Raw genomic sequence first — 72,089 nt, forward strand, 5'->3', positions numbered from 1 at the left:
CTTGATTCAAATTATTATTTTTTTTCTAAGACTATTTTACTAACCCATCGCCTCAATCCAAGACTTTTAACGCCCTACCAGGTGAATATTAAGAGGAGTCAAAATTTCGTGTCATAGTAAGCCCTCGACCTGATTAGAGATGGCATTTACCGGGTATTTTTCAACATTTGGGTAAATACTCGAAATTGGGGTAAGCTTATATGGGGGCTACCCCCAAACGTGGCCCTATATTGTCAAATTTTTGCAAGGATATTTTCTACACATTGAGAACTCACTGTGTCAAAGTACAGTCAATATGATTGTAAAATGTGGCTAATAGGTAAACAAGTGAAAAAGTATCAGTGGGCTTTGCCGACAGAGATATACCCTCAGCCTGTGTGGATTGAAATACTTTTTTACCAAAAAAAATGTATTTAGGCGGTTTTTCAAAATTTTGAGCGTATAAACCGACAAAAATATGGATAGGATTAAAACTCCAAAATTTGCGGGGATATCGATAGATAGGGCTTTTTTATCATACTAGCCTACGAAAAATATAATATCGCTGTAACAAGGTCCTCTAGGAAAACATTCGGTAAAAATGTCCACAAGATGCTCGCACACACCTTTAACCACACAAAAATGTTGAATATTTGTGTGGGTGGTACCCCAAATTTGAACATAAACTAAGTTTCGGTAATATTTAGAGATTCAAAGTTTGACCCAAATCGATTTTCAAATCTTTGTGGGGGACGTACCGAAAGTAGTGGACCTATAAGCACCACCTTCGAATTTCATCTAATATTCGAAAAAATATTACGATATCTAAAGTGTGGACGAACGCAGTATTCGGTTCGAGCTCTCCAGCCACTGTATATGGTGCCATAGGGGGTTTTCACAACTTTCGAACTGTTTTCTCAAGAAGAATGGTGTCGTATGGTGAAGTTTTGGTGTCGTAATTGAGGCAGCGAATGCAAGTGCTTCAACAAAAATCAACATTTAGACGATTAGAGAGCATGTCTAAAAACTTATCCAAAATTTTGTGTGGGAGGTACCCGAAGGAGTGGACAAATATAGTTAATATTCGAACCTAATCTATATCGAACCTATCTATATTAGGACTTGTAAAGTATGGACCAAATCCGTCACTCCCTTCAAGAGTTATCGTGCGCACAATTTTTCCGAACATTTTCGAACTTTTGTGGGGGAGGTACCTGAAGGAGTGGACCGATATGGCTTATCTTTGAACTTAAGCTAAGTTTGCACAAAATATTACGAATGCCACATTTTGGACCGAATCGGCAGATCCGTACGAGAGTTATCTTGAGCTCCAACCACCATGAAGTATGACTTGCTCTAGATTAAACTTGTACCGCCGCATGGGGGCAGTGAATAAAAGTTGCTACGACAAAAATCAAATCGATTCGAGAGAAGGTCCTAAACTGAACTTTTCCGAAATTTTGTGTGGAAAGTACCAGAAGGAGTGGGCCGATGAGTTTATATTGGAACCTCATGTAAGTCTGGTAGAAGTTTCACGATATGCAATGTATGGACCAAATCGGTTACTCCCTTCACGAGTTATTGTGCGCACAAATTGTCAGAACATTTTCGAACTTTTGTGGGGGAGGTACCGGAAGGAGTGGACCGATATAACGCATCTTCGAACTTAAACTAAGTTTGGACAAAATATTACGAAAGCCAAATTTTGGACCGAATCGGTTGATTCGTTCGAGAGTTATCGTCCGCACCAGCCAGACAGACAGACAGACGGACGGACATGGCTAAATCAACTCCAAATTGTCTGAAACACATTTCGTCCAAACATACTTGGATTCTAAAACCATTATTTCGATGAGGCACATTTTGCCTGTATAAAGTGTATATGGGCAAAACTGCCAATTATTTCATATTCCATTTCTAAAAAATTGAATTTTTTCTTTTCGCGCTACATTAACGATTTTTGGTCCATAGGTTAAGAAAAAATTCCCCAGTACAAATCCGCTCGCGAGCAAATTTTTGGTTATTGCGGACAAATGTTATCGCGGTTTTACTTCTGCTTTTAAGAAAAAATTATTATAAAAACGCTAGTTATTTTATTGAGCACAATTGACACTAAAAAGTTATCACGAAGTGACGTCATTTAGTAGATTGCATAATATTTGCTGAGTAACATGCATTCGCGGAATTTACAAAAAATTTACAAAATTTTAAATGTAATTCGAATTGTTTGAAAATATAGGTCCATTTACCCGTCAAAAATTAGAAAAAAGTAACAGTTTTAAAGAAAGACTTCACGGGGAATCAAATGAGACCAAATTTATAATCATCGGGATAGTAGTTAGGATATTATAGCCAAAATAAGTACATATTTGTGATCCAAAAAAAAATTTTGGTTTGGAATAATAGTTTTCACATGCATTCTAGAGTTGAAAATATTGGAAAAATTCTATAGGAGTACTTCTTTTATTTTTCTTGAAACTCCCAAGAAAATGGGCGGATTTTGTTTTATCTACATTCAGATAGAAGGTTTCCCATTGAGGAAAGTTATCAGGTTGTTGAAATAAGTCATTAGACTTCTTAACCGGAAATAGAGTTCAAATAAACCGCTTTAACTTATATAGATTATTAAAATATGTGTAAATCGCGTAATTATCAAAATCGTTTTGTCCGCATGTGATTTTCATGTACAGCAAGACTCTATCTTTTAATTTGTATATATTTTTCGAAATATAATTTGGATGCTAAGATGTAGCATCGGCTGCATCTTAGCATTAAAAAACCTATAAAATATCGCTAATTTGAGCAAAGTTCATACAATTTCGTTCCGCATCCGGTTTTAGTGTCAACATGAAGATCTGCATCGATATATACCTATTTCAAGGTAATCAGTCAAGAACCGTAGATGTAGCATCACACACTATTTTTGGGATAAAATGAATGTAGTTCCCTTATCAGTGAAGTTTTTAAATCTGTGTTTCCGCAAAAAGGAAGATGCTGCACTAGTTTCTTCATAGTAGTGCAAGCGGCCGACAGAATACGCGATAAAATGCGCGATATTTTCAAAAACAATATTAGGTGATTTTCCTACCTTGGAATTTCTCCTTTCTCGCGTTTTAGTAGATGGATTTTAACGAATAATGATTTATTAGATCCGCAACGTAAAAATCCAAAATTTGCAATCATGCACGAGTAAATCGAATACCAATTGTACAAATTAGACCCGAAATATATGATTTTTAGAAATTTGTTCGCACAAAATTTTCGTATTTGGATACAGATTTCTCTGAAGCTGTGTAGGCTACATTCACGACACATATATCAAATAACTCAAAATCGCGAGTTCTACAATCCTATATATGATTTTTTGAAAAACCTGTTTGCGGAACGAAATTATAAGAAAATTTCAAAAAACACTTAAAATCTGGCTTCAAAATGTCAGCATCATTTAATGGTAGACGCAGATCAAATTTTGAGAAGTTATACACTAGTGAGATGATCCTTATTTAGTTGCCTTCTACTTTTACTTTAACGGGAAAGTCGTGAAAAGTGGGGTTTATTCACAAACCGAGAGAAAACAAAAAAAGACACGTTGGCTTCAACCCATTTTTACCCATTTTTTAACATAAATATAGCCACAGCTTCCACGCAAATCAACCTTGAAGGCCAATATTTTTTGCCAAGTCTAAAAACATTTCATTTTATCCAAAAGCATGTAAATTGTGCAATATACAACCACTATTCGCGAGTTATAAACGGGTAAACCTAGGCTTCAACGATGTTAAATTTTCAATAATATTGCCCATATACCCTCGTTAGCATATATGCTGAGGGTATAAAAATACCTTAAAACGGGAGGTAAAAACAATAAAAACAAAATTTTCAATACCAGAAGTTCAGTTGACACAATACAGATTTGAGCCAACATTTGTCAGCCTACGTCAAGTGGTTCGGCAGTTAAAGAGTTTTTACCCAACAACCTACCTATTTAGAGTAAACTAAGACCTCGCTTTGCGTCGTTTCAGTTTGCGTTGTTTTCGAAGTTGCGTCGTTGCTTAGTTTCACTCTGCGTCGTTCGATTTTCGATGTTGCGTTGTTTTAATGTTGCGATGTGCAATGGTATGCACGCCCGCCTTGCACGCAGAAGGTCGTGGGTTCGATTCCCCGGCCAGGCAACACCAAAAATGTTCAACGGTGGCAAAATACCCCTCAGTAATGTTAGTGACATTTCCTGAGTATTTCAGCCTTGAAAAACTTCTCCACAAGTGATGTCTTCAGACACGCCGTTCGGACTCGGCGATAAACAGTAGGTCCCATATCATTGAGTTAAATATGAATCACTCATTGATATGAGAGAAGTCTCCTTTGTCCCTTATGGGATGTTGTGGAAAAATGTTTTTTGTTTGTTGTTGTTTTTAATTTGAGTGTCTAATTTTTTATACCCTTCACCAAAATTTGGAGGGTATATAACATTTGTTTTTTCGATTGTAGCGCATTGAAATAACCATTTGTGACCCTATAAAGTAGGTATATACATGTATTCTTGGTCAGCGTAAAATTCTAAGTTGATTTAGCCATGTCCGTCCGTTTGTTGTAATCACGCTATCTTCGAATGATTGAGATAGAGGACTGTAATTTTGCACACATATGTATTTGTTCTGAACTTATATCAAATTCAAAGATGGGCTACATCAGTCCACGTTTTAGTAAAGCCCCATATAACGGTACCGCCCAATTTCAGTTGTTTTTATCTTTTTAGAGAAATTTTAAGAGCGAATTAGCTTGATTTGCCATTTAGTGTTCCCAGTGATGTAGAAACTTGACATTGGTCTACGTTTTGTTATAGCCCTCACAAAGCGATACCGCCCGAGCATTTTGAATGCTTTAGCTACATTTTCTGGCTTTAGCTTCATTTGGTGTTTAGGGTTCCTAGTGTTTAAGTAATTTCTCCACCTAAATTTGTGGGCATAAGAAAAAATAGTGTTGTTCTAGCCTGGAACCTATCTCCGAACTTAACATGGTTTTCCGTAAAAAATCTTAATTCGCTTTGCGTCGTTTCACTTTGAGTCGTGTTTTTTTTTTTTTTTTGGAACGTATCTACGACGCAAAGCGAGGTCTTGGTGTATTGTAAAACTATCCATTTTGAAACGATTTCACATCTTAAACCCAGGAATAGGGTGAAAGATGTTGTATTGGAGTCAATATAGTAAATACCCAAATAAATAGCCACAAATGGGTATTTACCCGGTATTTCCCCAATTTACCGGGTATTTATACACTGTCCATTTCTAGAGACGAGACTCAGACACCTTCCGACATTTGAAGTATTCCCTATAAATTATTTATTTATTACTATTCCCTATAAATTTATTTTCTTATGGATGTCTGTCTTGAAGTTCTATATGTTGAACATGTATTTCGTTACTTCGAGTGTCATGGTGCTGCTAAAAATTCTATTGGAAAACTTAGCTGGGTGCAAATTAGGCAGTTTATTAGTCATTAAATGATGCAGATGTAAAGGCTATTACGTTATGTTCCCTCTTAGTTTGACCAGCAAATTGGCAGATGTCATAATAGCCACGAGTTATACATCTTTGAAAATAAAATGACCAATGATTCGATTTTAATTGGCACTATAGAAAAAATCTTTAAAAAATGACAGCTGTAAATCAAATCAAACCTATCCATTGTTTAATAACATATTTCATATTTTTGGGTCTCAAGCAACAATCTTCGTTTATAATTATTTTCAGCTGTAACTATCTGCCCATACCTTAATTTTATGCAGTTAAAAAAGGTATGTACATTTGTATATAGAAAAACAAAAGAAAACATTTGTACTGACCTATTGGACAATTGTCATTGTCAATTGTTCACCTTTGACATGTTGACCACACAGGCGCCACTTTCAAAATTGTAGTTGTTTTTATGTTATAATACATGTCTGTTTGTATGTGCACAAACGTTTATTCTGAAGTGCCTCCTTGTAAATGCCTCTCACATCCACTCATTGTTATCCTATTGAGTGTCTAATGAGCGTTATAAATCTATGTCCTGGTTGACATTATTCCACAACGTTTCACACATCCATCCAGCTAGCCAGAGAAACAACCTTCCCATCCACCACATAATACATACGTACATACCTACATCCATAGATTGTTTATTCATTGACAATTAAATATTGCATTGTTATTGTTGGGTATTATTGCAGTTTAGTGCATTGAATGCCAGTGCGTGAGTATGAGTCTGATGAGGATAAATTTGGTAGGTAATGTACCATCAATGCTATCAGTACATGATCATCTGCCATAAAACGAGGTACGTGCTGTGTATGACTAAAATGCCAACAAATCACTTTTTTTACATTGCATACAATTGAATTCATTTCAATTTAATTTCAACAATTCTGCTGCTGTTGTTGTTGTTTTGTGACAATTGTCAACTGTTTAAGGGGATTTTTCGTCTATTAAGACAGACAGATAAATATAAATTCGAAAACAAAAGGGAGAGTATTTTTGGGATGGACATGAAGTATTTTTCTCACACGTTTGATGTTATGCCGCACCGATGAACATGAATTATTGGCCAATATTTATTGGTAATCAATTTTGGGAATTAGTTGGAAAAAATGCAGTCACCGTTAGTTCTATTTTTCACTTTTGATTTCTAGCAGCAGGGACAGATTTGAGAGAGACGTTTTGTTGTTACTGTTGCTATTGTCCTTACTACTTATTATTCGTAAGTACTACTGGATCCATTTTCTGCAATAATTTTGGTAATTTTTTTCCAAAAGCGAGAAGATACATACATATATCGAATAGTTGCGAATCGAATAATCAGTCGTTGACAACTCAGGTCGAAAAATATGCAATGATTGCAGTCAACAAAATACAAATTAGATATTTTTCAACAACAAGTAAAAAAGTTAATTCACAGCTATATACCATCAGCCCCAAACTATAATAAACATCATTAACTGGGGCAGTGAACGTAAATGTACCTTCAATAAATCGGACGCCGCCTATTAGAAAAAATCCTTCTTCCCTGACTTATTTAAAAATAAGTAAAAAAGTATCAGTCAGCTGTGCCGACAGACTTATTCAAACATCTTATTTATGAAAAGATACCTCATTCAAAAAACGTACATACCAAGTTTCCAGTTATCATAAAGAGTGCACCTAATTATTCCATTAACAGACATAGACAACAAAGTCTACACAAAAAATGAGAATTATAGCATTTTACAAAGACCACTACGAACGGCGCACAGTGGTTCAGAAATCGATTTTCCTGGCCAAAATGCCAATTTTTGTCGTCACCAATTGTTAATTTCTATACGGGATTAGGTAGTAAACATATTGAAACTAAGGAAACCAACAAATTAGGTCAAAATACTGGAAGGAGTGGGCGTGGCGTGCTCCTAAAGACGAATTTTTTTTCGCACTTTTGGAAAATACATAATTTTTGCAAATTTCTGAAGAAAAATAGCTATTTCTCTGAAACTATAACAGATATTGTGTTCGTTGTTTTTTGTTAGGTAGGATTGTTGTCTTTAAGAACTGTGTCAATAAATTACCATAGCGTTTACACGAAGTGAGCTATTTTAGTTTTCCATACCGTTTCCCATATCAATTATAGTTTCTTTACACAGTTATATGAATTTTTTGAGAACCCAACGAGGATTTTGTTTAAATGTGGATTAAATTTGTTTTTTATTTTTTTTTGTATTTTTATGGTTTGTTTATTGTTGTTTGTTTGACTTGGTTAAAATAGTTCGAACGTACGAAAAACTCAAAAACACTCATATTTTTTTCATGCACAATATGAAAACACCCAAATTTTTTAACTTTGACCTTGAATTGCTCTTTGACCGAATTAGAAGATTCAATCAACAAAAAAAGAATTATGAAAATATCTCTATCCGTTCAAAAGTTACATAGCTTTGACCAGGAAAAAACGATTCTGAACCACTGTGCGCCGCACAAATCGAAATCGATTTTCCTGGCCAAAACCCCCATTTTTTGTCGTCACCGATTGTTAATTTCCATATGTGATTCGATAGTAAATATATTGAAACTAAGGAAAGCAACAAATTAGATAAAAATATTCGAAGGAGTGGGCGTGGCATGCTGCTAAAAACGAAAAATGTTTCCCAATTTTGGAAAATACGTAATTTTTGCAAATTTCTGGAGAAAGAAATAGATATTTCTCGGAAACTATAACAGGTATTGTGTTCATTGTTTTTTTTTTTTTTTTTTGTTGGGTAGGTAGGATTGTTGCCTTTAAGAGTCGTTTTAATAAATTACCGTGGCGTTTACACAAAGTGAACTATTTTATTTTTCCTCAGGTACTAAATTTTAGTGATATTCCAAGTTTTGTGGACTAGAACTTTTAGGGAACAGCTTGGAACAAAGTTCCGTTTTCACAGAATGATGATGTCCTCTTTCAGCCCATATATACTTTAAAAATGTTAAAAAGTTAAAATATAAACTGGCATCACTATTCCTATCGGTAGAGTTTTACGACTACAACTTGTTGGTCGCTAACTTACCGAAAAATATCGTTAATTACCGAAATTGTAAGCATTTTAATGTTACCGATTTTCGTCGGTAACTCAAATATGAGTTAGAGAATCGCACTACAGTGAAAATGTTCAATAACAAGCAAAAAAGTATCAGTCGGCTTTGCCGACAGAGATATACCCTCAGCCTATGTATATTAAAACAATTTTTTTTCCAAAATACGTATGTATTTAGGGGGTTTTAAAAATGTTGGGCGTTTGACCCGACAAAAATGTTGATTAGGATTAAAGATCAAAAGTCTTGCGGAGGAGATACTAAGAGGAATGGATCGACATTGACCGTTATGGAAGTGGATTTCCAGCCACAACATATGGTGCCATAGGGGGTTTTAACACTCTTCGGGTTGTTTGCTGAAGAAGTATGGACTTGCCCCTAAAAAAATTGTTACCATCGTAATTGAGGCAACGAATGCAAGTTGCTTCAACAAAAATCAAAGTGATTCGCTATCAGGTCTTAAAGCGAACTTATCCGAAATTTTGTGTGGGAGTTGCCGGATGGAGTGGACAAATATAGTCCATATTTGAAACTGATCTATATCTGGTAGATATATTAGGATGTGTAAAGTATAGACCAATTCGGCCACTCCCTTCAAGGGTTACCGTACGAACAATTTTTCCGAACATTTTTGAACTTTTGTGGGGGAGGTACCTGAAAGAGTGGACCGATATGGCTTATGTTCGAAGTTAAACTATGTTCGGACAAAATATTACTAAGGCCAAATTTTGGACCGAATCGGGAGATCCGTTCGAGAGTTATCTTGCGCTCCAACCACCTCACACGGTGTCATAGGGGTTTTCTTGCATCTTTCAGGCTATTTTCTCAGGAAGTATGGTCTTGCCCCTGATGAAACTTATACCGTCGTATGGAGGGCAATGAATACAAGTTGCTAAAACAAAAATCAACGCGATTCAAGAGATGGCCCTAAACTGAACTTTTCCGAAATTTTGTGTGGGAGGTACCCGAAGGAGTAGACCGATTGAGTCCATATTGAAACGTTATCTATGTCTGGAACACATTTCTCGATGGGCAAAGTATGGACCAAATCGGTTACTCCCTTCAAGAGTTATCGTGCGCACAAATTTTCCGAACATTGTCGAACTTTTGTGGGGGAGGTACCGGAAGGAGTGGACCGATATAGGCCATCTTCGAACTTAAACTAAGTTTGGTATTTTACCCAAAGCCAAAGTTTGGTATTTACGAAAGCCAAAATTTGAACCGAATCGGTTTATCCGTTCGAGAGTGGCACGGTTTAAAGTTGACCGATTGCCATACAATTTCATATATAAAATTTAGACCAAAAAATAAATTTTGATATTTGTCCCACAATGGTAAATTTCACAAGCTGAATACTATCCGATCATTTTTCAAAATTTTTGGAATTTAGACCAAACCTCTTAATTCATGCGAAAAATTGTCAGTATTAAAATATATCTGACCATGCACATCAGAACAGTTCTTCCCGGAATAAAGATTATACTAAATTTTTTTCCAATTTTCACACGAAAGTTTTGGTCTATTTAACCCGCTAAATATTATCTGATCATTACGTTAATTTGCAAGCTACTTACTTGTCCTAAACCCAAACCTTAAGTAATATTTAGCCCCGATCCGACTACCATTGCGACCTACAGATTCGCTACAAAATTGGATACAAATATTGTTTTTTGGTCCATTTCACCTCCTAAATATTTCCAAAAACAATAGGGGTCTATTCTGGTCTGAACCCGACCTCCACACAAAGCTTCGTGAAGATTGATCCATAATTGCGGCCTGTAGTTTGATTACAATTTTTAATGGAGGGACGGACGGACACACATCTCAAAATCGCTTTATCTCGTCGAAATATGAATTTTGGTATACCACGACGAATATTTCGCGATATTGCATGAATTTTTCGAAAAACAAACTTATAATAATAGAGTTTAAAAATGGGTTAAAGAATCACACTACAGGTTTCAGCTAAAATAGGAAAGAACCTCCAAGAACGGTTAAGTACCAAACGAGGTTTCAGAAGAAAAGACTGACTTTCGTGACGATATTTCGATTTTTTAACAAACATCCTGCTGCATGGTTCGCTGCTTACGCCGATGATATTGACGTGATGGGTCGCTCAGTAAAATAAGTAAATAATAACTTTAAAGAAGTTCTAGAGAGAGAGATACTGGCAGTAAACGGAGTTAAAGACTTCAACCACCTCCGCACGGCCATAAATACAACAAACAACATCAGCTATTAAAAAGGAAGAAGACTAAAGCCACATCTTGTCGAACAAAAATCATACTTTACAAAACATTAAAAACACAAAACACATCGGATAGTATCCGAACCCTGTGAACCAGAAGATGCAATATTTGGGGCGTTTGAGAGAAACTTGCCCCCTCCCCAACACCAAACACAAACTTATCCTACCCCAAAATAAACCCCCATATTTTCGCAATCAAATTTCTATTTTTTCATAATTCAGATGACTTTAATTGGAATTTATAATTTTTTGTTATTGAATTGGACACTCCCCATGATCTCAATATATAAAGCGTTTAGTTTCTCTACATAATAAATTATACTACATTGTTTTCTTACTTTTGGTGTGAAATAATTATAGGTTCAGGGCAATTTTGGTAGATGTACACTTATAAATTTGAGGAAAACTTTTAACAAATCGTTGTCGTTTTAGATCGTCAATGTCCCACGAGTAATTTAGTTCCGTAGTTGTGGCCGATTTATTCAACACTTTTAAACCTTTTTCAAGAACAACATTTTTAGCGGGGAAGAGGACGTAAAGCTGTGGTTGTCAGAGGCAGGAATCATTTTATATAGCTTAAAAGGAGTAGCAAGTAAAAAAATAAATGCAGTTTGTTAAAAAGTTCTATAAATTGGGTGCATAATGAAGCTTTGTCGGAAAGAATCGCTCATGATTCGCATTTAATCGCGTTAAAATATTTTTGCATCTCAAAACAACAGTCATTCATCGTGATCTTCCCGTATCGAAAATGTGATACAAATAAACGCTCAGCAAAATTTTATGGAAGTGGTTCCATGAGATGCCATGTTTCCACTGGATCTTTTGCATTGGTTCAAATGAAGTCGTGAAATATCCGATCTTTTACATCGAATTGTCATGAGTTAGAATTCATTTAGTTGGTGTTGGACATGGTGGCTTTCTACTCACGTGAGGCAAGGATACCAGCAGATCGATTGCACTGTTGTCGCTCTTAGCAAAAAATCTTGAGGATATACTACTTCACTGACTTATTAATGACTGTATCAACGTTTCAAGACAGAACTTTAAGATCCGCAAGTCTATAACGCAACGTTGAATAGAATGAACACAGATGCAGTTGCTGATGCCATAAATATGTATCACGTGAATACCTTCCTCGGAGTAGATTCTCTATGTATTGCAGCGGAAGCCAACTGCACGTCTTAATTTATCGGGCTACATGCAGAGAAGAGATATTTTAGGAGCAGAAGAATTCTAAGAACAAAATAGTATATTTTAAAAATCTGAAAATATGTATTGTTGTTTCAATCATATATTTGGTGTCAGGCACCATAATGACACAAAACATATTGTTGTACCAACAATATATATTTTCAGATTTTTACAATACACTATTTTGTTCTTAAAATATGATTGCTCCTACTATATCTTATCTCTGCGTAAAGAAATGACGACAATGTGCAAAAAATATCAGCAAAATTTTGGGAGGCACATTAGAGTGGGGCGATTTGAACATCATCTCGGGCGCCTGGAGTTTCTTATTCTTGGGATTGTACTGAGCAAAAAAGTCAACTAGACCATATGTCTACGGTGAAAATCGAGCCCCCGGATTTTGACTTGAAGTTTTTTTTCAAGGATTTTTGCATATTTTGGCATATAACAACCAAACCACTGAGATTTTCGATCCAACACAAAGACAACAATTGTAGCCAAGACAATAATAAAGAACTCTTTAGTATATCGCAAAAGCATTGGAACGCTCCTTCAGGAAGTTATGGCCTCGAGAAGGTGCAAATTTTTCGGAAAATATCGATAAATGACACTGTGCTACAAAATGGGACTCAAAGTCAGTGGATGGAAAATTCTTTTTGGAGATGAAAGCCCTTGGTGAGTGTGGTAAGAACCCAAAAGGAAATTTTCACCATAGGTCAAGTTTCCGAGATATTGCGTGATTAATGGTTCAATTTTGGCCCCTTAATATGTGAGAAAATAGCTTTATATCTCTCTAAAGCGTTATTGTAGCTTCATTTTGATATTACATATCTTCAGTCAAATCGGATGGTGAATCTTTTTGTAGAATATTTCATCCCTCTAACTCAATTCCTTTCACGTCCTTTTCGTCCTTTATTTCTTGAACCGTAGTGAAAGTACCACAAGACGAGATTTTACAGCATCCAAATATTCTACGAAAATGTTGTTCAGAAGATTTTAGGTACGGTTCTCATTGATGACCAATCGATATTTCCCCGATTTCATGGTCCTTTTTGACATTTACCCGGTTTTTGTTCAGAAAACTATGCTTTGTTTTTATGCATATTCGTTATTGGTCTGTGGTGCTTCTGAATAAAATAGATCTTGTAATGACGGACACGTTAATAACAAATTTGATTGGAGGATAGATCCGGTTATCTAAATTTTTGAACCGGATATTCTGATATTGAAACCGATTTTAAGTAACCGATTAACCGTATATGTATATCATTAGAAAGCTAATAAAATGGTGAATCAAATGACAGCAAGTAGCTGATTACAACTTTGTTGGTTCCGAAGCTAAAACAAAAAAAAAACGCTAACTCAGAAGTTTGAGCCACGTCAATAACCGTCCGTCCTTACCATTTTCATTTTTTCATAGCGCAAAATTTTAAAAATGTTCTATGTCTTATTTTTCCTACATTTTATCCAAAAATATAATGTTTTTTGTTTTGTTCAATATTTATTTTGAAAATTATGAGAAATTCATTTAGAGTATAAAGTGATTACATTGGTAGAGCCAAGGTATGAATAAAAAAAGAAAGTATTGTTTTAAACGATTTCACATTCAGTGTATTTTTCATTTAAAGTTTGCCTTCTAAATCTTTTTTAGATTCCATACGAGGCGCTTTCTTTCGGCCTTCACATACAGATGCCAGTACACCTTCACGGTTTTTTTTCAATTGAGCGCTTAGCAACACTAGCTAGTAGCTGGACATGACGCTCCGTACCTTGAATATGACAAGGTATTAGTGGGTCTGGGAATGGTGGATTTTCATCATCTGCACATTCTAGGTATTATTTATGGTAATTATTTCAGAAGCACCACAGACCAATAACGAATATGCATAAAAACAAAGCATAGTTTTCTGAACAAAAACCGGGTAAATGTCAAAAAGGACCATGAAATCGGGGAAATATCGATTGGTCATCAATGAGAACCGTACCTAAAATCTTCTGAACAACATTTTCGTAGAATATTTGGATGCTGTAAAATCTCGTCTTGTGGCACTTTCACTACGGTTCAAGAAATAAAGGACGAAAAGGACGTGAAAGGAATTGAGTTAGAGGGATGAAATATTCTACAAAAAGATTCACCATCCGATTTGACTGAAGATATGTTATATCAAAATGAAGCTACAATAACGCTTTAGAGAAATATAAAGCTATTTTCTCACATATTAAGGGGCCAAAATTGAACCATAAATCACGCAATATCTCGGAAACTTGACCTATGGTGAGAATTTCCTTTTGGGTTCTTACAACACTCACCAAGGGCTTTCATCTCCAAAAAGAATTTTCCTTCCACTGACTTTGAGTCCCATTTTGTAGCACAGTGTCATTTATCGATATTTTCCGAAAAATTTGCGCCTTCTCGAGGCCATAACTTATTGTAGGAGCGTTCCAATGCTTTTGCGATATACTAAAGAGTTCTTTATTATTGTCTTGGCTACAATTGTTGTCTTTGTGTTGGATCGAAAATCTCAGTGGTTTGGTTGTTATATGCCAAAATCCTTGAAAAAAAACTTCAAGTCAAAATCCGGGGGCTCGATTTTCACCGTAGACATATGGTCTAGTTGACTTTTTTGCTCAGTACAATCCCAAGAATCAGAAACTCCAGGCGCCCGATAACACTTTTTTCCTTCCATACAAATCGCCCCGGCCTAAGGCACATCCTATATAGATATATCCTATTACCAAATAATGTAACAAGCTAAATTCTGTATTATTAGGAAAATTTTTAAAATGTTATATGACAAAACTACTTATTTTACTCAATGCTATGAAATGAATACTGTGGTATAGAACAAAACCCGAGAGTTGTGAGCTCAACGCTCACTGCCAATAAACGAGCAGAGAGGGCAAATTAAAAATATGCAGTTTGTTTAAAGAACACGTGTTTTTCAGTTCATTTTTGACTTTTAGCGGCCATAAACTAACTACTTATTGCGTGTAGCATGTCCTTGTTAAATTGTAAGTTGATTGATTTGTAATAGTGCTATACAGAAGTTTTGTGATCACAGCCTTTCGAAGCATCCAGGTTTCACAAATTCAGCGGCTTACCTTAATAATTTTGTAATATAACATAATATTGCTGTGGGTGAGTGATTGGTTTATTTGTAATTATTAGTTTACTTTTATAACTGACACGTAATGAATAGAAATGAAATTAACCACTTTATTACAAGGGAACAAAATATATAAAAATATATAAAAAATAGATAATCGTAGTAAACTTTGGAGAAAAAAATAAAACACATTTTTGGCTTTGTCTGGCTTGGTATTTGTAATTTATTTTCATTTTCTTTTACATACTATGAGGCAAAATTGGGTAATAAAAATTAAAAAAAATACTACAGTTTAAAAAATATATATACGAACTATATCACAGTAGCTGCAGAACGAATGATTACAACTAAGATTAATTTTAATACGGTAATGGTGGGATTTTAAGTAGATAAGTGTGGACATGCATTGTGTGATCATAAAATCGAATTGATAAATAACAATAAATAAAAATGAAATAAATAAATAATTTCGAATTAAAAATGGAATCAAATACTAAATAATAAGGTTGGTAATGCTAAGACATACCTAATAAGTATAATAGGCGATTTCAATAAATTATATGGAGAAACAAATGTATAGAATATATTTGTCATGGAATATTTAGCGATCGTCTGTTGTGAAATGAAGAGATTATTATTATAATTATTATTAAATAATACAATTTTTTGTTGTACGAACTAAATCATTATTTGATACAAATATTCGAGTTAGACTGTCTTGGAAGAAGGTTTTTTCTTATTTCTCCTCTGTTTTTGTTGTCTTTGTCTTTCTTGACTTTTATTTCGTTGTGGTTTCTTCGATTCCTTCATTATTGTACGCAATAGTTTAATAAATTTCCGTACATAAGTTAAATAACGAGATTTGGCAAATTTCAAATCTAGTTGATTTATATCTATTAATTTGTTACCATTTGTGGGATCTTTATTTTTATTCCATGTCAGTGGTGATACTGTTTTAATATCAGTTGCAAATGTCAAATAAGATTCCATTTCTTCACGTTTTATTACCAGGGAATCAAATGGGCGCTTTTCTTTGGAATTTGTGGTGGTATTGTTGATGGAATGCTCAATGTCGCATAGAATAGCCCGCGCATTATTGCGCAATGCCAACAGTTCCTGTAAAACATTACTTGGTTTATTACGTTTGTTGTAGTCCCAATTGAGTTGGACTCGATGCAAATAATCGAACGAAGCTACATAATACTGAAGTTGTTTATACCAGCTGCGTAGAGTAATCTGTAAGAAGAAAACATAAGAATAGAAATGGTAATTGGGGAACTTATTTAAATTTTATTTTATAAATTAAACATTTTGTGGAAAAAGAGGCAGAAATAATGTTCAATTCAAATACGATATTTATATTCAAAAAATTCGAATCATATACATAGTGTTAGATAAAGAATACATATTTATTAAAAATATAATCAAATCTCCGAACAGTTGCGAATTGAGATACTCTGATATGTGATTTGATACTTTTGATATCCAGCCACTATACACAAAACAAAGGCACTCGATAATATCGAGGTTCATCGGTTCGTTTTTAAGAATTTAGAAGAAAATACACGCAGAAAAATATATGTTTGAAATATGTTTGGATCCAAACAAATATATGTTTGGGACAAATTATGTTTGCAACATATCTCAATTGTATTTGTTTGGGTACCATTATATTTGTTTATGTTAGAACATATTGTTTATGGGGTGACGTAGGGGGTGGAAGATACCAAGGAACGGTCCTGACCGGTTTTAACACGGCAAAGCCCAGGATTTATCTTGGTCCCTCTTTCATCTCAAGTGGACACTGACCTCCCCGTGGTGTCACTTGGGGAACTGCCCTTAACACCACTTAAAGGTAGTGAACTAACAGGTGCCGCGCGTTCACCCATAAGAACGTTAAAAACTTGGGTTTGGGCGTCGGGTTAGTAACCCTCCCCTAGAAAAAACAGCCTACTATGAAAAACCGAAAGAAAAGAAAAGCAAACCCTCTAAAGTTCACGAACCCCGAAAACGTTTTAAAGACCATGATCTGCGAATCTGTACCTGGAATGTTAGCACTCTTTATAGAAAAAGTGCAGTCTTCGCATTGGCAGACGTTCTTGAAAAGTACAAGGCCGATATTACTGTCATACAGGAAATACGATGGATTGGGAAAGGCGTCACAACAACACCTAAAGGTGACGCACTGTATTATAGCTGCCATGACGTAAAGCATGAGTTTGGTTGCGGATTCGTAGTTAGTCGGAGGCTAAAACATCTGGTATCAAGCTTCACCCCAATGAATGAAAGACTTGCTGCAATTCGAATAAAAGCTAAATTCTTCAACATCAGCTTTATTTGCACTCATGCTCCCACTGAAGAAAAGGACGAACAGACCACAGATATATTTTGCGAGCGCTTAGAAGAAACATATGACCGTTGCCCTGCCCATGACATTAAAATAATTCTAGGCGATTTTAATGCCAAAATTGGAAAGGAGAATATCTTTGGCCCAACAGTCGGGAAATTCAGTCTCCACAGTGAAACATCTGAAAGTCGTATGAGGCTGATAGACTTCGCAGCGGCAAAAAAACAAAAAAACAGCTGAGTGTCTGCAGATCAGAAAACAAGAAATAAAATTGATCACGTTGTGATAGACATTCATCGAGCGTGTTGGATGTGCGTTCGTTCCGAGGAGCAATCATAGACTCGGACCACTACCTTGTTGCAGCAAAGGTACGCACGCAACACGAAAGTTAGATATCGGTAAGCTGCAATCACAACAGATAGCCACAGCATATTCCACGCAACAAGCCCAATCGCTTAATCAAAGCACTCCTTATCCCGATAACATATCAGCGCAATGGCAAAGTATTGCCCACTCCATGCAAACAGCCGTAAAATCCATACTTGGATACCAGAGACCTCCGCCAAGGAATCCATGGTATGATCAGGAGTGTCGTGCTGCCACCGAAGAGAAAAATGCGGCATATAGGGCTACTTCACAATCCGTAGCAACGCGTAGCGCACGAGAGAGATACAGGGAGAAAAGGAGAGAGGAGAAACGTCTTTACCGCAGGAAAAAGAGACAGATGGAAAAGCGGGAGTGTGAAAAAATCGAGATGTACAGGAGCCAGAATGAAGTCCGAAAATTCTACCAAAGAGTCAAGCATCAAACTGATGGCTTTGGTACAGGCGCATCCTCCTGTAGAGACCAGCAAAGTAATTTGGTAACTGATACAGATAGTGTACTCAGGATATGGAAAGAACATGTTTCAAAATACCACAGTCCAAATCCCAGAAGATGGTATTGAATATATACCGCCCAGCCAAGATGAGGCAAAGACAGCAATAAATCGGCTGAAGAATAATAAGGCAGCAGGAGCCGATGGCATACCAGCCGAGCTGTTCAAAACCGGAGGCGACACGCTGATAAGGTGTATTCATCAGTTAGTTAGCACCATCTGGCAGGAAGAAAGACGATTGGAACCTGAATATCCTGTGCCCCGTCCACAAGAAGGGAGATAAGACTGTATGCTCTAACTATAGGGGCATAAGTCTACTCCCGATTGCCTACAAGATCGTGTCAGGGATATTGTGCGATCGACTAAAGCCTATGGTCAACGAGATAATTGGACCATACCAATGCGGCTTTAGACCTGGCAAGTCCACCATTGACCAGATATTTACCCTGCGGCAAATCCTGGAGAAGACTCAATAGATGCAGATCGACACCTACCACCTTTTTGTCGATTATAAAGCAGCCTTCGACAGCCCGCTGCGTTCAAAGGTATTCCAAGCCATGTCTGAATTTTGTATCCCTGCAAAGCTCATCCGGAAAGAACCTCTCCGAAGAGTTTGGTTTCAGACAAGGAGACAGCCTTTCGTGTGATCTCTTCAACATCCTCAAAAGAACGTCAAAAGAAGTGGCACAATCTACACCAATAGTCACATGTTACTTGCTTATGCTGATGATATAGACATCATGGGCCGATCAGTAAAATAAGTAACCGATACCTTTATGAAGGTCGAAGGAGAATCTACTAAAGTGGGTCTGGCGGTAAACGGTGAGAAGACCACGTTGATGGTGTCGACGCGCAATGCGTCCATTGAGCTTGGACCGACTGTGGAAGTTGGTTCCTATAATATTGAGGTAGTAAAAGACTTCGTCTACCTCGGCACCTCCGTAAACACAACAAACGACATCAGTTGTGAAATAAAAAGAAGAATTGTATTGGCCAACAGATGCTACTTTGGTTTAAGTAAGCAGTTTAAAAACAATGTCACATCTCGTCAAACAAAAATAACGCTCTACAAAACATTGATACTACCCGTGCTGATGTATGGCTCCGAAGCCTGGGTACTTCCGCAAGCAGACATGGCAATGCTTGGTGTGTTTGAGAGAAAAATTCTTCGAAAGATCTATGGACCAATCTGCGTTGACGGTGAATATCGACGTCGCATGAACCACGAGCTGTATCTGCTATACAACGACATCAATATTGTTAAACGTATCGAGATGCAGCGATTGCGTTGGCTAGGCCATATCATAAGAATGAGCGATGATGAACCCCCTAAAAAGGCGTATAAATACGGACCGCTTGGCGGTGCACGCAGAATTGGCAGGCCAAGGAATGGATGGCGCAAACAAGTGCATGATGAGATGAATAGGCGCGTTATTCCAGAGTGCGAAGCAACAAATAGAGAGAAATGGAGATCTTTTCTTAGTTCGGCCTATGGAACAAATGTTCTGTAATGGGCCAGCTAAGTAAGTAAGTATATTGTTTGTGGGTTAGGAGAGGATTCTTGTCAAAAAGCGTAACAACAGAACTCTTGCTTATTTAAAATATAGAGCTGGGTGTAAGTTGCAATGGAAGACGCAGAAGCGAGGACGGAAAGTTGCCAAAATTTGTTTTTACGTTGCTGGTGTGTATGCAGTCAAACGCTTGTGGTTCGTTCTGTGTTGTTGCCTATAACTCACAGTTAACCAACCTAGTATGCGAAAAGGAAAAGAACAAATGGTATGATTTATTTCTGTTCTTATTGCGAGAAAGGCAGAGATCATTTGTTGTTGAGTGAAGACGGTAAAGTGAGTATGAATTTAAGAAAATACAAAAGTTTTCTTGTAGTAAATTAAATGACCAATACATTTTATACAGTCGAAATCGCTTATAACGTCATCATATAAAACGTGATATCGCTTATAACGACGAAATCAAAATGTTCGGAATTTCTGCCCTTTGTAGCCCACACAAATAAATATCGCTTGTAGCAACTTCGTTTATAACGACATATCGGTTGTAACATCGCACAGTGGTTCAGAATCGTTTTCTCCTGGTCAAAACTCTGGAACTTTTGGTATACTTAGTTTCAGTATATAAATAAATAAATACATGAATAAATAACGTTAATAAAAAATAAGTAAATAAAGAATAAACATTTTAAAAGTTAGCGTTTGTAATCACAAAGTTTAAAAAAATAATAATCTTCGAAAATCAATGAATAAATAAATAAAATATATATTTATGTTGCATCTCATAAAAATATTTAAACAAAACATTTTCCCTCTTCCCTGTCTCTCCCAGTATTTTTGGCAAAAATACCTAAAATTATTTTACTTTACTTCCGTTCGACATTCCTAATTCCATCAATACAATAACTCACAATGTGATACAGTTCATTGAACTTTTTTCAAACACTTTTGTTGTATGACAGTTTGTCTCAATATTTTTGCAACACTCAACCGGCGAAGAGATGAGGATACTACTGCACTAAGTAATGGAATTAAAATAAATAAAACTAAAACTATAAAAAAAATCATTACAGAAATAAATAAATGTCCACATCTTAAAATAGATTCTATACACATTTCGAAAGATATTTAAAAACAAATAAATAATATACGAATTCAAATATTTAACAAAAGCAAAATACTATAACCTATCCCACAACTTAATGATAAATTAGTCGGTGACAGTGGCGGCGTATAACTTAACACCTAAAAGTAAATAAGTTACAACAAGTTTCGCTTTTAGCAGACTAATATTACGAGAACAGCAACAACAGCAGATAAAAGCAATCTAAAGTGACTGGCAAAAAAGCTAAAACACAGCAACAATTTATTTCATTCAATTGGCACGATAAGTAAGTCAAAACGAATGGGGGACTTATAACAGAAAGAGGGAACAGTGGCAATTTGTCTCTCGGCATATCTGGAAATATAAAATCCCCTTTCTATAACGTACGATGATTAGCTAAATTAATTTATAAGTTTCAGCAGACAATTGTGGGGCCAATCTTTATGTAGCCAAACAACATTGTTCTATCTTCATTTTGTGCAAATCTGCTCTGTCTTCCTTGTTCTACTACTAAAATTTTCTCGAATAATGTTTAACTTTGTTTATTAATTATTTTTTTATTCAAAAATCTCTGTGAGCACTCCACACATCTACCATATTATAAGTCTCCATCTCGGTTGAGTGTAATGGGAATAATAAAAACATTGTTAAGTATTCAGTGTCTGCCCTTCCCCCAAAACTTGTTGTACCACTCCATGGTGTCAGCGAAAAAAAAAACTGGGGATTCCACTGAAATACAACACAACAACAAAACCGGCAAATTCATGTGATACAATTGATGATGATTCATTAGCAATTTTATGGAAACCAAATATGTTCAATAATTGACGTTAAATAGTTATTTTTTGTGATTTGCTTTGGAACAAAATGAAAGCATTAATTTCATGCGGCTGAAGTGTTATGCTATACCTATACGAGCAAACATATGTATGTATGCTTTAGAAGGGGCTTGGAAAAAAAGAATACCATTCTTATTAACCGCATTGTTTTTTGTTGTTTTGGCTTTTCTGCCCCTCATGCCACCTTCCTCATTTGATTGCCATGCAAAAACAAATTTCACATTGTAATTACAATGTGACGTCAATGTTATCGTGGTTATGGAATTTCTTAAAATTCCGGTAATTTTTAATGACAACATCATGATTAGTTTGTCGATCGTCAATAAATTGTGTGAAAATTGAAATATCGTCACCAAAGACGTAAGAAAAATTATTTGATTTAAGATTTGTGGCTTGTTTGATTTGAACTAGTATTCTGAGAAATTTTAACAGTTTCTATTTTCTAATGAAACTTTTTCTAAGTACATATATAGAATTTCATTAGATCTATATACTTACTTTGGACTTAGTCGGGATTTGTGGAAGAAATTTATAAGACTCATTATGTTGATCCCACATACTCATGTTACGAATATCAATGGCTGTCAATTGTTTGGCATTAAGCGAAAGATATTCCATATTGGTGGCATTTCGTAGGGCACGCAAAATCTAAAACCAAAAAAAAAACAGATGCAAAATTAATACACATAATTTCAATAAAATTATATACTAGGGTTATGACTTTTTTACAACATCGTATCCCTGTATGATATTTTGATGAGTTTTACATAAGATTGAATACAATCTCAATTATAAAGTGTTTCGATTAAAAAAGCTTCCGCACAAAAAGCTTTTAAAGTTTTTATTTTTCAAAACATTTGGCAATTTTTTGAAATCACTGTAAGCAGATATTTAACTGAAAAAAGGTATAGGGACACACGACATAGCCAAAATCACATAACCGTTTGTTTCTCACTTATTTTATCATCGTATTATAACATAAATATCATTTTATATTATATATAACTTTATTTCAAATATAATAAAAATTAAAAGTGGTTTGTACGGGATCTTTTTTAAAATTGAAGTGGAATATAAGTTATTTTAGTCATTAATAGGCAAAAGGCAATTTATTCGCGCAACAGAAAAAAATTGTTTGAGAAAAAATATTCATTTCATAGAATTTTTTTCAATTTTTTTTTTTTTTGTTTTAAGTGGTTTTTGCGGAACCTTTTTTTATAATAAATTGGAATGAATGGTATTTTAGGCATTAATAGGCAAACGTTAATTTTTTCTAACTACAGGAAATTATTTTTAATAATGTCAAAAAGTCATAACCCTATTATATACATATATGCTCCCACAAACATCTCAAAAAAAAAAAAAAATTGGACTTCTCTCATCGCTGTGCCTCCCATTTATACTAGCTCTATAATATGCGACTTATGGTCTCTTTCTATAAAACGATTCGAATTCAAATTCGTTCGAATTGCTACCAAGCTCCCGTTGTTGGAGAAAAAAATTAATTGATTGGAAACACAATGAATCAAATATTTTTCAAAAAAACAGAAGTTTGTTATTAAGTCGAACGAAAAAAATTCGAATCGTCTTAGTGAAACAGGCCATTAATTCTTAACGCCGGTTAAAATAAGAAGTTTTTTTCATGGCTAAAATGCTCAGGAAACTTTACGCTGAGGGGTCGTGCTAGGGAAGCACGAAACATGATTTTAGAGAAAAATGGTCTGATTTTACTTGCATTGTATTATTTATGAATATATTTTTTATTAAAAGGCTTTCATTTATTAGTCAAGCTTTCTTTATTACTTATAAGAGGCCAGTTTTAATACCGAACAAATTGTCGCAATCGTGTCGTGTCGGGCTTTAAGCGTGTTTTTATTTTTTCTTAAGTATAAAAAGGACCAGAACGAATTTGGACACGACATACGACATTTTAGAAGAACCATGAGACGAATGTCGGCAATTATAGATTTGTATCGACAAATTTGTAACAGTCGTGACACTCGGGCTCTGTGCGTGTTCATATTTTTGTTTAGAGGAAGCACGATACGAAGCACGGACGGCGGAACGAATGTGGACACCACATACGGGATTTTAGAAGAATCATGAGACGAAAGTCGGCAATTAAGATTTGTATCGACAAATTTATAACGATCGTGTCTCGCGGGCTTCGAGCGTGCTTATATTTTTGTTTAGAAGAAGAACGGACGGCGCCTTTTAATAATATCGGGTTACACCATTTACATCGTAACTACCACGGATAAATGATTTAAGCTGACGAATGTGAGTTATAAACTTCTATAATATAGATTATCGCATCTTTATAACTTCTCTATAAGTCATGTGTATTTAGTGAGAATTGGCGTATGTACTTTGAAAATATAAACACAATTTTAGAGCATTATAAGAGGATTTGACCAAATCAGTAAATTATTTTAAATCGGAAAGGAAAAACTTGTCGGTCCAATTATTGGACATTGGAGCCCGACACACACGACAACAAAATCAATGTCCACACGTGACACGAAAGTAAAGTATGAACGTCATTAAACACAGCTTCACCCGCTCACTTATCTACATTGGGTATAGCTGGACATCGAAAAACTGCAATCAAATATTAATAAGATCAAGCACACTATAGAGGTAGAGCTGATGTCTTATCCGGAGAACACATCATCGTTTATGCATCATTTGTTAAGACTATTCGACTAAAGAAAGGATTGGGGATTAGTTGTCATACACATACACACATATGTCTATCCCCAATGTAAAATAAATCCCAAGCATCAAGACGACAGTTTTGGAGATGAAATGAAAATGAAATTTACACGTTTAATCAGTCCGGAACCACAAATGATAGTGTAAGAGGTGTCAGAAGGATGGTAGCGATTTAATTCACTTTTGCTCGATAGGTCCATTTCAGTGTCTCTTCATACACTAAACCTTTTTTTATAATGGTTTTAGACTATGAATGACTTAGATATGTACGTCAGCCAGTCTGTTGGTCTGCCTGGATGGTATGCAATATAAATATTGGCAGGATCAACCGATTTGGTTCGAACATTAACAGGGTTTAAAAGCCAGCATCTAAAAACAATATTGACACACACGGCTAAATTAGCAAACGAACGCATATTTATTTTTGTGAATTTTTGCTTATTTCGTTTTTACGAATAATCTTTTTTTCGTTAGACATAATCGACAACCACGCTACATATTTAGCTGTCGACTGACCATTCGTCGCATCGAATTAGCAACCGAGGGTAGTTTTGTGATTAGAGTTGCCAACGCAGTAATAAAAAAGGTGTCAGTATGCAGGATGCAGTAGTTGTTAAGAAAATCATGCTGTAGAAATGATTGAAACCTTGTGGCCTTATAATAACACATGTACGTACCCGCGTGACACGAAACCCGATATTTGAGAGCAAGTAGTCTTCATGAAGGAAATCATGGTACGACAATAGGTATCGTCGGCTGTCGGAAAACTGTAGTAAGACACAACAAACTAGAAAGGATTTAGAAGTAAAATAAATAGGAAAAAGAGGAATAGGGCCGATAGCTTCAAAATTCTTAACAAAACGTTGCATCACTTGTTAAAAAACTTATGGTATAGAATTGTGGCCTTACAACAACTGATATGTGGGAGCAAGAAGTCATCGTCAATGAACTCATAGTACGACAATAGGTATCGTGCAGCAGAAGGAAAGAATGACGCCTATCTAAAGAAAGGGAGGAAAATAGTCAGGAAAAAGTGGGATTTATTTACCCGCGTGTCACGAAACTCAACATTTGAGAGCAAGCAGTCTTCACAATAAACTCATCGTACGGTAAAGGCTATGGAAAAACAGTAGTAAGAAATATAACATTAGAGGGTATTCGGTAGAAGTAGAAATAAACAAGTAAAAAAGTGTCAGTCGGCTTTGCCGACAGATATATACCCTCAGCCAATGTGAAGCGAAATGTATTTAACCCTTTCGGTGCTTCTTTTTTGTTTTTGATCTGAAAAATATATTTTTCCAATTTTATATATACTTAAGCCCACTAAATGAATAATCAAAACTAATTTTTTAACATTTTGTTTGGAAAAATGGTTTTTGGACACTATGCCATATGGCATAGAATGTATTTAAAGGAAAAAAAACAAAACTAAAATATTCAAGTTTTTAATTAAATTTCATCTTATAGAAGACCAGGAGGCCTTATAGAAGAGGAAGAGGTCTTCTTATAGAAGAGCAGGACGTCTTCTAATAAAAGAGCAGAAGGTCCTCTCATAGAAGGGCAGGATGTCTTCTCCTGGAAGAGCAAAAGGTCGTCTCATAGAAGGACAGGATGTTTTCACATAGACGAGCAGGACGTTTGCATATAGAAGGGCAGGAGGTCTTCTTATAGAAGAACAGGAGGTCTTCTTATAGTAGAGCAAGAGGTCTTCTTATAGAAGAGCAGGAGGTACTCTCCTTGAAGAGCAGTAGGTCCTCTTCTTGAAGAGCAGGACGTCTTTTCATAGAAGAGCAGGACGTTTGCATATAGAAGGGCAGGACGTCTTCTGATAGAAGAGCAGGACGTATTTTCATATAAGAGCAGGACGTTTGCATATAGAAGGGCAGGAGGTCTTCTTATAGAAGAGAAGGGGGACTTCTTATACAAGAGCAGGAGGTCTGCTCATAGAAGAGCAGGGCGTCTTCTCGTAGAAGAGAAGGACGTTTGCATATAGAAGGGCAGGAGGTATTCTTATAGAAGAGAAGGAGGTCTTCTTATACAAGAGCAGGACGTCTGCTCATAGAAGAGCAGGACGTCTTCTCATAGAAGAGCAGGAGACCTTCTTATAAAAAACCAGATGGTCTTCTCATAGAAGAGCAGGGGCCCTTCTTATAGAAAAGCATAAGATCTTCTCATTGAAGACCAGGAGGTCTACTTATACAAGACATGAAGGTTTTTCATAGAATATCTGGAGGTCTTCACATAGAAGGTCTTATTATAGAATATCTTTTAGAACATTTAAAGCCTCTTATAGAAGACCTAGGGTCTTCTTATAGAAAACCTAAGGTTTTCTTATAGAAAAGCTAGGGTCTTCTTATAGAAGATTTGAGGCCTTCTTATAGAAAAACTGGAGGACTTCTTATAGAAGACCTGTATGTCTTCATATACAAAATCGGAAGGACTTCTTATAGAACACCTGAATGTCATCCTATAGAAGGGCTGGAGGTCAGCTTGTAGAAGACGTGGGGGCCATCTTATATAATATCTGGAGGAGTTATTTTAGAAATCTGCAAGAATTGTTATACATCATCTGGAGGTTTTCCTATGGTGGATCTGGAGGTTTCCTTATAGAAGACCTGGAAGTCTTCGTATAGAAGACCTGGAGGTCTACTTATACAAGATCTGGAGGTCTTATTATAGAAGACCTGGAGGTCTATTTATACAAGATCAGGAGGTCTTCTTATAGAAGATCTAGGGGTTTTACAATAGGAGATCTGGGAGTCAAACAAAGTGAAACATTTCCGTTGGGAAAAATCTATGCCATATGGCATAGTATGAAATATAAAAAATCTGGCAGCTCCATTGAACTATATTTCCGATCTTTTTTTCGTTTTTATTATTAAGGCAATGATTATCTACTAAATTAAATACAAAAAGTTAACAAAAACAATATTTTTGTTAATAAAATATATAAAATTATAATATGGTATTTTCATGCAAATTTTAAATCGAACGAGGAGCGCTTGCTCTTTGAGACATAACAATGTATAGGGTTCACCAATCAAAAATTTTTGTCGAATTATTTTTAGATAACACTTCAGGGAAAAATACAAAAGTATTAAAAGAAGGGTATCCATAAATATTTTGCCTTAAATCGGGCTTCAAAAACTGGCTATGCCATATGGCATAGAATCACCGAAAGGGTTAAGGTCTCTTCAGAGCCCTTTTTGGACATTTGAACTTGCCGACAAAAATGTGGATTAGGTATAAACTGCACTAATACATAAATGTTGAACTTTTGTAATGAGGACCGATATGGGCCATTTTAGAAGTTAAAGTAAATTTGGACCAAATTGGTTGCCCCAATCAAGTGTTTTAGTGACATTTTTTAAACATTGGGGAGAAGTACCAAATGTTGTGGACCGGTATTGCCCATGAAACTAATTTTGGATATAATTTGACGAAGACCAAATGTTGGACCAAATCGGTTGAACAGTTCGAGAGTTATCGTGCTCTCCGACCGCCAAATATGGTGACATAACCTTTTGTAATATCTTCGAATTTCATCTAATATTCGAAGAAATATTGCGATATCCAAAGCGAGGACGAACGCAGTATTTGGTTCGAGTTCTCCCTCCAGTCACTACATATGGTGCTATAGGGGTTTTTACAACTTTCGGGCTGTTTTCCCAAGAAATATGGACTTGCCCCTGAAAAAACTTTTCCGTCGTAATGGAGGTAGCGAATGCAAATCGCTTCAACAAAAATCAAAGTGATTCGAGAGCAGGTCTTAAAGTGAACTTATCCGAAATTTTGTGTGAGAGGTACCAGAAGGAGTAGACAAATATAGTCCATATTCGAACCCGATCTATATCTGGTAAATATATTAGGATGTGCAAAGCATAGATTTCATCGGTCACTCCCTTCAAGAGTTATCGTGCGTAAAATGTTTCCGAAAATTTTTGAAGATTTGTGGGGGAGGTACCTGAAGGAGTGGACCGATATAGCCCATCTTCGAATTTAAACTATGTTTTGATAAAATATTATGAAGGTCAAATTTTGGACCGAATCGACAGATCCGTTCGAGAGTTATCTTGCGCTCCAACCACTACACAAGGTGTCATAGGGGCTTTTTGCACCTTTCCGGCCATTTTCTCAGGAAGTATGGACTTGCCCTGATGAAACTTGTACCGTCGTATGGAGGGAAGTGAATACAAGTGGTTGCAACTAAAATCAGAACGATTCGAGAGCAGGTCCTAAACTGAACATATCCGAAATTTTGTGTTGGAGGTACCCGAAGGAGTGGGCCGATTGAGTCCATATTGGAACCTCATCTAAGTATGGTAGAAATTTCACGATATGCAAAGTATGAAGCAAATCGGTTACTCCCTTCAAGAGTTATCATTCCCACAAATTTTCCGAACATTTTTGAACTTTTGTGGGGAAGGTACCGGAAGGAGTGGACCGATATAGCTCATCTTCGAACTTAAACTAATTTCGGACAAAATATTACGAAAGCCAAAATTTGAACCGAATTAGTTCATCCGTTCGAGAGTTATCGTGCGCACCAGCCAGACAGACAGGCGGACGGACATTGTTAAATCAACTCCAAATTGTCTGAAACACATTTCGTCCAAACATACTTGGGGTCTAAAACCATTATTTCGATGAGGTACATTTTGCCCGTATGAAAGTGTATATACCCTTTCTAGGCTAAAGGCTGAGGGTATAAAAAGAGAACACTTAAAAAGTGGTGGATGCATCAGTTGCTACGAAGATCATGTCGTCCTATGGCTTACAATATAAATGGGAAGCGTCTCGAACATTCCTACTTTCATTGTGTACTATTCACTTGGATTGCTCCCAAGCTGGGTGCCACCGCGGTGCAATGGTATGCACACTCGCCATGCGCTCAGAAGGTCTCCGGTACGATCCCCAGGCCAGGCAACATCAAATTTTCAACGGTGGCAAAATATCCCTCAGAGTAATGTTGGCGAAATTTCCTGAGTATTTCAGCCATGTAAAATTCTCTACAAGTGGTGTCGTTAGACACGCCGTTCGGACTCTGCGATAAAGAGTAGGTCCCATATTATTGAGCTGACATAAATCGGGGTGCACTCATTGATATGTGAGAAGTCTCCATTGTGCCTTCGGAGACATTTGTGGAACATTATTATATTGTTCCCAAGTTAGGCTACCCCTTGATTCAATTTACTAAATATGTTTCAAATTTGCGAAAATTAAGAAAAGTATGTGTATAAAAACTGTCTTACCTTTTTAATAGGCGTCCTCTTTTTTATGAGTTTTTTGTTGTTGTTACTGTTGTCATTTGTGTTAACATAATGTCCACCGCAGGGATTAGACCATGCTATATCTTGGGAATTCATTGTTCGAGCATACAAATCATCCCAACTGGTCTGACGTTTGTATAATAATCTCTCTTCGGTATCAATATCAGTCTGCGATTGGTGTTGATAATGACGTGGATGATGACGACGGCGATGATGATTATTATCATTATAGTTGTTGTTATTGTTATTATTATGATTGTTATTAGTTTCGTCCAATAGCAAATTGAACTGTGGTGCTTCAGGATGTTGCAAATGACGACGAGTTCGTGGATTGTTTGGCATCATTCGAGATGGAAGGCGGGCGGAATGGTGTTGTAGTAAATTGTGTTGTTGCACCGGAACAGATGCTGCGGCTGCTGCTGCTAATACTATAGCTTGTGGTGATGGCGACAATGGCGGCGACGACGACGACAACAACAATGAGTTTGTGGTCGGTGCTGCCATGGCAAATGCCGCATTTGATTGCTGTACACTTAATACTGTTAATAACATGGTAATCAAGGCAAATAGTTGTTTGTAACTGTCTATAGTTAAGGAGGTAATTTTGTAGATTTTATGCGTGCCTAGAGTTAACAACATACACCAAAAGTGCCAACTACAGCAGCCGTAACAGCAATAATAGCGGCGGTGGTGGCCACCACCTAGACAATATTTTTCTTCTTGTTGGCAGTTACAATTATGACAACTAGTAATGTTGCTGCTGTTGTTGTTGTTGGTAACTTGTAATTGCTGGCGTTGATCTGCAACCACAACTACTGCTAGCCTTTGCTGCTGTGACTTGTGGGGCGGCCGTGCTTTATCTGCGATGTGACGAGTGCTATAATAAGCCGTCGACTGTTGTGGTTGTTGCTTTTTTTGTGACCAATGCCGGTGTCGTTGTCGCGCCAATATTGCTGGTGCAGGCAACGGCACACTTTGTGTAGAATAGAGTTGTTTTGGGTTAGCCGTTTTGTTGCTATCTCTCTGGTGGTTGCGTTATATTAGCAACCAACACCTGTTGTTAACGAAACAAAACAAAAAAATATTAAAGCTAAGAAGTTGGAAAAAAAATAACCGAATATTAGTTATGAATTATTGTCATTTTGTTGTGTTGTGCTGTTGTTGATGGCGGTGGTTGTCTACAAATATTTACAAATTATCGTTATTAAGTCTACGGCAAGCTTTGTCTTGTTAATTGTTGCCAACTTTTCCCTTAAGGAAAAATTTTTATGGGACTTTTTTTTGCTGTGGTTATTGGTTGACTATTTGTGTTGCGTTGCGGTGGTCTCGTTGTCTGCCGTGTCTACTGTGCAAGCAAGCTAGCTGGCTGTGTGTTTTTGTGTTGCTATTTGATTTGTGGGCTTACTGTAAAAAAATAGCTTTTTGTATAAAAATCCCCATAAATTGGGATTTTCCAAATTTTGTTCGTTTCGCTGTTTTCTAGAAAATTTATGCATGACAACCTGGTATTTCTGTGTGTTTTCACCTGACGCAAATAGTTTGCCACACTATATTGTTTGTGTGATGATTTCAAATGCCAATTTTGTTGTATAAATCAGCAAATTAATTTTAGAAAGGTTTGCATTTTTGTATCGACGACTCATCATCTCAATAGTTAAAGTAAAGTACGTTAACTTAAATTATCATATCTGTTGGAAAATAAATAAAAAAATAATTATTACACAATTCCATTAAGTGGGTATTATTATTTTGTAGACAATTACAATGATTTAATCTTAATTGAAGCGAACAACGAAGTAAGAAGAGGTTACGGGTGATGGTTATTATATCGCATCTTTAACTTGATAAGAATTTACTGATCCCATCAAAAACCATTATTGTAAGATAGAGACGTAAAAGAAAGAAACTGAGGCAAAACTGTGCGATAATTCCTGTTCTAGATGTTTGGGTTTATATCAGTTATAAGGGCCTTAGGCTACTGATAGGTCAATCACCGGTTCTTAGTGGGCTAGAAATGGCAAAGTCTAAGAAAGGGGGGTATTGCGATGCGTTTGATATTTCGTTAGCGCAAGATATTTGCGTTAACGGACGAATTTGACATACGCTTTTGTATTACAGATTGCTCTGATGCCAGAAAGGAAAATGGAAAAAAAAACAATTGCGAAAGGATATATGAAAACGTATGGGAGACGCATTTAATTTACTTATGCATTGCATTTTTCTTACGCATCGTAATGGAGAGTAACATTTAGATCAAAAGATAGACAGATTGGGACATGGAGAAAATTAACCCAAATTTGGTAATGGTACTATTATGAATGGATGATAAAGACGAACTCCTCTGCATGCAGCGAAGAAAATATAATCACGGTGCTCTTGAACCAAGTTTAAATGGAAGGTGCTAACATCTGGGAAGTTTTTGCGGATTTTGAAATTACAATGTTTATAGATGTGAAAAATCAAAAAACAAAAAAAAAAAATCGCCGAAGCGCTTTTTAAATAAATAGCAATTCGAATTGACATTTTTAAGGGTTTTTTTAGGTTTTCACGATTTTGCTTGGAGACCGCATGTCCTATCGAAATGGGACTAAAGAAATTGTTGTAGCAGTGACAATTCTGTACAAGACTGACTGATTGACATTTTCATAAGTTTTACCATTTTTGAGATAAAGAGGTTCATGTCAAACTTTCAGATTTTTTTCTTAGGTCTTCAGGTTTTATCTTGAAAACTGCTAATCATTTTGAAATTGGACTTAATAATATGTTGTAGCTGCAAAAATTCTCTTCAAGATTGGCTTTCGTAATTTTTTCCTAGGTTGTACCATTTTTGAGATATATAAGTCATATGTTCAAATAAGTATGATGACATCGACAATACAAAGTGTTGAGCCTATCATGTAAATTGTCGCTTTAATATTATGTATGATTACATCAGCAATATATAGTTAGAATATCGCTTTTCGATATTAAGGTAACAACACAATTTTTGTTAATTTTTCCCCTCAGCCTTTAGGACAGACAAACACTTTGATACCATCTCATCAAGTTAATGTTTTCAAGTGCTTCAATTTTGCTCGATTTTACTTTACTGAAAGAGTACGAATTTGACAAGAAGTTTATTCTCCTCACTCGCTCTCAAGTACTTCTTGCTGAAAAATAAGAGTGGACGTCAAAATGTTCGAAATAAAGTCAGAGTTTATTCTAAGAGTGAAATCGAGTGAGAAAAAATTTATTTTGTCGATTTCTGAGTGATCTTCAACGTATGTGTTATTGTTGTTAAAATAGTACTCGGTAAGACTATAACACTATGCAACACAGAAAATGCAAACAATTTCTACTATGCTTTTTTTGAAAGTACATCTTAGTACATCTAGGCCATAAAAATCTATAAAATATAGAAAATTTTACATAATTGCTGAAATTCTGGTCAGTATCGGCTAAACTATTGGGAGTTGAACCAAGTAACCTTTCGCAAAAATCTGCCAAATAAAGTTCTCATTAATTCTTTAGAACATTCTGAAACTCTAAAATGCTTACTTCATGTTGTTTCAGCGGTATTTTGCATCATATCTTTTACGACACCTATTTCAAACACAGTTCACACCAACAGTTTATTCTCGCATTTCGGATTTCACTACCATATTTACATTTTTATTTAATCGTCGTTGAAAAATGTACAGAAAACAACGGCATAGAGGCATTTTACAACAATGACATGTTCTGAAGAGTTATGTATTCCAGGGCATATTTTTCCAAAAGAAAATATTCAGAAAAAATTAACGGTTTTGGAGATACGGTGCGAAATGTATAAAAATTGTGATATTTGTATATACATATATTTTGAAATTTGAGGCAATAAATGTAGTTTACCGAGTTCATTATTTCTCCAAATATTTTATTCTTATCCTTATCTACAAATTTGCTTCAGAGGTCAGAAGAAGATTCGCATTGGTTTCAGAGATATAGCCCCAAATTTCTTTAAAAACTCAATATTTAACCATGTTTATATGGGGCCATAAAATCCGAGCTGGATCTGACACAACAAAACCCTACTAGGGTTTCTTGTTGTTTGGGTCTGTACTTTCAAAAAATCCACAGTTCGAATTATTTGCACAAGATCACCTTAAAAATGTTGCACAGTGTAATTAGCTAAGCATGTACGCTCTTATTCTAGAAAAGTTAGCATCTTTGATACATTTTTTCTACTCACAGAAGTACTCCCGCTAGAAGAGTGAAACTCTTCGAGTAGAGATTGAAGCTCGCTCGAATGTTTCTTCGCATTTCGGAGCACTGTTCTATACACCAAGTATATTTGGACGAAATAAGTTTCAGACAATTTAGAGTCGATTTAGACCTGTCTATCTGTCCATATCTCTGACTAAATAAATAAATTAATTAATTTATTAATTATCTGAAATTATTGTAATTAACCACATGTCTTGGAGTGTTTCGCAATTTTTGGGGATAAGTGCTCAATTCCTGAGATAATGGCACAAAAGCTATATAAAACGCTACCGTCAATGACTGCGATGCTCAACAACATATGAACTGAATATCTGATTGACCCAAAACGTAGCACAACGTAAAACTTTTTCCAAAGGATTATCGGGTTTCAAGAAAGTCAATATCGGCATAAGGGCTGTTCGATGATAGTTTTAAATTTTTACCGAATTCGTCCGATAAAATTTGTTTCGTTCTGACATGTTCCCTGACATATGCAATGGTGCAAAAGTTTTAAAAAGTCGTTACTCTGTGACCGCCTAAAATGACATTGGTTCAATTTTTGCACATTGTAAGATTTTTCTTAAACGTTAATCAAGTTCGAAAATTAAATATACTGGACAGCTCTTTCCAGTACCGCCCTCACAAAATAACATGACAAAATAAAATAACGTCATGACTTAAAAACTCTAAAAGGTCCTACGGTGATCTGCTAAAACTACTGGTTGACACGATAACTGCTAATAAGAATGACTAACTAGGCTAAATCCAGTTCCCACATAGCACAGTGGTCCCACTTGTATGGAAAAGAGTGCCAAAAATAGTTATAATCGATCAACCGCATCCAAATTTTAAACGTAGGATTATAACAAGCCAAAAAGATAGAAAACCATTTTTAGTGGATGTAGGTCCATATTTGGGTATAGCTTCCATAGAAATGTACCGCCTGATTTTTGGTATTTCGACGATTTTGGCCAAATTTACCAACCGATTTGGATGTTATTTTGCATTTTGAGTTCTGAGTGAATAAACTACCTCCTTGCAAAAAATATTCCATCAGATTTTCGGTATTGATACAATTTTAGCGAAAATGTCCAATTGATTTGGCTGTAATTTAACATTTTGAGTTCTGAGTGAACCAAATACCTCCACGCAAAAAATGGTCAATATCGGTCTACGTTAGGTATAGTCCCCATATAAACGTACCTCCCGATATTCGCAGTTTTGACGATTTTACCCACATTTAATTCTGCATTTTGAGTTCTGAGTGAGCAAGATACCTCCTTGCAAAAAATGTTCAGTATAGGTCCATGTTTAGGTATAGCTCCCATATAAACGTACCTCCCGATTTTCGGAATTTTGACGATTTTACAGACTATCCCCTGCATTTAAAAAACTGTCGATACTCACAAATGCTCACAACATTCAAACTCAACATAAATTAATATTAATTATATAAAAAATAACAGAAAAAGTCATTTATAAAGAAATTATTTTTAATGAAGTTAGAAAACGAATTACGAGTTTGTTTTTTCGTTAAAACATTGTCAATGCCATCACCTTTAAGTTTCATTTCGAAAATTGCACATTTACCTCTCCAATTTTTTATAATTTTACTCATAACCTACGAATGCTTTGCGGATGTATTTTTCGTTTTTAAGGCCTCACATACAAATCACAACATCTTCGTAAATTTACAAAAAATTTACGAAATAATGCTGGATGTTACAAAATTAATGCTGGATGTTAACAATTTGATATATTTAGAGAATATTTATTTCAATCGCATTAAAATTTGTCGCCATCAATTTTTTGATTTTTGTCCACGGGCGGAACCACTGTGCATGGATTATTTCAGGCAAATACTCTGTTAAAGTTCAACAATTTTCCGCTTTATTCCAGTTCGTGTTAAAATGTTAATGGCGGAAATTAGTTGCGATCCGGCTTACAAATGTATATATATATATATATTTTTTTTTTTTTTGCTATGAGAGCCGAATACTTCCTGAGACATAGAGCCCAAAATATCCCAATATTTATAGATATTTCGCACAAAATTTTTAGTAGACATTGGGGTCGTTGTTGCAACGCTAAAAATGTTTCTCCATTCTTCTCTCGATAATAGCCCAAAGTTCCAAAAAAACTCCGCCAGTATAGACGGTGTTCGGTTTTAGGCCCAAAGTTTATGACACCTACCGACAAAAAACTCCTTAACATTACACTGGAAGCAACTTCTTAACTTCTTTTGTCACCCAGGAAAATTCTAGGGATTACCACGGGTGCCACCGTGGTGCAACGGTATGCACACCCGCCTTGCACGCTGAAGGTCGTGGGTTCGACTCCCCGGCCAGTCAACATCAAAATTTTCAACGGTGTCAAAATACCCCTCAGTAATGTTGGCGAAATTTTCTGAGTATTTCAGCCATGAAAAACTTCTCTACAAAGTGGTGTCTTAAGACACGCCGTTCGGACTCGGCGATAAACAGTAAGTGTGCTAATATGAATAGGCGTGCACTCATTGATATGAGGGAAGTCTCCCTTGTCCCGTATGGAATGTTTGTGAAACAATTATTATAATTACCTGTAAATTAGAAGATATTGGGGTGTTGAACCCTTTAGCCAAAGTTTAAAAGAATCCAACTGTAGATCGGCTTTTTGAGTTGTCTGTGGGCAAATTTATTGGAAACGTTTCGGAACATACAGAATTGTGAATTTTTTTTGACAAGTTTATACTTCCCAAAAAAGCGTCCAAATTTCTGTAACCCACTTAACAACTATATTGTTGGAAAAAAGATGAACGTCTGGCATAAAGTTTGCCTCATTTCGTAATGGTAACGAATAGTAACTCATAAATTTCCGTTTTTGGTTGAAATCTATAAAAAATCATGGAACCTTTTGAAAATAACCCCTTACATCAAGCGATCTGCCATTGTTAAAATAATGGGCTAGTAAGGGTTTTTGTAATGAATATTTTGCTGACTTGTTTTTTTCTTTATGCCTCTTTTTATAACTGCAATTAATTATTTGTCCCCTGATAAATGTTTTATTTTCTATTCACTTTATATCCCCCAATGTTCTAAAGCATTTCTCATGGCGCTTAAAAATTTCCATTGATCATTATATCATCGATCTCGTTGAATATTTTTTTATAATTATTGTTAATATTTATATTAACGGTTTATTATCCGGCTTCATGTGAAACGGTCATGAGAGAATATTCAAACGATATTTGCATGTTAATGTTTATTTACAAATTTCGCATGAATGGAAGTAAAGCAAGTGTTATAAACGTCATGATAATATTAACGCAACTCCTATGCTTATTTTTGAAGACAATGATAGGCATGGATAGATCATGAGCTGGCAAAAAAAGAGAGAATGAGAAGCTTTATATGAAATCATAAATAATTTAGTAGTGAGAAAAATCACAAGGTTTTGAATCAAAAAATCTTCCACAAGACTTAAAATAAAATTTCACCTGACGCTGTATCTCGTGCTGTTAATGGCAAATTACTGGGATAATCATTGTGTGTGTTTTATACACTCAAAGAAAATGTTTAGTAATTTGTTAGGGATATTTATGTGTAAATATTCAAACAAAATAATTTTTAATTTATTTATGAATACAAATACATTTTAAGAAAGTAATTATTATTCATTTATTTTTCTTTGAGTGTAAAACATTTTAACAAACTACTTAAAATTCTTATCGTTATTCATATAAAGCAAAAAAGAAAACAAACAAGAGGTACTCAGTCGCCCGAATGTCTAACATTAACTTGAAGGGGATTTTTTTAAAGCAGCTAATAAGAATAATTGTAATTTATACCGGATTAATTAGTGAGTTAATCGTATTTGACAAACATTTGTTATTACAGAAAAGTAGAGGTAAATATAAATAGGCTTGGGGCAAAACAACTAAAAACTGGATTTGTAAATGAAATCAGGCTTAATTTAAATATTACCCCTTTTCCAATTTTTAGGCGAAAAGAGATCCACTCTGGTAGGAAATATGAGCCAAATTAAGAATCACAAACAGATAATCAATTATTCAAATGTAAAGGCAACAAATGTAATTTTTAATTGAAACACAATACAGTTTATTACAGCGTTAAACGTTTATTTATTAGTACGTCGCTTACGTCCCAACTAAAGTCTTGAAAAAAAAAATGAACTCGACGTAAAAAAAAAAAACAACAAAGTAAGCGTAATTGTTAATAACAAAAATTAAATTATATCAATAAACTGCTCGTGATCAAACGTGATGTTGATAACGTTGAACATAACCCAAAAAAGAAAAAAAAAACAAAAACAAAAACTTGGAAATTGGTTAAAAAGTAATGGTAAGTAGTTGGCTAAAATGTGTGTTGGTGTCTCGCAAAAATTTTGTTATTGTTTTTCTTCGTACATTTTTGCTTGTTTTTGTTAAGGTCGACACAAATATAATGAAATGATTTTTTATTAACAACGAATGAATCATAGTTTTTTTGTGAAGTGTTTTTTGTCATTTCGTTCCGTCTGGTGTATTTTTGCCAGACTAAATGAAATGGCATTTTTAAAAAACAGTATTTAGTAGATTTTGAAGTTAACGAGGCATGGGAAAATGAGTTAAGCAGAAGGTGTTATTGGCAATTTTATAAAAACGTGTTACATTTTGGGAAAATAAGGAAGATTATTTTTTATTAATTCAATTAAATGAACTATTAGACATAGGGAGTTGTATTAAAAAATAGATAAATTAGAATCAGTCAGAGGACACAAGATGTTTTGGTAGTTTGCTGTGTAAATTAGGTCGGTATCTTTAACTTTGGGTGCCACCGTGGTGCAACGGTATGCACAACCGCCTTGCACACTAAAGGTCGCGAGTTCGATTTCCGGCCAGGTAACATCAACAATTTCAACGGTGGCAAAATTCCCCTCAGTAAAGTTGGTGACATTTTCCTGAGTATTTCAGCCACTGACATACCCACTAAACATATAAAAACAAACCATAGCACTTCTTATTTTGAAACATTCGGACCATTAGTATTAGAAGTATGAAGTATAAAGTGTGATAACTAAGACAATAACTAGTCGCACTGACTAGAATGGTTATTATTGGTAAACATGACATAATTGTGGTCTACATCATTGGTTGGTGTGTTGGTAGTAGAAATCCGTTGCAGAAAAAAGTTGTAGTTGTAGAAAAATGTTATAGTTGTAAATGTTTATTATTAATATTTCCGGAGTATTTTCAGAAATGTAAAACATCTCTATGAGCGCTGTCGTTAAGCATAGTACACACGGTCCAACAAAACTGACAGTCAACGTACTTTTACGGCAATTTTCTGGCAAATAAAAACTTTTTGTTAGCTAAAAATGATTGAAATTTAAGGTATAATTTAGTGAAGTAAATATTCAGCTAGACTTTGATATTAACGAAATAGACCTCGATGACTGTCAGTTTTGTTGGACCGTGTGTACTATGCTTTAGGCACACTTTTAGGACTTGAGAATAAAATTGAACATTCATATCATTGAGCTAAATATAGAATTGATACAGACTTTCGTAATAAATTAATGAAATATGTTGACTTCCAAAGTTGTCCGAAATTCCTTCAGTTTAGTTATCCTTAAGGACAGCCAGAAAGGCTTAAAGTAGAATCTTAAAGATTTAAGTGTGGATTAGTTTGTAAAAGGCTTGGTTTTTGGAAATTCGTACTGGAAGGGTACGGAAAGTACAAAATAATACTAAAACTTCTACCACTTGTATGTGGGGAATGGATTGATCTAGAATTGAGCAATTTTGAAATGAGGGACACTTAAAGAGTTTAGGTGAAAGTTGTCCGAAATTCCTTCAGTTTAGTTATCCTTAATCTTTCCCACTAATGCCAAGAGAATGAATATTTTTATACCCTCAGCTACATTTAAATAAAAACCGAACGCCCAGCCAGAAAGGCTTAAAGTAGAATCTTAAAGTTTTAAGTGTGGATTAGTCTTGCGGTGTAAAAGGCTTGCGTATTGGAAATTCGTACTGGAAGGGTACGGGAAGTACAAAATAATCTAGAAGTGAGCAATATTGAAATGAAGGGCACTTAAATAGTGTAGGTGCCCAGCAAAATTTGAAGGAAGAGGTTCCATGCGATGACGTGATTTCATGGCATCTTTTGCATTGGTTCAAACGAAGTAGTGAAAGATCCGATCTTTTCATTAGCATTTGCACCAATGCAAAGGAAGTCGTAAAAAATCCGAATATTTCATCAGCACTTGAATCCATGCAAAGGATGTCGTGAAAGATCCGATCTTTTCATCAGCATTTGAACCCATTCTATCGATCTATAAGATTAATTATTTACAATAGGCTTGATGTTGTCGGAGACTCGAAATCACAACCAACGTTGTTAAAACTCTCGTCGTAATGATAATATCATTGCAAAGAGTTGGTGAAAATGACATGCCAAAGCATTGGTGAAAGTGACATTTCAAAGCATTGGTGAAAATGACATGCTTTGGATCCAAAAATGAATAGCATCTTTTGGGGTCCACGCTCATATAAAATTCATCGATGAAGATGCTAAAAAGATGACATGCCAGATCACTTGCACCCATGATTGAATGGCATCTTTGGCATCGAACATTTTGCTGGGTGTAGAGTGTAATGTGTACTATAAGTGTACGAAAAGTATCAAATGGTAATCAATTTGGTATCGGATGAAAGATAGCGCTAGAATTTGGTATTAGGGGTCTTGCTGGTGTGCAAGGTTGGAATAAGGAGGTTGCATAGGAAATAAGGTGGTACCTTTTAACATTTTTTGTATACTTTCCTCGAAAAGTCCAAATTATATAAATTGGTCCACAAAAATTGTGACAAGATGCCTTTCTGGCTACGCCGGTGCCACTACACTGTGCAACATTTTCACGGTAATATTGTGCAAACAATTTGAGCTTAGTATTTTTTGAAAGTACAGACCCAAACGACAAAAACCCTAGTTGGGTTTTGTTGTGCAAAACCAGCTTATATTTTATGGCCCCGTCTAAACATGGTTAAATATTGACATTTTAAAACAATTCTGGGCTTTATCCCTAAAACCTCTGCGAATCTTCATCTTACCTCTGAAGCATATTTGTAGATAAGGACATGAATAAAATATTTGTAGAAATAGTTATCTCGAAAAATTACATTTATTGCCTCAAATTTAAAAAAATATCGAAAATTTCCTTAATTTATATACATTTCGCGCCATATGTCCAAAACCGTTTATTTTTTCTTAATGTTTTCCGTTGGAAAAATATTCGCTGGAATGTAATAAACAACTCTTCAGAACATGCCATTGTTGTAGAATGCCTCTATCACGTTGTTTTCAGTATATTTTTCAACGACGATTTAATAAATATGTTAATAATGTGGTGAAATCCCCTACTAGGGTTTTTGTAGCATCAATATGTACTTTTAAAAAATTTATACTAGAAGTTGTTTGCATTTTCAGTGTTGCATAGTGCTATCGAAGCAGTATTCCTTACCTAATAATGAAAACGCGAATATTTATCATCGAAAATGGTTTTATAGTTTTTATAGCATGATATTTATATATTTCATAGCATGATTTACTGCTGCTTTGTGGTGCACACTGATTCGTCTTCTCTTGTTCATTTTTCGAATTTCTCCGAAGATTCATTCATTCAGAAATAGCTGTCCTACGTTGCTCAAGCGGAACAGTCGATGCATCACCAGTTTTCCGAAGAAATAGGCGACCATTTGCTTCGAATTGCTTCATCCAAAGACAACTTTTGTTGTTATTCATTCAATTGCTGTTTTTTTTCGCGCTCATTCTTCGCCTATGACGATCTTATAAACGTCTTCAGAAGCACTGAGATCGTATTTTTCAAAATTTCTTAGCACCGTTTATCAAAATCTACGGGATCCAATGAGAAAAAACTTTTTTATTTAATTTTCTCGTTTAGAGTAAAGCGTGATGATCGGAAATTTTTGCAAGTGAAAAAGGAAAGCCAAGGACCAAGCGACCTGGTTTCGCTGTTAGTTGAGCTGCTCTTCAGACGTATCGACTGTGGAATGGCTTCTCTGTCCTAGAACTTTTCGTTTTTCCTTTTTCACTTGCAAATAATTTCCGATCATCAAGCTTAACTCTAAACGAGAAAATTAAATAAAAATCATTAAAAAAAGATCTTCGCCTTAACAGGCAAAATTTCAAAAATAAAAAACAGGCTGAGCCCGCCTGGGATTTGAACCCACGTCCTTGAAAACATATCAAAAATGTTGTCACGGCGTGTTAGCGTGCAAAGCCAAAACTCATATCTTCAAAGGCAGCGCAAAATAGCGTTTGTCATGAAGAAATACATTTCAACGGGCAAATATCCGTTAATGTATATAAAACACATTTGCTTTGAGAAAAGAAAAGTTCTAGGACAGAGAAGCCATACCACAGTCGATATGTCTGAAGAGCTGCTTAACCAACAGCGAAACCAGGTAACGTAATTTGGTGACTGTGTGGGTTCGAGTCCTTTGCTTTCCTTTTTCACTTACAAAAAAATTTCCAATCATCAAGCTTAACTCTAAACGAGAAAATTAAATACGTTATACGTTATCGAATGTTTGCTGAGGGAAAAGATGTTGAAGGATGCCTCTATCCACGGTATATCACTTGACAATCTTTCATTATCAATTCACGCACGGCGTCTACGTTCTCTGAAACAACGGCCGAGTGCTATAGGATGGTTTTTGACCGCCATACAAAGATACAAGTTCATCGATCCACGTCGAAAGTTGTGAAAATGATCACACTAAAATGTTCACGAGTTACTTCCATTTTTATACCCTCAGCATTTATGCTAACGAGGGTATATACACTTTCATAAGGGCAAACTGTGCCTCATCGAAATAATCGTTTTAGACCCCAAGTATGTTTGGACGAAATGTGTTTCAGACAATTTGGAGTCGATTTAGCAATGTCCGTCCGTCCGTCTGTCTGGCTGGCTGGTGCGCACGATAACTTATATTAATAATAATATTTTGTACAAACTTAGTTTAAGTTCGAAGATGGACCATATCGGTCTACTCCTTCAGGTACCTCCCCCACAAAAGTTCGAAAATGTTCGGAAAATGTGTGCGCACGATAACCATTGAATGGAGTAACCAATTTGGTCCATACTTTGCACATCGTACAATTTCTACCAGACATAGATGAGGTTCTAATATGGACTCTATCGGCCACCTCCTTCGGGTACCTCCCACACGAAATTTCGGAAAAGTTCACGTTAGGACCTGCTCTCAGATCGTTTTGATTTTTGTTTTGGCAACTTGTATTCGCTGCCCCCTATTAAGAAGGTACAAATTTTATCTGGAGCCAGTCCATACTTCCTGAGAAAATAGCCGGAAAGTTGTAAAAATCCCTTATGAGGTTGGAGCGCACGATAACTCTCGAACGGATCTCCCGATTCGGTCTAAAATTTGGCTTTCGTAATATTTTGTCCAAACTTAGCTTAAGTTCTAGGATGGGCCATATCGGTTTACTCCTTCAGGTACCTCTCCCACAAAAGTTCGGAAATGTTCGGAAAATTTGTGCGCACGATAACTCTTGAAGGGAGTGACCGATTTGGCCCGTACTTTATACGTCGTAATATTTCTACTAGACATAGATCAGACTTGAACATGGACTATATATGTATGTCAACTCATTCAGGTACCTCCCACACAAAATTTCGGCAAATTGCAATTAAAGGCCTGCTTTCGAATCGCTTTTTACTTTGCTGTAACAACTTGTATTCGCTGCCCCCATTACGACAGTGCAAGTTTTTTAGGGCAAGTCCATTTTTCCTTAGAAAATAGCCCGAAAGCCATAAAAATCCCTATGGCACTATGCGTACGATAACTCTCGAACGGATCAGCCGATTCGGTTCAAAATTTGGCCTACGTAGTACTTAGTCCATACTAAGTTTAAGCTTGAAGATTAGCACTATCGGTAAGCACCTTCCGGCAACTTTCCCCCACCCCCAAAGTTAAAAAATGTCACTAAAATAGTACGCGATATATCGGGTGGGCATAAAAAGGAATGATTCCCAAAACAAGATCCACTTCCTAAATGGACTATGTCAGTCCATTCCTTAAAGTACATCCTCCCCAACACTTTTGAATTTCAAACCAAATATATTTTTTGTCGCCAAATTTCAAAAAGTGCTACAAAATCCGTAATCCGTAGATTCGATATTGTCAATAGATTTACGTTTCAATTCCCACAGGCTGAGGGTATATCTCTGCCGGCAAAGCCGACTGATACCTTTTTACTTGTTGTTGGGCAAATTGATTTTTTAAGTCACTGTAAAGAATACAACGCATGGTCGTACGTCAAATAGTACTGAGTACGTTTATCCTAAAAAAATATCAATCTTTCCAATGGAAATTTCTGATGGCGTCAGGCAACAAAACAATACACTTCAGAAGTTTTCTATGCACTAAAACCTCAATATTCAAATATGCAGCAAAATTTATTGAAATATGCATCTAAAACGTAAAAATTGATATCGTCGTTACATGTGGGATTAAGGAAACCGCGATTCTATATTTAACTCCGTAGTAACTTCAAATGTAAGACGCATCTTTACCAACTTTTAGCAATAATTCCCGCCTTTCCCATTAAAAGTTCGGCAAAAGTGTTAATCTAGTCCTTTATGCCGTAAAGAATATCTGTGATCAATTCCACATTATAAAATATTGGACCGACCAATCATGTCATTTAACGATATGTATAATCACGTCAACAATACCTATAGTTGGGAGAACGTTTTTGTATGTAGTGTAGAAAACTAAATTTGATGAGTTTTATTTTTATGATTTTGTCTTTGCGATTTTTATTTTGACATGTGTAATGCTTTATTATTACATACATATATTACTTATTATTATATTATTTGGAAAATTTATATTAGAATTATATACAACATTTGTCCCTATAAGAACATGTGTGATGACGCCGACAATACAAAATATTGGCCCAATCATGTCGTTGATCCCATGTCAACAATAGTTAGTTATCGTTTGTCGATATCGTATTAAAAAAAAAACAATATTGGTAAGTTGGTAAGTTTTTTTCTGATATTATCATTGTGGTTTTTATTTTACACAACTTTCATGTACTTTGTTGCCTTTCAGTTGCGTTTCCTGAAAAAGGTGACAAGCAGCATTTCTTTCAAAGTTATTGAAAAACAAAACCAAAAAGTTATCTAGCATGACAAAGACATTTTTGTAGCAGGAAAGGAAAATTTAGTTCACACAATCTAAAATGTAATGAAACCCACTTATGTAGTACTACCAAATCCGTTGTTTAACCGCTACGTTATTGAAATTTTTACCAATTTCACACAAAAGTTTCAGTCCATTTAACCCGCTAAGTATTATCTGATCTTCACGTTGGTTTGTACGCTTCTTCATCATAAACTCAAACTTTGTTTACAATTTTGCGGGTTATTATTTTGACCTACAGAGCCGCTACAAAATTGGTTAAAATTTTGTTTTTGGTCCATTTCATTCCCTAAACATTTCACGATCATCAGCAAAAACTAATCATTTCTCTCCAGGCCCGAACCCAACCTCCTTAAAAAATTCGTTACTATCGGTCCATAATTGCGACCTTAAGCTTGTTTACAATTTTTAATGGACGGACACACTTCGCTAAATCGCTTTATCTCGTCGAGATATGAATTTTGGCATTCCAAATAAGGGGTCTAGGACGAATATTTCGTGGTGTTACATAAACTTTTGGAGAGACAAATGTTGCATGGGATAAAAATGTGGTTCTCTACACAGAACCCATTATATATTAGGCAGTAGACCCGTTATCTAGCAAACACTTTATTGCAATTTACATCAGAGGAAAGGTCAGTAGTTTTTTCCCATATGTAGGCTACTTTGCGAAATATATATGTCCTCAAGGAATTAAAATATCGACCAAAAATAAAATGTTTATATTTTTTATATAAAAGTAATGGTCCATTTCACCCGCTAAAGAATATCAGATCATCATTCAAAATGGTAGGCATCTTTTTCGACCTATACTCTAACCCGGTGCAAAATTTCGTGACTATTGATGTATAATTGCGACTTCTAGCGAGTTTATTATTACACTACAAACAAATAACGGAATATATTAGGCTGAAACTCTGTTATCTGTTCATTCACAACAGCATTATTGGCATCAATTGAAAGGTCAAGCGTTCCACTTTCAAGTACATCTCACTTGTCCGGAATGTCACTTCCAGGAATTAAGATATAAGCTGTATATTAAAAATTTTCACAATTTTCACACAAAAGTTTTGGTCCATTTAACCCTCTAAATATTATCCGATCGCCATCTCAAATTGCAAGCTCCTCCTTTGTGATATACTCTTACCTTATTTAAAATTACGCGTTGATCGGACTATTACAAAGCCGCTTGAAAATTGGATAAATATTATGTTTTTGGTCCATTTCACCCGCTAAATATTTCACGATCATCACCAATAAGAATAGGGATCTAATCTGATCTGGACCCGACCTCCACACAAAATTTCGTGACGATCGGTCCATAATTGCGGCCTGGAGCGTGTTTACAATTTATAATGGACAGACGGACGGACGGACGGACAGACACACATCTCCAAATCGCTTTATCTCGTCGAGATATGAAGATTGGTATAGCACATTGGGGGTCTCCGACGAATATTTCGCGGTGTTACATGAATTTTTACCAAAACAAACTTATAATACCCTTTTCCACATTGTGGTATAGGGTATAATGAATATGAGTATTATATACAACCAATGTTAGCTTCAGGAACTGTTCTCTTTATTTCATGTTTTTTATGACAAAACTTATTTTGCATTATTTTGGTCATGTTTGAGAAGACCATTTCTATGCAAGTGATATTTTTAATATCTCTCAATTTCGGTTTTATGGTTGGAAGAAATATGCTATTTTCAAATTCACAATTCATAGGTTGAACGTGTTGTCTTTTCTCTTCGAAATTATTCTCTGCAGATCTGGGGCTGGATTCTTGTTCTATGAAAATTTGAAATGAAAAATATTTCCTTTATAATTTTTTTTTCATTTGACAGCTTTCCCCTTTATAAAAGTTTTCATTTCACATTTTCATAGAAACAGAATTGAGCCTCTCTACATGAAATTAAGACCATGCGTTCTGCATTTTCTATCTAACAAAAATATTTTTACAGCGCAATTGAAGTGTACCTTTCCTATAAGAAACAAACCTACTATCATGCTTTCCTACCAAGGAAAATTTTGATCAATCAATAAAAAAAATATAATACCAATAGAAAATCCCCTATTGGTTTATGTTATTGGGCAAATATATTATTCGTTATTCGTCATTGTGTTTACAGAAATGACGGGTTTGTTATTGTTGTTGTTATTATCACACAAATAGCTGCAGACATTTATTTTTAGATAATCGATAGATAATAATTTTCAAACAAACAATCAAAGCTTTTTGATGGCTAAATTTAACTTTGTGTTTGATAAAATATAACTGACACGTGCTTATCAAATGGTCTTCTTTTCTATTTTGATGAAAACTGGAAAAAAACAATGTTAACTGTAAATTGACTTCTCACGCCGACGAAGACAATGAATGCGGTGGCGTATATTGATGGCTAAATATCAGCGACAAGAAGTTATGGGCCTTTCAATTATCATCCCATCTAGATTATATTGCCCTTTGGCAACCAAGATTTGGTTTGCAAGTAGTTTCAGCCAGTTAAGGGCGATTAAAAGTGTTAATTATTTTGTTTGTATTACTTTAGGCATTTCAAATTAGGCACGTCAAATTAAATGTGTTTGTAATGCATAAATTGCTATTTGAATAAGTATGTGATTCTTCCCAATTCCAACCATTATTGTTGCCAAGCGAATTTGCGGAAATTAAGAGAATGTGATTTGGCGATTTGCATCATAACACTTGGCTTCATATTCATCATAACGATGAGTTGAGGTAGTCGTTAATATTGTAGTTCAAGTCGAAAATAGCATAAGTCGGAATTTCAGATTTTTGCTCAGTGGATTTACATGGTACCAATATCTACAAATTTACATTGAACGACATATGCAGTTTTCTGTGAAAATCATAGACTAATGCCCTTCACTTTCATTTAACATTAATGCCATTGTTTTTTCCACTTAATGTGTCTACTCTTTGCCCTTTCCTCCAATAAGAATATTACTGGTATCACAGTTCAAAATAAAATTCAATAGATCTTTGTGAAACCCTTTTAAAATTGACACTCATTGGAAAAGTATTTCAAAACTTGTTGTAAAAAAGCAAACAACAGCAATGTTAATATTGATTCTCTCCCACACTCTATATCGTGGTTCGAAATGATGATAAGAATGCACTCACTCACTTAATACAGGTGCTCTATTGTTAAATACTGATAATAATAGAAATGAAGGTAGGTCATACCCCAAAGTTAGAAACGTCACCTAAGAAAAATAGAATTTTGTTTTGCGATTTTTAGTTGCAGATTTCAGTTTGGACTCTGACCTTAAACGCTGTATGAAGTCAGCAGCTGAAACAATATCAATTACGGTTAGTGTTCATAACTATGTTATTATTTTTTGATAGCTGTGAAATGAGGTAGGATATTTTCCAAATTTAGAAATATCTGCTGAGAATAAAAAAAAAACAAAGTGCGAATTTGCCAAAAATAATTTCGCCAATTTAACATGTCGAAGAATTTTTGCTTTAATTGTCTTTTCAGAGTCATAGGCAGAGGTTATCTAAAATTAGCTGTTTGCCTCATTAAAACGTGATTTATTCGCAATATATTTCAGTTAGTTAATCTAATCAATAATGGTTTTAATAGGAAATTTGATAATTAATAGTAACAAAAAGTTATTATCTAAATTTACTACACATAGAATTATTTATAACGGGAAGATAAAACACAGGAGGCATACTCGATTTTGGGTTATATGCTCACCTGACATAAGAACAAAATAAATGTTCTGCGTTTTGGTTTTTTTAGAGTTACAATTTGTCAAAAATAGTAATAATTAAAATGGAATTTATTACTCTTCGTAGTTTTTCCAATATTTTAATGCCCACTTTTGCTTATCAGTATTCTTCTAACTTTCAATTATTGCCCTATAACTTTCATTTATAATTGTTTTGAAATCTGATATAAGTGTTATTGACTTACATTTGATAAGAGGGCAAATGCATTGCCTATTGTAATTAATTTCAATTTTGTAGTTGTAAATTATTGAATGAATAAAAAATCAGTTTTGCAGACAGAGATATATCCTCAGCCTATGTGAATTGAAACTTTTACCGTCGTGTGGGGGGCAGTGAATACAAGCGATTCGAGAGCAGGTCCTATACTGAACTTTCCCTAACATTTGTGTGAGAGGTAGCCGAAGGAGTGGTCCGATTGAGTCCATATTAGAATCTCGCCTAAGTCTGGTAGACATTTAACGATGTGCAAAGTATGGACCAAATCGGTTACTACCTTCAAGATTTCTCGTGCGCAAAAATTTTCCGAATATTTTCGAACTTTTGTAAGGGAGGTTCCGGAAGGAGTGGTCCGAAATAACCCATCTTCGAACTTAAGCTAAGTTTGGACAAAATATTACGAAAGCCAAATCGGATCATCCGTTCGAGAGTTATCGTGCCCACCAGCCAGACAGAAGTACAGATATATTTCACCCCTTTAAAAGAAAGACGCATCAATAGAAATCCGTTGTGAAAAAAGAAGATATGCCCGTTTAAATTTGAAAATGTAAGAAACCCAGATTTTCACTACTTTTACCGTTATAGAACAATAAAACGAAGTGATCCAAATGAACCAAAGGTATTTTCGTTGTCTATGGACCCCATCACGATAGAATTTGGTAACAGAACGCTTGAATATTTTTCTGGTCAACTTTTGTAGCAAACTATCATTTATTGATATTTTCCGAAAAATGTGCAAGGCCAAAACTGCCTGAAGGAGCATTCCAATACTTTTGCGATGCACTAGAAAGTTCTCAATTATTGTGTTGGCTACAATTTTGTTTTTTGTGTTGGATCGCAAATCTCAATAGTTTGGCTGTTATATTCCAAAATATCCGAAAAATGTCAATAAAAAACCTCAAGTCAAAATCGGGGGACTCGATTTTCACCGGGTACCCCGCACTCAAAATTCGGATAAAATGAAGTTTAAGAGCTCCTCTCGGATCGTCTTGAATTTTTTTCAGCAGGTTGTACAAGTCCATACTTCTTGAGATATTGGCCTAAATGTTTCTAGAAACCCTGACGGCACCAACCAAAATGGCAAATCCCAAAGATAATTCTCGTAGGGAGTTTCTGATTGGTGCAGACTTTGTGCATCATATTATATCATCCAGTCATATGTGAAGTTGGAATATGGGCTATATCGGTCCACTTCTTTGAATACCACCCCCACAAAATTCGAAAATGGTGAAGTTTAAGAGCTGCTCTCGTATTGTTTTGATTATTTTTTCAGTAGGTTGTTCTAGCGGCCTCATTTACAATGGTATAATCTTTTTCCGAAGTATGTCAATACTTTCTGAGATAATGGTCCAAGCTCCAAAACCCTCCCGGCACATACCAAAATGGCTATTGAGCAAGATACCTCTAAAACTTTTTCAAAATTTCTTTCAAACTTAGTTTAGCGTAATTTAATATTTCGAGTCCCTTATGAAGAAGTTTGGTTACTAAAAATGTTTGGTATATGTCAATGATTTGGTATAGCCCCACATTACGGTACATACGAGATTTTAAAGCAATCTCGTGATACAAAATCAATATACATATTTTATATGTATACGGCATAATTATTGTGTTTGGTTTGATCAGTGGCTGAGGGTATATCTTCGTCAGCATAGCTGACTGATACTTTCTTACTTGTTCTATGTTACACACTTACTCCAAAATCGTTTTTAATAAAAAAAAAACAATTTTGTGGTGCTGCTGTGAGGTCTGTCGTCAGTTTCCTTTATCATTATCCTGCCAGTTCATGGGGTTACTTTTTTGGGCCTGCCATGTAACGTCTTAATTTTGAGCATGTCTTGACTCACGGTGCGGTATATGATGTTGTATACAGTTCTCAGTTTATCAGAGGTGATTTTAGTGATTTCTCTGACGGATTTATTATTATTATAATTGGGATAGACTAAATGTTGCATAGTTTCCGAAATCCGTTTATCTGATTTTCTGTTTTTCTGAATTTACCCTCTATGTTACACTCACAACAACTATTTTATGATCAAAAATTATGGATCTACATATCCACATACCTTAAAAGTCCTTAATTGCAAAACATCGCAGGGAAAATACCACGATTTTATTACACATTCATTCATTCATTATGAAATTATTTAGTTGACACCACAAAAACCTGGTACCTATCCTTTTTATACCCTCCACCATAGTATGGAGGGTATATTAAGTTTGTTTTTCCGTTTGTAACGCATTGAAATATTCAGTTGCGACCCTATAAAGTATATATATTATTGATCACCATAACATTCTATGTCGATTTGACCATGTCCGTCTGTCCGTCCGTCTGTCTGTCTGTTGAAATCAAGATACAGCTCGCAATTTTAAAGATAGAGAGTCAAAATTTGATACAGAAGTTTTTATTACTTGCAGGATGGTTGGTATTGAAAATGGGATATATCGGTCCACTTTTGATATAGCCCCCATAGAACGGTACCTCCCGATTTTCGGTATTTTGTGAATTTTAGCTACAATTTTTAACCGAACGAGCTGTAATTTGACATTTGAGGTTCTCAATGGTCATGAAACGTCTCCACTAAACATCGTCAACATAGGTCCATGTTTTGGTATGGCCCCCATATAACGGGACCCCCGATTTTCGGTATTTTGGGAATTTTGGCAACAATTTTTAACCGAACTAGCTGTAATTTGACATTTGAGGTTCTCAGTGGCCATGAAACTTCTCCATCAAACATCGTCAACATAGGACCATGTTTTGGCATAGCCCCCATATAATTTTTTAGCAAAAATTTTTATACCCTCAGCCTTTAGGCTAAAGAGGGTATTTACACTTTGATACCACCAAAAATGTGCCTAATCGAAATAATGGTTTTAGACCCCAAGTATGTTTGTACGATATCCGTTTCAGACAATTTTGAGTAGATCTAGCAATGTCCGTCCGTCTGTCTGTCTGTCCGTCTGTCTCTCTGGCTGGCTGGTGCGCACGATAACTCTCGAACGGATTAATGCATTCGGTTCAAATTCTGGGTATCGAAATATTTTGTCCATATTCGATTTAAGTTCGAAGATGGGCCATATAGGTCCACTCCTTCAGGTACCTCCCCCACAAACGTTCAAAAATTGTCGCAAAACTTGTGCGCACGATAACTCTTGTAGGGAATAAGCGATTTGGTCCATACTTTGCACATCGTGTAATTTCTAGCAAACTTATATGAGGTTCCAATATGGACTCAATCGGTCCACTGCTTCGGGTACCTCCCACACAAAATTTCGGAAAAGTTCGGTTTAGGACCTGGTCTCGAATCTCTTTGATTTTTATTTACGCAAGTTGTATTCGCTGTCCTCTATACGACGCTGTAAGTTTCATTAGGGGCAAGTCCATACTTCCTGAGAAAATAGCCTGAATTTAACAAAAACCCTATGACACCGTGTGTAGTGGTTGCAGCGCAAGATAACTCTCGAACGGATCTGCCTATCCGGCCCAAAATTTGGCTTTCGTAATATTTTGTCCAAACTTAGTTCAAGTTCAAAGATGGATTATATCGGTCCACTCCTTCCGGTACCTCCCACACAAAAGTTCGAAAATGTTCGGAAAATTTGTGCGAACGATAACTCTTGAAGGAAGTAACCGATTTGGTCCATACTTTGGCCATCGTAAAATGTGTACCAGATAATGTTTTAATATAGACTCAATCTGCCCACTCCTTCGGGTACCTCCCACACAAAATTTCGGAAAAGTTCAGTTTAGGGCCATTTCTCGAATCACTCTGGTTTTTGTTTTAGCAACTTGTATTCACTGCCCTCCATACGGCGGTATAGATTTTATCAAGGGCAAGTCCATACTTCCTGAGAAAATAGCCCGAAAGTGTCAAAAAAACCCCATGACACCGTATGAGGTGGTTGGAGCGCAAGATAACTCTAGAAGGGATCTGCCGATTCGGTCCAAAGTTTGGCCTTAGGAATATTTTGTCCAAACATAGTTTAAGTTTGAAGATGAGCCGTATCGGTCCAATCCTTCAGGTACCTCCCCCACAAAAGTTCAAAAATGTTCGGAAAAATTGTTCGTACGGTAACTCTTGAATGGAGTGGCCGAATTGGTCCATACTTTACACATCCTAATATATCTACCAGATATAGAACAGGTTCAAATATGGACTATATTTGTCCAATCCATCCGGTACCTCCCACACAAAATTTCGGATAAGTTCACTTTAAGGCCTGCTATCGAATCCCATTGATTTTTGTAGAAGCAACTTGCATTCGCTGCCTCAATTATGATGGTAAACGTTTTTTTAGGGGCAATCCATAATTCTTGAGCAAACATCCCGTAGGGTGTAAAAACCCCCCATGGCACCATATGTAGTGGCTGAAGATCCACTTCCATAATGGTCAATGTAGATCCATTCCTTTTAGTATCTCCTCCGCAAAACTTTTGATCTCTAATCCTAATGAACATTTTTGTCGGTCCAAATTCCCAAAATTTTAAAAAAACCCTAAATACATACGTTTTTTGGGAAAAAATGGTTTCAGTATATACAGGCTGAGGGTATATCTCTGTCGGCAAAGCCGACTGATACTTTTTTACTTGTTTTACCGAACTAGCTGTAATTTGGCATTTGAGGTTCTCAGTGGCCACGAAACTGCTCCACATCATATAACGGTAGCTCCCGATTTTCGGTATTATGAGGGTTTTACCTAAAATGTTTACGGAACTAGCTGTAATTTGACATTTGAATTTTCAGTGGTCACGAAACTAAAAATCATCAACATAGGTCCATGTTTTGGCATAGCTCCTATATAACGGTACCTCTCGACTTTCGGTATGTTGAGGGGTTTAGCTACAATTTTTAACCGAACTAGCTGTAATTTGACATTTGATGTTCTCTGTGGTAAAAATCGTCAACATGGGCCCATGTTTTGGTATAGCTCCCATATAACGGTACCTCTAAATTTTCGGTATTTTGAGGGGTTTAGCTACAATTTTTAATCGAACTAGATGTATTTTGAGTGCCACCGTGGTGTAATGGTATGCACACCCGCCTTGCACACATAAGGTCGTGGGTTCGATTCCCCGGCCAGGCAACATCAAAACACTTTTCAATGGTGGCAAAATACCCCTCAGTAATGTTAGCGACATTTCCTGAGTATTTCAGCCATGTAAAACTTCTCTACAAAAGTGGTGTCTTAGACACGCCGTTCGGACTCGGCGATAAACTGTAGGTCCCATATCATTGAGCTAATATGAATCGGGGTGCACTCATTGTTATGAGAGAAGTCTCCCTTGTCCCTTATGGGATGTTTGTGGAACAATTATATTAGATGTATTTTGAGACTTGAATTTTCTGTGGTCACTAAATTGCTTCACTAAAATTCGTCAACATAGGTCCATGTTTTCGTATAGCTCCTATATAACAGTACCTGCCGATTTTCGGTATGTTGAGGGTCTGTTTGATGGAACTATCTTCAATTTGACTTTTGAGGTTTCCTGCAGTTACAAAACTTTTCCACCAAAAATTATAAAGATAGGTTGACTCTTTGATATAGCCCCGTAGGTGGTACCTATCACCTAGCTGAACACATTTTTTAGATTAGATTAGATAATTTAGGCAATTGAAGTATCTATCCATGGTCGAAAAATTTTCCACCTAAAATTGTGAAAGGACACTAATTTTCCATTTTTATTAAAATTATTTTATGGTGGAGGGTATTAAAAGTTCGGCTCGGCCGAACATAACGACTTTTTAATTGTTGTTCGTTGTTCTTGTTATTTCGGAACGATTTCTGCATTTATTGGCTTGATGTTGTCATTAACAGATATGTAAATCAACAGATATGTAAAAAAAAAAAAAAAACAAAACATTACTGAAAGAATTTCTTATAGTAATTCCTAATTAAAAATATAAGTGTTTTAAAATTCATCGTTTGCAATCATTTAGTTGACTAACTGTTTATTTAATCTTATTAATATAGTATTTATGTCTTATACATGCTGTAGCTACCTAACTAAGCAATTGGTCCAGTCTAATAACTCCTATCAATCATTCATTCTCTTTGCTGTCAAGAAGCTATAACCACAGACATTTTTAAATTATTTTTATTTTAAATTTAATTCTTTTTCTTTGCTATTTTTATTACATCCAATATCATGCGTTATCTCAACATTCCTATAAAAACTCCAAGTAGATGATTGCTTGATCATTCTGATGATGCTTATATTGTTCAATGATTGTCCCGTAATGCCAGTTTTACACTTCTAAGTTAACTAGAGCTTGCTACGCAAAGAAAACCAACAACTACAATACATCTCAATTAGTCATATGCAGATTTACAATTTTTTTAGATGTCGCACAGAAACGGTGTCAATTTACACGTTCATTTATGCGGTTGCACAAATAAATGTCTCTACAATGTACGTACGATTAATTTAAAGGAATATCCCGCAATATGAGTCATCTTTAAATTTTGTGTGTGTGTTAAAGACTTTGAGATGACAAATAGGTAGGTAACCTAAATTTTTAAAAACAATTTTGCTATAAAAAAACAATTATTATTGGTATACAAAAACTTCAGAAATGCTTTTAAAATCGATTAGTTGCATGGAACCGAAAACTATTCTACTATATATTAATCAATCATAGTTAAACAGGCAACGAGTCATATTTTGAAAAAACCATACTAATTATCGTATATTTTTAGTTCATTACCACTATTTATGAGGCTTAAATACACCTGTGTCGCGTGGCTGAGATAAGATATTTTGGGGTAAATCCCCGCGGCACGCACATTGGAATTTCATCATTGCTTTTCATAGTCATCAACATGATTTTTACTTTATTTTTGTAGGGACAAAACAAATAAAGATGCCAAGATCCACACACCACAAATAACAACAACAGCAGCAGACACTCAAAATGTCTTCAAAATGAATTTCACAACTTTATCAAAAATTTATGCAAAACAATGAAATTGAATTAAAGTAAGATTTTATTGTACTTACCATTAAAAAGAAGAAAATTAAATTTAAATTCATAAAAGAATTTTAAAAAGGATACAATATTTTTTGCAATATCCTTTGCTGGATGGTTTGTATCCACACGATGGAATAGTAGTCCTTATATTTCAAGTCACTAGGCACATCAAATTTAAAAAGTTATTTTTTTTAATTTCACTTCACTTGGGTTTTTTGTCTTTTAAATTTTCGTATTATTTTTGCAATCGAGAAGAACATCAGTAGAAGGTTTACGAATATTTAATACGTTGTTAACACTTCAGAAACATTTGCGATACTAAACAAATTGCAACAATATCCAATCCAATACTCTGCTTGCTGTGTTTTGCTGAGACTTTAGTCGGGTTGTTGTCGTTGGCTCTGAGTGAACACTGTGGATTTGTTGTTGTGCAAAAAAAAAAATTGTATAAAACAGAAACATGCTGCTGGACAACAGAAGTAACCATAATAACAATAATAATAATAGCAACAAAAACAACAACACTGGAAGGAGTGTAGTCACAGCTAGAAAGAGCAACAGAGAAAGAGGTTCATTCCATGGATGGACGTTCGTTTAATTCAAAGGTGATTTGAGCACAATTTTTACCGATACAAAAGCAGCCAAAACAAAAAAAATATTTAGCGGCTTTCACACGACGACAACCAGCCCGAGAAAGAGAGTATATTTCAATTTGTTCCGTTTTGTATTTGTATTTTCTTTCTTTCATTTGGGAGGCATATTTTCATGGTCTCTTAACTGGGTTTTGTTCTCTGTTGTTATGTTCAAGTGGGTTTTCCATTGTATTATCGATGGTGAGCCCACCATCATCCACAACGAGAGTTTTATTGTCTCCTCATCATAACAACCAACACTCGTGTCTTTTTTTCTGTTTTCTTGCTGGAACGAAAGGTATCCCATTCATGTGTATCAGCTGTCTGCTAGTTTGACCATGCGAACGAACGACCGTCTGGGCTACAATATTAATTGTGCTGATGATACAATAAAAAAGCCGGCAAAATAAAACGATGACGTTATGCGAAAACAGCTGTTTTGCCGATTTGTTGGCCACCATGCTCAATTTAGTTTGTATTAGTAATAATATTAAAAATGTATTAGTAGTTTATGAGATAGAGAGAGAGTGAGTGTTCTGATTGCAAAATGAGCGCTATAAGAGAAAGTGTGAAAAATTTTAATGAATTTGCAAAAGAGTCATTAGTTGTTTATACTAAAAAATAAATGTGAAATATTTCTCTTGAAAATCGTGATTTTTTTAAAGATCACAGTCTAGGTACGAAATCTTTGGAAAATTTTTATTCTTACAAAGAAGGGTGTGTATTTTTAAGTTTAGCAACTTTTAATTTAATTACTGGAAGTTTTCAAATAGTTCAAGACGGCAGAAGTCCCGGTAGTTTTTAATAATTTGTATGAATGGAGATTTATTATCGGTTTATTATCATCTCGGCCGAAATTGTAACACCATTTAAATGATAAATTACTTATATGGCATAGGACGGCAAACAATATTTAAAAAGGTATGCTTACTTTTCATGTATCTGTTATACGTTGGTTTTGGCCAAAAAGTTTCTAACGCATCGAAATAATGCTCGTAGACTCATACTTATATATACCGAAATGAATGTCTCGACGAGCTGAGTGATCTGGCTAGGTGTGTCCTCCCGTATGTTCATCTAAACTTTGTAATCACTCTACAGGTCCCAATTTTGTTCGAATCGTCACCAAATTGTTGGTGTTGATAAGGTTACCACAGATGAAGAAGCCTATTTAATATCACTGTACGACAAAAAAATGACAAGGAAAACCTAGTAGATTACACTATGCAACACGAAAATTACACTGTGACACAGACTGGAACTCAAAGTCTTGGGGGTGGAAAATTGCCTTTGGAGATGAAAGCCCTTGATGAGTGTACTAAGAACCCAAATGGAAATTTTCGCCATAGGTCAAGTTTCTGAGATATCGCGCGATGAAGTTTTTGATTTTTTCCCTATAATACTTGGGAAAATAGCTCAATATCTCTGTTTGCCGTTGCTGTAGCTTCGTTTTGAGGTGACATGTGTTCAGTGAAATCGATTGGGGAATCTTTTTGTAAACATTTCATTCTTCTAACTCAATGCCTTTGACGTCCTTTTCGTCCTTTATTTCTTGAACCGTAGTGAAAGTACCACAAGATGAGATTTTTCAGCATCCAAATATTCTACAAAAATGTTGCTCAGAAGATTTTAGTTACGGTTCTCTTTGACAACTAATCGATTTTGTCCCGTTTTCATTGTCATTTTTGACATTTATTCGGACTTGGTTCAGAATTAAACTATGTTTTGTTTTTCTGTATATTCGTTATTTGTTATGTATAGGTATGTAGACATAACGATTGGTTATTGCTTATGTAGACATCTGGGGTTTTTTGAACCAGTTTTAAGTAACCGATTAAACTTATATGTATACCATTAAAAAGCTTATAGAGTTGTCAATCAAATTAATATGGAGTTCAAAGGCTGGGGGGTGGAAAATTCTTTTTGGCGATGAATGTCGATGAAAATAATATGATGATGCCGGAAGTACTGTTTTGCCATAGGTCAAACTTCTGAGTTATGGCGTGATCAAATTTCGTTAGGTTTTTATACCCTATACCACAATGTGGAAAATGGTATTATAAGTTTGTTTTGGTAAAAGTTCATGTTACACCGCGAAATAATCGTCGGCGACCCCCAATGTGGTATACCAATCTTCATATCTCGACGAGATAAAGCGATTTTGAGATATGTGCCATTCCGTCCGTCCGTCTGCCCATTATAAATTGTAAACACGCTCCAGGCCGCAATTATGGACCGATCGTCACGAAATTTTGTATGGAGGTCGGGTTCAGATCAAAATAGATCCATATTCTTATTGGTGATGATCGTGAAATATTTAGCGGGTGAAATGGACCAAAAACATAATATTTATCCAATTTTCTAGCGGCTCTGTAGGTCTCAATAACAGTCCGATCAACGCGTAATTTTAAATAAGGTAAGAGTATATCACAAAGGAGAAGCTTGTAATTTGAGATGGCGATCGGATAATATTTAGAGGGTTAAATGGACCAAAAGTTTTGTGTGAAAATTGTGAAAATTTTTAATATACTGCTTATATCTTAATTCCTGGAAGTGACATTCCGGACAAATGAGATATACTTGAAAGTGGAACGCTTGACCTTTCAATTGATCCCAGTTATGTTGGTGTGCATGATCAGATAACAGAGTAACAGCCTAATATATTCCGTTATTTGTTTGTAGTGTAATAATAAACTCGCTAGAAGTCGCAATTATACATCAATAGTCACGAAATTTTGTACCGGGTAAGAGTAGGTCGAAAAAGATGCCTACAATTTTGAATGATGATCTGATATTCTTTAGCGGGTGAACTTTACTTTTGTATGAAAAATATAAAAATGTTATTTTTGGTCGATATTTTAATTCCTTGATGACATATATATTTCGCAAAGTAGCCTACATATGGGAAAAACTACTGACCTTTCCTCTGATGTAAATTGCAATAAAGTGTTTGCTGGATAACGGGCCTACTGCCTAATATATAATGGGTTCTGTGTGGAGAACCACATTTTTATCCCATGCTACATATTGTCTCTCCAAAAGTTTATGTAACACCACGAAATATTCTTTCTAGACCCCTTATTTGGTATGCCAAAATTCATATCTCGACGAGATAAAGCGATTTAGCGATGTGTCCATTAAAAATTGTAAACAAGCTTAAGGCCGCAATTATGGACCGATTGTAACGAATTTTTTAAGGAGGTTGGGTTCGGGCCAGAAGAGAAATGATTAGTTTTTGGTGATGATCGTGAAATGTTCAGGGGATGAAATGCCAAAATTCATATCTCGACGAGATAAAGCGATTTAGCGATGTGTCCATTAAAAATTGTAAACAAGCTTAAGGCCGCAATTATGGACCGATTGTAACGAATTTTTTAAGGAGGTTGGGTTCGGGCCAGAAGAGAAAAGATTAGTTTTTGGTGATGATCGTGAAATGTTCAGGGGATGAAATGGACCAAAAACAAATTTTAACCAATTTTGTAGCGGCTCTGTAGGTCAACCGCAACATTTTAAACAAAGTTTGAGTTTATGATGAAGAAGAAGCGTACAAACCAACGTGAAGATCAGATAATACTTAGCGGGTTAAATGGACTGAAACTTTTGTGTGAAATTGGTAAAAATATCAATAACGTAGCGGTTAAACAACGGAAGTAGTAGTACTACATAAGGGGGTTTCATTACATTTTAGTTTGTGTGAACTAAATTTTCCTTTCCTGCAACAAAAATGTCTTTGTCATGATAGATAACTTTTTGGTTTTGGTCATAAGTATTATACATTACATCTCTGATATTTCATAATTAAATTTTCACAATCATTGAACATAAGTTCCGTGGAGAGCGATTGTCCAGGGATAGTGGTATAGGGTATCCCATGGTCGGCTCCGTCCGACTATAGACTTTTCTTACTTGTTTTTCATGTAGGTATGTATAGTTTGTCAATAAAGAGCTCATTTCGCTATAACTCAGAAGTTTGACCTACGGCAGAACTGTCCTTCCGGGTTCATCACATTATCTTCATCGACATTCATCGCCAAAAAGAATTTTTCATCCCCCAGCCTTTGATCTCCATATTAATTTGATTGACAACTCTATAAGCTTTTTAATGGTATATATATATAAGTTTAAACGGCTACTTAAAACCGGTTCAAAAATCGGTTTTAATGTCGGAATATCCGGTTCAAAAATTGAGATAACCGGATCTATCCTCCAAGAAAGTTTGTTATTAACGTGTTCGTCATTACAAGAGCTATTTGTCGAAAATATTTCAGAAGCACTCCAGATGTCTACATAAGCAATAACCAATCGTTATGTCTACATACCTATACATAACAAATAACGAATATGCAGAAAAACAAAACATAGTTTAATTCTGAACCAAGTCCGAATAAATGTCAAAAATGACAATGAAAACGGGACAAAATCGATTAGTTGTCAAAGAGAACCGTAACTAAAATCTTCTGAGCAACATTTTTGTAGAATATTTGGATGCTGAAAAATCTCATCTTGTGGTACTTTCACTACGGTTCAAGAAATAAAGGACGAAAAGGACGTGAAAGGCATTGAGTTAGAAGAATGAAATGATTACAAAAAGATTCCCCAATCGATTTCACTGAACACATGTCACCTCAAAACGAAGCTACAGCAACGGCAAACAGAGATATTGAGCTATTTTCCCAAGTATTATAGGGAAAAAATCAAAAATTTCATCGCGCGATATCTCAGAAACTTGACCTATGGCGAAATTTTCCTTTTGGGTTCTTAGAATACTCATCAAGGGCTTTCATCTCCAAAAGAAATTTTCCACCCCCCAAAAGTGCTGCTGCACAGTGTAATTAGAATTTTGTGTTCCTTAAAGATAGAAAATCTACACGCAAACCTTACATGTATATCCTATACGTGTATATCTTATACGTGTATATCTTATACGTGTATATCTTATACGTGTATATCCTATATGTTTATATCATAAACCGGATTTGGCCTATTTTAGGTATTTCGAGGAAAAAAGTCTTGGAATTTGGTATTGTGTGTTGTCAGTGGATACAAAAGTTCAATTCGAAAGATTAAATTTGTAAATTTTTTCCATGTAGCTAAAAACGTCAAAATACCTGAATTCGGGCGGTACTACTTTATAGGGACTATAACAAAATGTGGACCTATGCCCATAATTTCTGGTGAGAAAATTTTTATGCCTAGGAATCCCAAATGCCAAAATATAGCTAATACGGCCAGATAATGAAGGTCAAAACGTCAAAATACCTGAATTCGTCGGTAACGTTATATAGGAGATATAACAAAACGTGGGCCTATGTCCATATATTTTTGTGGAGAAGTGTCTTGATCCCTGCAATCCCTAAATGTCAAATTATAGCTAATTTGGTCTGAAAATTTAGCTAAAACCGCCAAAATACTTGATTTTAAGTGGTACCGTTATAGTTGGAGCTATAACAAAATGTGGGCCTATGTATATACGTTTTGGTGAAGAAACTTCATGATCGCTATAAACCCTAAATGCCAAAATTTGACCCTGATGAAGAATATATAAGAGTGTATATCTATATCTTTATAGTGTCGCAAATGATTATTCGGGTGATGTAGGGGATGAAAGATATCAAACGGTCCTGGCCGGCTTTTACATGCAAAACCCAGGTTTTATCTTGGTCACTTAAGTCGACACAGATCTCCCCGTGGTGTAACCTGTGAATTTGCCTTTAACACCCGTTTAAGGTATTGAGCTAACATGTGCGAGCGTTCACCCATAAGAACCTTGAGACTCTGTGCGGACCGTTGGGCTAGTAACCCACCCTCTAAAAAGCAACATACTATGAAAAAAAAAACAAGTAAGAAAAGTCTATAGACGGACGGAGACGGACAGACACACATCTCAAAATCGCTTTATCTCGTCGAGATATGAAGATTGGTATACCACATTGGGGGTCTCCGACGAATATTTCGCGGTGTTACATGAATTTTTACCAAAACAAACTTATAATACCCTTTTCCACATTGTGGTATAGGGTATAATAAAGAAAATCAAACCCATCTAAATTTGACCCGCAAACACTTTAAAAGTCGTGATCAGCGAACCTGCACCTGGAATGTTCGCACTCTTTATAGAGAAGGTGCAGTTTACGCATTGGCAGATGTACTTGAAAATGTATATTTTACGAGCGCTTAGAAGAAACCGTTATCCTGCACATGGCATTTAAGTTACTCTAAGCGATTTTAATGCCAACAAGTAAAAAAGTATCAGTTGGCTTAGCCGACAGAGATATACCCTCAGCTTGTGTATATTGAAACAATTTTTTCCCAAAAAAACGCATGTATTTAGGGAATTTTGGGCGTTTGAACTGACAGAAATCTTGATTAGGATTAGAGATCAAATGTTTTGCGGAGGAGATACTAAAAAGAATGGATCTCCAGCCACTACATATGGTACCATAGGGTTTTTTTACAACTTCAGGGATGTTTGCTCAAGAAGTATGGACTTGCCCCTGAAACAACTTTTATCATCGCAATTGAGGCAGCGAATGCAAGTTGCTTCAACAAAAATCAAAGTGATTCGAAAGCAGGTCTTAAAGTGAACATGTATCCGAAATTTTGTGTGGGAGGTACCGGATGTAGTGGACAAATATAGTCCATATTTGAACCTGATCTATATCTGGTAAATATATTAAGATGTGTAAAGTATGGTCCAATTCGGCCACTCTCTTCAAGAGTTATCGTACGCACAATTTTACCGAACATTTTTGAACTTTTGTGGGGGAGGTACCTGAAGGAGTAGACCAATATGGCTTATCTTCGAACTTAAACTATGTTTGGACAAAATATTACTAAGACCAAACTTTGGACCGAATCGGCAGACCTGTTCGAGAGTTATTTTGCCCTCCAACCTCCTCACACGGTGTCATAGGGGTTTTTTGCAACTTTCAGGCTATTTTCTCAGGAAGTATGGACTTGCCCCTGATGAAACTTATACCGTCGTATGGAGGGCAGTGAATACAAGTTGCTAAAGCAAAAATCAAAGCGATTCGAGAGATGGTCCTAAACTGAACTTTTCCAAATTTTTGTGTGGTAGGTACCCGACGGAGTGGACCAATTGAGTCCATATTAAAACCTGATCTAAGTCTGGTACACGCTCCACGATGGGCAAAGTATGGACCATATCGGTTACTCCCTTCAAGAGTTATCGTGCGCACAAATTTTCCGAACATTTTCGAACTTTTGTGGGGGAGGTACCGGAAGGAGTGGACCGATATAGCTCATCTTCGAACTTAAACTAAGTTTGGGTAAAATATTACGAAAGCCAAAATTTGAACCGAATCGGTTCATCCGTTCGAGAGTTATCGTGCGCTCCAGCCAGCCAGACAGACAGACAGACGGACGGACATTGCTCAATCGACTCCAAATTGTCTGAAACACATTTCGTCCAAACATACTTGGGGTCTAAAACCATTATTTCGATGAGGCACATTTTGCCCGTATGAAAGTGTATATACCCTTCATAGCCTAAAGGCTGAGGGTATAAAAATTGGAAAGTATAGGAGCAAATATAGACTCGGATCACCACATTGTTGCAGCAAAGGTACGTACCCGTCTAAACGTTGCAAAAAAGGAACAGACACACTTTGAAATTGGAGATCGGTAAGCTGCAAACACAACAGATAACCACAGCATATTCCCCTCAACTAGCCCAATGGCTTAATGAAAGCACTCCCCGCCCGATAACTTATCAGCACAGTGACAAATTATCGCCCATTCAATGCAAACGGCCGCAAAATCTATACCTGGATACCAGATACGTCCACCAAGAAAACCACGGTATGACCAGGAATATCGTGCTGCTACCGAAGAGAAAAAATGCGGCATATAGGGCTACTCTACAATCAGTAGCAAGGGATAGCGCACGGAAGGAAAAGTGGTCCGTAAATTGTACCCTGGGTTAATCCGGTTAAGTGTAACCGGGGTATAAAAGCTGTAAAGGATAACAAAAGATATCATACCAAGTTCTTAACACCTAAGAAATCCTTTTTGTTAAATAAAACTTTTAGTATGGATACTCTTCACTGTGAGGTGGAAATCGATGTTGTTCAAAATTTTTTATTTTTTTATCTAATTTGGTGCTTATAATGTTCACACTAGGGTTATGACTTTTTTACAACCTCATATCCCTGTATCATAGCGTGATGAGTTTTGCCATAAGATTACATAAAATCTTAATTATAAGGTGATTTGGTGAAAAAACCTCACGCACAAAATGAATTTAAAATTTGAATTTATCAAAATTATGGAAAATTTTTTGAAGTCACTGAAAACAGATATATAATTGGAAATAAACTTTAGGGCCACATGAGATAATTAAAATGACATAAAATTTATTTCTCACTATTTTTCTTCAATTCTAGAATCGTAAAAATGTCGTAAACGCTTTTATTCAAAAATATAATTTTTTAACCAAAAACAAAAAATTTAAAATTTTTTCAAATTGACTTTTTTCGCGACTTTTTTAATATCTGAATGAAATAAACGCTATTATAGTTATTAGTAGGCTTATATTTATTCATTCGTGCAACAAAAAATAATTTTTTGAAAAAAATTTTTTTTTCGTTTCATATATTTTTTCAAAAAATTATTTTTTTAAAATCGATTTGTGCGTGAACTTTTTTTATATTTCAATGGAATAAACGATAGCATAGTGATTAATAGGCAAAAGTTCATTCATCCCTGCTACAGGAAATCATTTTTGAGGAAAAATGTCAAAAAGTCATAACCCTAGTTCACACCTATTTTACTCATGGTGTACGTACCGAACAAATATTTCTGATCCGTTGTTACACAAGAAAGAGCGCCTATGTTACTGTGTTTTTCATATCATGCGATATCTTCTAAATCAAAGCCCTTGATGTTGACATGAAGCGTTCGGTGGTGGGATTTTCTTTATTTTTTGGAACTGTAAATATCCGCAGCCAACGTAAATGGTTGGAGTCCATCGATTTGCATTTACTTTCCTCAGATAAAAGATCATTTTTTGGATTGGAATGGCAGATATTTGAGTTATCTTAATCATATTTGCTCTGTTTCGGACTAATAAACCTATTAAATGTGACATCTTTGTAATTTTATTGGGGTCTTGAAAACTTTGAAAACAATTCAGTATACAATTTTGACTTTATAATATTTTTCTATCGATTTCTTCATAAGAATAAGCACCAATTTTCATCAAATTCCAAGATTCTAATACAACCTTTTTGCACAATATTTGTCGGCAATCACCACTCACGACCTTTATTTATAATCTTTATAAATCAAAATCAAATGTCGTTCTTTGGTAATGGCATCAGTTGAGAACGGCTGGACCGATTTGGAAATTCTTTTTGTTAAATGTTCGCCATAACCCGACCTAGGCGAAAATTTGACCACGCCCACTTTTTTCAATTTTTATCTTTACTTTGTACAATTTTCAATTTAATTATTTTCTGCAAAAACCGGTTTGCAGCAAAAGCTAAATGTTTGCCGTTGTTATGTATATTTTACGAATTTCGGAAGAGGTGGGGTACCTTTCCATGCCTTTCTTTTAAACGCTATATGTATAAGCCAACCTTATGATTATACATACATTTTGGAAGGCAATAGGGTTGTGTCTGCCGTAGCTTAATTTTTGGAGCCAAAATACCGGACCACGCCCCCTTTTTTAAATACGTCATATATTTGTATGCTATATATTTGTAGACGAATTTCGGGGGCCTATTGTTTTATAATCGCTATATTTCCGAAATTTATGAGTACATCGGCTTGCAAATTAATTTTCGAGACAACGGTGGTTGCGCCCCGATCAAGAAAAACGATATATTCACAAATTTCTGTAAACGGCGAGGTTCAACGGTCCATCAGCCATGCAAAACTAACACATATAAGTTTCAATAAGCGGGAGAATTCGACTTTACTTTAACTTTTATAATTAGATCGCTTCAGGATAAAGACAGAGGAATTGTCAAGCATAAAGTCGATTAAAAATTACCATTAAAGCTCATTACGACGGGCCAGCAACGCGGATCAGGGTCAACTAGTTATAAATAGTTTTTTGTACAAATTTACCACATCTGATAAAGTATTTGAGTAAATTCTTAGGTTGGTTATATCCTGGTGAACCAGTAAAACATGCTAATGTTTTGAAATTTTTTTCATAAAGTGAGTAAAAGTTTAACCATATGTGAAACATGTTAGGTATGGAAAATATCGGCTACTATATACTCTACATATCTACAAAAATAAAATTTGCAATTCTTCTCCTATCGTCAGATATATCGGTATTCCTAGGCAAATATTGGTTGGTTCTATTCAGATCAACCGAAGTGTAAATACGGGTCATATGGCTGTAAGCTCAGAACTTTAAAGCCAAGGCTTCGATGGAGTAAACAAGTGGAAGGCGAATTCGATAAGGGCCACATGGCGGTAAACTCAGAACTTTAAGGCCAAGGCTTCGATGGAGTAAACATGTGGAAGACGAATTCGAAAAAAGCAGTATTACAATTTGGAAAAGCATAGAACTAATAATTCGGCTTATAGGACACATGTTCTGTAGAGGTCCGCTCATTAAGTAAGTAATACTTTGATTTTGAAAATTATTTTGGTTCACTTAGCGTAAAGTAATCTGATATAATAAGCGATGGTGGAGAATAACTTTATTTCCTTTCAAAAAGGAATTTTGATCCCTTAAAAGCTTGTGTAGGGTGTCACATAGTGGGCCTCGTCTCGACTATAGCCTTTGTTTACTCGTAGTGAAATTGCAAAAAAGTTTCAACCCTAACGTAAAAACATATGTATGTAGGTTATCAAAAAGAAACCGTAACGCACAAGAGTTTATTTAATGTTTTTAGTCATACAGATAATGAATGGAAAATACCATTATACATATATAGTGAAAACAACCGCAGCCAACCAACCCATCGAATAACCAAAAGCCAAAAACATTGTACCCCACACACAGTTATTGCAACAAGAATCTTTTTCGCAATTTCCGTTGAATTTCACCAGAAATTTATATTACTCATACGTTCATACGTACGGGTGGCTGGCATGCGGCGTCTAGACGATACTACTTGGGTAGCGCTAAAGAGTAGCCATCATTATTATTTAGTGGGCAATCGTGAAAAGAGAATGAGAGGGAAGACTCTGGCATATTATTCATTGAATAAAATTTATTTGAGTCAACTTTTGCTCATTCTCTTACATGGTAGGGTTCTCTGTCAGGCGGCTTCTCTCATTGTGCCTCAGTTAAGCATATATTTTATCTTTGGGGGAGGTCGAACGAAACACACACACGCTGACACTTGTTGCTGGCATAAAATCCAAAAAGAAAACAAAATTTCATTCATAAAATAAGTGTTCTATTAAATAATGACAACAATAATAATAACAAAAAAACTCAACGAGACCAACGCGAAGAGATAATAACAAAGGCGAGCGAAATGACTATTGAGTTTGTTGTTAGTGTTTTGTCTATCTGTCTGGGGTGTCTCGTGTTTTTTTTTTTTGCTACTCTTGAAATATAGGCCATAGTCACTATGGTATAGTGTAAGTCATGGGAGTAAGTTAAAACAGTCAATAAATACCAACAAAATCTTCCATGATTGCTAATGAGTCACACAAGCTATTTGGCAAAAACCAAATAGCTATAACAACAAGTCGCTGTTGTTGTTGTTTTTATTGCTGTCGCCCGGAGTACAAATGTTGTGTGAAAAGAAATCAAATGCTACTAGCAGCAAGCATCACTCTTGACTGTTTAACATTTTGACTTTGATCTCTAGGCAGAGTTGTGGAGCTTTAAACCCTTCCACTAGAAGTTAAGCTGTTTTCATTCTGTTTTAACAAATTACCTTCTAATTAGCCGGGTGGAAAATTTCGTAACATTGTTAAATGATGACTGTTTTGCCTTTAGACACGCGGCATGGAATTTTATGTATTTTTTCGTGGGCGTTTTACTGACGTATTAAAATATGTATGTGTGAATTTTTAAGATGCTTGTCACCGGTGGATTTGTATATGAAAATAAAAAAAAATATTAATTAGTTTGACAATCTTTGCAGCTGAAAAGAAAATTCTTTTTGTATAAGTCAACAATATTTTAGAATAGATTTGTTGGCAAATAAGATTTTGTAACACATCGACAAGGAACGTATTGGCTTGTTAGAATGTTGGAAAGCAGACTTATCAATGCGAACATTAGGGAGAGTTCCGTAAGGAAGTGAGTGGAGCCCTACAGAGAGGAGGTACATATATTATTCTAACTGTTGTTTCTAGTGGCGAATGGGATATTGAGGGATTTTAAAAAACTAGAAACTAGGTTAGTTGACTAGGCAGATGACGTAGTCAAATTGCTAAGTTGGAAATATCTGTCGACGTTGTCTGACCTAATGTAAAGTGCTCTAGATAAGGAATCTCGTTTGGCACACCTACACAGAGTTGGTACTATTCAACAGGAAAAGAAATATTGCTGACTTAGTGTCCAATCCTCGACTAGGATAGGAAATGAACACTGAAGAAGGTACGAAGAGGGAGTCTCGAATGCATAGGTCTATCCCATCATAACCGATAAATGTCTTGTATGGTGATATTCCCAAAGTAGTAATTCGAATCTGTTTAGGGAGTTGATGCAGCTGGATATTATGGCTCAGCATTAAGCATCCACAAGTACTTTGAGGCTCAGAGAGCTAAATATGTGGCGTTGCTCACCGCTTGTGCATGTGAACGTTCTGCAACAGACAGATAGCCTGGTTGGGCTAAGTTATAAAGTGGGTGGGAAAGAAATAATTTCGCGAACTCTGGACTTTGATATATCTGAAGTAATCATACCGAATAGGACAATCCCACGGCGCACAGTGGTCGAAATCACTGATCTAGTTGCACGAAATTAATAACTCGCAAACGAATGTAGATGTTTTCTGACATTTTGCACAAACTCAGTCTGTATCCGTGGTAAATAATGAACCAAATATGAACAATATCGGCTAACATTTTGGTATAACCCCCACATAACGGTACTTACCAATTTTCGGTATTTGGAGGACTTATGTCACATTTTCGTATTAAATTAGTTGTAATTTAGTACTAAAGGTTCCTAGTAGTCACTAGACTTTTTCAACAAAAATTATGGACATAGGTCCAAGTTTGGGTATAGTTCCCATATACCGGTACCTGGCGATTTTAAGTATTTTGAGGATTGAAGCTACACTTTCCGGCCAAATTAGGTATTTGGGGTTCCCAGTAGTAACAAACATTTTCCATCAAAAGTTGTAGACTAGATCTACGTTTTAAAATGCGGACAATTAATCTGGAGCTCACGATAAATCTCGTACGAATCAACTGATTTGGTTCCAAATTAGTATCTCTTAATATTTTATTCAAACTTAGATCAAATTTTATGATAGGCGAAATTTCCTAATATTGCGCACGTTAGTACTCGAAGCGAGTAAAAGATTGGGTCCTAACTTTGCACGGATTTAATTCAACTTTGAAAATTTTCCACGAAAAGTTTATCGAGTTTATCCGACAGCGATAGTCTTGAGAGGATGATAATGCAGCATCAACGACCAGAAGGAAACATAGCCCAACAGGCATAGCTAGACCGTTTGTTAAAAGCTAAAGGTGTCATCCCACTAAGCACCAACTCCGTGCTACCAACTTTGTGCCGAAGGAATTGAAATGCCAAACCCAGGTAAGCCAGGAATACGCCAGGCTACTTACAAGGAAGCTGTTCGAGTGACGGAAAAAAGTGGTAAGGACGCTTTATCTGCAGAAATGGAGCATGTACTTTGACGACCAACGTCTTGATAGCTTTGAATATTAGGCGGTAGCTTCATGAATAAATCTAAAGAAATGTGGTTCGCTGCGCTCAAATTGAAAGATAGGAAAGCTAAAACAATTGCAAAAGGTCTCCAGAATGTGTTAGATGTGTTCAACCTGTAGGAATAATTAATGATCATTTTTGCCGATACAACAAACGTCAACACCAGCTAAATAACAGGCATTACAGTTCGCCTGTAGCATATGTTCGAAGAGAAAGGTTACCTAACATCGAAGTTCAGCATCATGATTTCTTCGTGTTGTCATAAAAGATGAGCTCCATAGACCAACTAAATCACCAAACATCGAGTACTTCTTTTTGCAGCACGCATCCTTCCTTCACCAACGGTAAAATTGAGATTAAGGAATAGAGTGGCAGCGGAGACGTTATGAATTTTCTCTTCCATCACTTCACTGAGAGGAGTGAGATCCCTTTTGCAAATTTTAAGCAGATTCCAAAGATCCACAATGAACGCTGTTATTCTCTTGTCACCATAAAACTTATTGCGTTTGTTCTGATGACCGAAACCCGTAACAGGTTGCGTAAAAATTTTTAAATAAATCGTTTTCAATGTTTACATGTTTTGTTTATCATTAGGTTTTCACGATATTGCTTGAAAATGGTAAGTCCTTTCGAAGTGGGACAATAAAAATGTTGCAGTTGTGAAAATTCTCTACAAGATTGGCCTTTGTGCCAAAGTTTTATCATTTTTGAGATAAGAAGCTAAGAGCACGTTTGTAGTTTTTTAGGTTTTCACGATTTTGCTTGAAAACGGCAAGTTTTATCGAAATTGAACTCAGGGAAATCTTATAGCTGTGAAAATTCTTTACAAGATTGGCTTTTACAATGTTTTCTTAGGTTGTACCATTTTTCTGATATATAAGTTTAAATTGGCACATTGTACTGACTTGATCGTCAGCTTCCAGAAAATGGTAGTCATGTCATCGTTTTATAAACAGGCAATGCCCCAATTTAAATTTATATGGACCCTATAGAGCAATACCACCCGAATTTCGGTATTTTGAAGTTTGTGGCCTCAATAGCCCACTGAAATGGCTGAAATTAGGTATATATACAATTTTCCACCTGAAATTTATCGGTTACGTTCACCCCTTCTACCTACTCACCGAATTCTGCATTTTTATGGTTGTTGCCTCAATAGCCCGCCGAAATTACTGAAATTTAGTATTTAGTATTCCATTGGTGTATAAAATATTCCAGAAGAGAATTATCAACCTAACGAATGTGTTTTTTAGTGTACGTGTGTTTCGTATGTTCGCAGGCATAGGAAAGTTGTTGTTTGTGGCAATCCTTGGTATAGGTCCACGTCTTCATATAGTCCCTTTTAATCGTACTCCCGATTTTCGGAATTTTATCCTACCTAAAAGATTGATGTTGGGGTATAAAGCCTTTTACCTGAAGTTATTCTGTATTGGTC

At 35.7% G+C, this 72,089-nt stretch overlaps 1 protein-coding gene across 2 annotated transcripts; it reads right to left on the reverse strand.

Annotated features, from left to right (window-relative positions):
• Positions 1-15,300: 15,300 nt before the first annotated feature.
• LOC141398566 (uncharacterized) lies at positions 15,301-56,530 on the reverse strand. Of its 2 annotated transcripts, none has more exons than XM_073975948.1 (4): positions 56,206-56,530; positions 29,745-30,816; positions 22,276-22,425; positions 15,301-16,337 (listed from the first exon to the last, which is right to left on the reverse strand). In XM_073975948.1, the coding sequence occupies exons 2-4, from the start codon at positions 30,399-30,401 to the stop codon at positions 15,810-15,812; spliced, it is 1,335 nt and encodes a 444-aa protein (XP_073832049.1). In that variant the 5' UTR covers positions 30,402-30,816; positions 56,206-56,530; the 3' UTR covers positions 15,301-15,809. The 2 variants fall into 2 exon arrangements, with proteins under 2 accessions (XP_073832049.1, XP_073832050.1); XM_073975949.1 differs by lacking the exon at positions 56,206-56,530 and adding an exon at positions 30,955-31,138.
• Between the last annotated feature and the right edge of the window lie 15,559 nt (positions 56,531-72,089).

Source organism: Musca autumnalis, unplaced genomic scaffold, assembly GCF_047663935.1.
Source record: "Musca autumnalis isolate F117 unplaced genomic scaffold, ASM4766393v1 scaffold_3, whole genome shotgun sequence".
In the NCBI taxonomy this organism is placed as follows: Eukaryota; Metazoa; Arthropoda; class Insecta; order Diptera; family Muscidae; genus Musca; species Musca autumnalis.

What these genes read in the sequence shown, in the direction of transcription:
- LOC141398566 (XM_073975948.1), bottom strand. Translation starts at nt 30,401, where the DNA reads ATGTTGTTAACTCTAGGCACGCATAAAATCTACAAAATTACCTCCTTA. An exon ending in AGAGGACGCCTATTAAAAAG is followed by an intron (nt 22,426 to 29,744) that starts GTAAGACAGTTT and finishes TTTTGGTTTTAG; the next exon opens with ATTTTGCGTGCCCTACGAAA. An exon ending in AAATCCCGACTAAGTCCAAA is followed by an intron (nt 16,338 to 22,275) that starts GTAAGTATATAG and finishes TTCTTCTTACAG; the next exon opens with ATTACTCTACGCAGCTGGTA.